The sequence below is a fragment of the Apium graveolens genome, chromosome 4, assembly GCF_009905375.1.
Source record: "Apium graveolens cultivar Ventura chromosome 4, ASM990537v1, whole genome shotgun sequence".
Taxonomy (NCBI): Eukaryota; Viridiplantae; Streptophyta; class Magnoliopsida; order Apiales; family Apiaceae; genus Apium; species Apium graveolens.
In genome coordinates this window covers 184284752-184356840 of record NC_133650.1, presented here as the reverse complement: position 1 = coordinate 184356840, position 72089 = coordinate 184284752, and the positions used below count along the sequence as shown (strand labels likewise).

The 72089-nt window shown below is 35.0% G+C and overlaps 4 protein-coding genes across 4 annotated transcripts; 2 read left to right on the top strand and 2 right to left on the bottom strand.

The window, feature by feature from the left end:
* Positions 1-4654: 4654 nt before the first annotated feature.
* Positions 4655-5998, bottom strand: LOC141719210 (uncharacterized). Its single transcript, XM_074521591.1, has 3 exons — positions 5528-5998; positions 5177-5411; positions 4655-5094 (listed from the first exon to the last, which is right to left on the bottom strand). The coding sequence occupies exons 1-3, from the start codon at positions 5996-5998 to the stop codon at positions 4655-4657; spliced, it is 1146 nt and encodes a 381-aa protein (XP_074377692.1).
* Positions 5999-21434: 15436 nt separating this feature from the next.
* On the top strand, positions 21435-22163 carry LOC141719209 (glutathione S-transferase T3-like). The gene has a single exon (XM_074521590.1). It carries the CDS (start codon positions 21435-21437, stop codon positions 22161-22163), a length of 729 nt encoding a protein of 242 aa, XP_074377691.1.
* Positions 22164-22697: 534 nt separating this feature from the next.
* Positions 22698-24425, top strand: LOC141719208 (uncharacterized). The gene is made up of 4 exons (XM_074521589.1): positions 22698-22893; positions 22948-23527; positions 24199-24257; positions 24364-24425. Exons 1-4 carry the CDS (start codon positions 22698-22700, stop codon positions 24423-24425), a joined length of 897 nt encoding a protein of 298 aa, XP_074377690.1.
* Positions 24399-33202, bottom strand: LOC141720471 (thioredoxin reductase NTRC-like). The gene is made up of 10 exons (XM_074522901.1): positions 32877-33202; positions 31639-31846; positions 31415-31520; positions 29973-30238; positions 29415-29694; positions 28726-28833; positions 28147-28233; positions 27901-28005; positions 25881-26011; positions 24399-24650 (listed from the first exon to the last, which is right to left on the bottom strand). The coding sequence occupies exons 1-10, from the start codon at positions 33103-33105 to the stop codon at positions 24590-24592; spliced, it is 1581 nt and encodes a 526-aa protein (XP_074379002.1). The 5' UTR covers positions 33106-33202; the 3' UTR covers positions 24399-24589.
* Between the last annotated feature and the right edge of the window lie 38887 nt (positions 33203-72089).

The following is a 72089-nucleotide window of genomic DNA, read 5'->3' as shown; positions in this document are numbered from 1 at the left end:
CAAAACTACAAAAAAATCAGAAAAACCAGGCTGAAAATTTTTTTCCCAGTGACCCCCTGAGCGCCCGCTCAGTTGTACTGAGCGCCCGCTCAGTTGTACTGAGCGCCCGGTCAGCTTTGCTGAGCGACCGCTCAGGGGTCGGCTGACAGAAATTTTTTTTAAGTCAATAAAAATACAAAAAAAATCAGAAAAATAAAACACAAGTTTTAGCCCATAAAACCCACGACCTATTCCCCATTATCCCATGATTTTTACCCATAAACCCACTCATAATCAAATTCTACCCTAATCCATTCCCTATATATACATACACCTATCCCATATATCTCCCACACAACTACACTCAAACTCTCTCCCAAACACAAAAACACAATTCTCAAGCACTTTTATTCAGATTCAATGGCACCCAAGAGAGCAAGGACTATTGATAGCAGCAGCACTGTGCCTACGGCTGATTCTTTGAGGGGTACTGCTGCGAGGCCTCGGTTGAATGATAGGGCTGCGGAGGAGGAGTACACTAGGCTTTTGGGGAAGCCGATTCTGAAGGAGAGGGGATTTTTACCATCGGGGAGGGATGGTGAGTTGTTACCTATGATTGCTGATAAGGGGTGGATAGCTTTTTGTGAGTCACCTGAAGCAGTTCCGATGAGCGTGGTTCGCGAGTTCTATGTGAACGCGAAGGTCGAGAAGAATGGGTTTTCTGTGGTCCGGGGGATGACGGTTGATTATCACCCAGCGGCGATTCACCGTGTGATTGGGCAGCGAGAGAGGAAGCCCACGGAGGAGAAATGGAACGAGAAAACTGCTGAGGATTTTGACTTGGATTTGATTTGTGCTACTCTCTATAGGTCGGGCACAGTTTGTACCTTCAAGACTGGAATTAATGAGTATCTTCACTTTCCGGCGATCGCGATGAACAGGTATGCCTGTGCATGGAATGCGTTTATTTGTGCTAATATTCTGCCTTCTTCGCATGCACACGAGGTCACAGTTGAGAGAGCACAGTTATTGTGGGGAATTTTGAATGAGGAATACTATGTGAACCTTGGTGAGTTCATCTACCAAAGAATTCTGAAGTTTTTGAGGGGAGCTAAGCACATGAACATCCCGTATGCATCCACTGTTACTAAGCTTTGTCGAGCGGTGGGAGTGAACTGTCCGTCTCATGAGCAGTTGCAGTTGTCGGCCGCTCCTATTGATTCTGGTACTCTGAATGCGATACAGGAGTGGACCGGTGGTGAGCCCGAGGAGCATGGGCTGGGTTATCGTGTTCCAGGAGGGCGTCCAGCACGAGGTGCTACTATGGCTAGGCCTAGGCGTGATGAGGCTGGTTCTTCGAGAGCTCAGGAGGGTGCTGGGATGGCTGATGCCCAATATAGGAGGCTGTCATGGAGGATGGATGCTATGTATGAGACACAGAGCAGGTTTTCTCAGGAGCTCACCCTTGCACTAGGGACTGCTTTTCGAAGCCTTGGAGCTGACATCCAGTGGATAGTTTTTGGTGATGACTCTGCATATCCGCCTCCTGATACACCACCCACTGAGGGTGATGATGATGATGACTCCGAGTAGGTATACCCTGTGTTCCTTTCTACTACCTTCACTGGGGACAGTGAAGATTTTAAGTTTGGGGGTGGTAGTTAAGGAATATTTTGTGTGTGTGTCATATAGCTGCATATTCATGATAGTTAGTTCATATAGTTGCATAATTTTTGACATATAGTTTTTTTTTATATAGCTTTATTTGTTTATCATATCATGTAGCTCATGCATATACCATGATCCCTTTTGTGATGATTTACCGACTGATTTGTGATGTTGATGCGAGTGTAGTGATAGCATTAAAGTGATGTTGAGTCATGTAGGCTGATATGCATGCTAGAAGCACTTGTATTTTCACTAAATCTTAGAGAATGCTGAAGGACTAAATTGTTGTTATGATCTGATTGTTTTCGAGGTTAATCTATTTATTATGCTTAGAATTTTATAATAGGTTCTTAGTGATAAAGGCATGAAAAAGAAAAAAATGGAGTAAACAATGGAATTTGTTGCTAATTATGGCTATGCGTCAATTGGCTAGTAGCCGGCTCGTATGTTTATGCGAGTAGTCTAGGGTTGAGCAAGATGGAGCAAAACGCACTTGCTCAGAAATTTTGAAAGAAAAAAAGAAAAAGAAAGAAAAAAAATATAGAAAAAAAAGTATGTGTTTATATATAATTGATCACGAGTGGGCTCTTTGGTATTCGAGTTATTAAGTTCTTAGGGGACTTTGTGCCTAGTGACCAAAGGCTTTTAGAGTCGGGGATCCGTTAACCTAACGCTCGCTACATGGATACCATTGTATAAGTCTTTTGTGAACCTCACTCATTGCACGGTCAAATAAGCATTACTGTTAGGAATAAAAAGCATGATTCCATGATAAGCTCCAGAATTCTTGTAGTGTTATAAGTCACTTTGTGCCTAGAATTTTTATTCTTTGTATAATCATGTGATTGCCTTGATGACAGTTGAGTCATAATAATTGATTTAGTTCTGGAGCATATCTGTTAAGCATCTGCACGCACCACGTTTTTGGCTGTATGTTAGTTGGCATGATTTGATTACTCTTTAGTCGCCTAATTGCATTAGTTGAGATGTTGTAAGTTGGTTGGTTTGTTCGTAGTAAGGGGGATCGCTGTATTTCATATAGATTGCATTCATGCATGTTTTTATTTGTTTTTGAGTCTGTGACGCTTGAGGACAAGCATCGATTTAAGTTTGGGGGTGCGATAAGTGGCATTTTATACCACTTAGAACGTCTTAAAATGGCTTAAATTAGTGTCTTGAAATCAAGTATTTTGTGTATTTGATGCATTTTTCTAGTGTTTGTGCGTTTCAGGGTAATAGTTGCATTTCGGGGGAGTAATCATCAATAATAAGCCTTGGCATGTGTCTAGCATCGCGAGAGGGAAGAAAGGAGCAGATTACAGCGAAGAAATGGAGCAAAAATCAGACATTTTCCAGTAGGGGTCTGAGCGCCCGCTCAGCTATGCTGAGTGGCCGCGCAGGAAGCTGAGCGCCCGCTCAGCTATGCTGAGCGGCCGCGCAGGGTCGGGAAATTAAAATATTTATTTTAGACTTCTACTTCTGTTTGGCTTCCAACTTCTGAGTAATCTGAGTTTTATGGGACTTCTATATAAGTAGATTCAGAGACGTTTCACGTGTGTTGAATCGTGGTATTAATCGAGGAGCGGAGGAGATAAGGAAGAAGACTGTTTTAGCACACCGCAACGAAGAGGAAGCATATTTTCTTGTGATTCTTTATTTCGTTGTAACGTTGGATGCTAGTTTTCTTTGCTTTGAACCTATTTACTCTTGTGATGTACTCTGGTTTAGTATAATTAGTTTAGTTATTATTCTCTTGTGTTTATTTATCACGTTTTTATATGAACCCATGATGACGATAAGTGCTAACATGGGCTAATCGTGATCATGGGGTCATAACGGATTTACTATGGAATTCTTTAGTTAGTTGTTTAATACCTTAGTGTGTGATGATTGTATGATATCTAGTATTGGTTGTGCGTATTCGTCTTATGTGCGTCGCGAACATATAAGATAGGGTGTTAATCTCTTGTGAAGCGACGGTGGATCTCGAGATTTAGAACTTGCCATGCTAGCATAGGTTCATGTATGATGTTGCATGATTAGTGGGTAACTCTAACCGTTTTATTCGCCCTGTGTAATCAAAAGGAATAACTTGTGCTTAATTCATTATGTTGTCAATTTCTGTAGACATATAGGGACTCAATATAATTGATGCCTATTCAACTTCTATCTTAATTGTGGATGTTTGGTAGAATGGTATTAGTACAATGAAAGTTGGCTTTTATCAGTTTCGTGTTATTCGATTAACATCATCACTGTTGCATGATAAGGGTAATAACAATGACTATTGAAGGAAGTAGTAATGAAGTTGTGATCTCATGAGTGTTATAATATTGTTAATTCGAAGTGTTAATTAAGTGGTTAATTTTAGTAGTTAATTGTAGTTAACAATTAGTTAATATAATTCTAAGTGTTTTTGTCTTAATATTGAGAAGTAAACATACATTGGTAAGTGAGTTTAATTGAACATAATTAGTCTGAGTCTCTGTGGGAACGAACTAGAAAGTATTCTATATTACTTGCGAACGCGTATACTTGCGTGTATTATTAGCGCGTGATTTCGCCCTAACAATTATGCTACTATCTGATGTATATATATTCTCAATTGTTAATAAGAAAGGCAACCAATACATTCTTTCACTACTTATCATTTATAATTTACTTATTTATTTTAAGTCGTAAGTTACTTATTTTAAGATTTCTCAAATGGGCATTTAGTCTTTTTAGATTAAGGGGTCATTTGTTAAATCTGAACGATATTTTCTGAACGACAAAATATCTGAATGATCTGGACGAAGAGGTAATAAGAAAATCTGAACGAATGATGGTGTTTGTTAAATTTTCTTCTTAAATTATCTGGATGATGATAATTTACTAATTTAACTTGCTATTTTTGATAATAATTTGCTATTTTTGATAATAATAATAGAAAAGAATGTCTATTTCATTAATAAATTTTATTACAAAACATAATCAATAGAGAATTATAAAATTATTAAAAATGCTATCACAAATTCGAAGCAATATGATCCCGAAGATTGTTCATGTATTGAGTGGCTTGAGATCCCCATTGTGTTTCATTTATTGGTCCTTCCAAGTCTTCGTCATTTTCTTCTCCATCACTGGTTTGATCGCACCAATCAAACAATTCATCTTCTAATTTCTTTTTTCTTATAAAATTGTGAACGGAAATACAAGCAATCACAATATCTCCTTGCATAGAAAATAAATATGGAGCTATCTGTTTTAAGATTGTAAATCTTGCTTTTAGCACACCATAAGCACGCTCGATAACATTTCTTAATTTTGCGTGGGCATGATTAAATTTTTCCTCCTTAGTTAAGGCACGTTGACGATTAAAATCTGCTAACCAATATCTTGTGTTACGGTACGGGGTTAAATAACCGCGGGTGTTTGTATATGCTGCATCACAAAGATAATATTTATCTGCAATACAAAGTTAGAGAAAATTATTCTTTATTTTACCTTATTAAAGTATTCTCGTTTAAAAATAGTAAGAGATACATACTTGGTGGAGGAACCGGAAATCTGGAATCAGGATCAAGGGCGACCTCTGTCAATATTCTTGAATCATGTGCTACTCCCTCCCATCCAGCCCAGACAAATATGAATATCATATTAAAATCACATATCCCTAAAACATTTTGGTAACACTCACTCCTTCCTCGTCCTCTATATCGAGGTTGTTGGCCAACTGGAATAACAGCATGAACAAGTGTACCATCAAGTGCACCAACTGCTCCCTGTAGCACAATAATTAAAACATGTGAAAGCATATTAGAGAATGTTAATATTATGTTGACATGTTAATTAATAAGAAAATTAGACCATGCAAACCAATAAAAATGTCATTACTTACAGGAAATATTTTTAGCAGCTCTCTTTGTTTCCTTGAGATATTTGAATTTTGATCGAAAGGTGTAGGAACTATCATTTCTTTTGCAAACTCCATCATCCCGTCCAAGACCTCATGAAAATATTTGTGTATTGTTTGTGTAGAATGTTGAAACCTACGTTTCACCTTTATAAAACGATCATTATGGCTTATAACATGTAAAAATATAGCCATTTTCTCCTCAACTGTTGAATATCGACTATCTTCCTGCCAACCACGTTGTTTAAAGTGTTTACAAAGTTGAATATATGCACCACGAGAAAGACGCATTATTTCTTGACATTGAGTGTTGGAACCTTCCAACAACTCTAATGTATAAGCAAATCCGGGCAATGCAGAATTATTATCTCTTATTCTTGGCACAGTTCTTGGACAAAGTTTTCTCAGATAACAATACATAATCATCAAGCATAGTAACTGATCAAGAATTTCCATTATCACCCTGTAAAGTACTTTCAAATTATAAATAGATAGAAAGAAACTAATAAAAAATCATAACATCTAAAAAAACATTTGTTAAAACCCTTAAATATGGATTATAATTGAAAAGTACGAAATTTGAAACCAAACCAACTTCTAAGTTTAACAAAACTGAAGAAAATCCAAATCCTAATCCAAATCAAATATGAAACCGAAAAAAGCTAGAAAATGAATATAACTAGATGAAAAACTAAATATCAAATCCTAATTTAGTTGACACCATTTTAACCCAGTGTTCATTCTCCTCTGCATCAAGGAGCATCCACTGTTCTCTATACTTTGCACTTTCACAAAAAATTCCAAGAGCCTTTCGATGTAAGGGATTTGTTGCTCCCCATCCAAGACTATTCAATTTCTCTTTGCATTATTTAAGTGATGGTCCACTATTGGTCTGAACCATCAATATTAGTGCATTGGTCATCTCATCTTCAAACTTTGTAGTTTTGTAAGTTTTGGTGATATTTTAGCTTTTTTCTTTGGATTTTCTTGGACAATTGGAGTCGAAGTATTTGAGCGACTTTCTTCGATTATTGGAATCTCTATGTCATCATTTATATCAATAGTCATGTTCTTCTTAGAGCTAGGCCCCCATCCACTAACTCCCGTGGCAGCAGTGTCATCATAAAGTTGGGTTCAAAGTTCAGGATAGCTCAAAGGTGTGGTTTTCAATGTGTCCACAATCTTATTTCCCTGTGGAAAACAAAATAGAGCAAATTTCATTTATGATGTGGTTCTTAAATTGATTGAATATAAATTAAAAAGTTACCTTTTTAAGTTGATCTCATTCTGCTTCTGTGAAGTTGAATGTATTAGTTGTCGGATCATAATGATTCCCAGTTTTGGATTTGACTCGACACCAAGCAACATATCGGGATCTCAGATAATCATATCGGTTTCTCATCTATCTAGCGTCAACCTCAAAGTTGTGGATTTTTTTAAGAATTTCTCCCACTTTTATCCATGAATGTGGCTTAAGGTTACTACCTAGCCTACCACTAGAGGTAACTTCCTCAATGCATGCTTCCAGAAATGTTTTAGTTATAAGTTCACACCTCCACAATACTTTTTTCTTTTTCTGCATTTCGCTACTTTGATTTTGGCTATCACTAGCTTGAGTTTGGGTTTCACTAGCTTTGTCCATACCTACAAATCAACCACATCACTGAGTAATTTGTAGCTAATTTTCGGTATGTACCAGTTATAGTATAAGGCCAAACTTACTTTGAGGCTTGGCTACCTCAAAGGAGAAAATTATAAACCACAATCTGGCAAGTGTAGGAGTAATACTCTGTGGACTTTAACACTTTGTACTGATAGAGGACTAGATTACAATGATCCACTATATCACATGTTATTTATATTTTAACAAACTTTTTAAAGCGACTGTAGATGCAGCATACACGCACAGAGAAAGCATATAACAACGCCTATATGTAGATGACTTAATCCTGTGGTTCAACTACCTGTAAACTGATATACCAGTGCTCATAATCTAGTGTGGTTAGCCAACATTTCAGATTCAAAATTTGAGTACTAAACAAATCGAGTTGTATAAACAATGACCACTCTATCTCAAAAATATGAAATACATTCTCTGCAACCTAAAACAACAATCAATCAATTAACTTACCAACAAACACACTCATTCACAAAGCAAACTCACATATTTCCAACTCGAAAAAAATGATAAATATACACAACTTATAACTCACCTAAAGGTAAAGGAATGGTAATTTCAGAAGAGCAATCACATTGACAAACAGGACAAGAAAACCTGACACTTGAATCTCCACTATAATGCCTAAACAATTATCTTCTCACAGTATACCCAAATAAACACAACCCCACCAAAAACAAAACCAATCTAAAAATCCCAGAACTACAAAACCACTTATTACCAGATGGGTAAGCCACTTTACAGTTTTTCTTCAGTTTGGTAGGTACAGAGTTGTATATTATATTATACTTCAAATAAGCAAGCATATTAAACCATGCTCATAAACTGTTCGTTTCCCAATCATGGACTTGTTGGCCGAGATATTGCATTTAAATATTTGGTGATTGCTACATTATTAAAATAATGTAGCATTAGCATGAGTATGATAACAAGCGCTGACATTAGCAATATGACATCATGGTGACCACGGAGGTACTGTAGCAAGCTTGGTGAACAGATTTTTAGTTCAATAAAAGCCTTTTTTGTAAAGACAGAGCAGATATACATAAAAACAAAGTTCCCCTGCTCATTTTTCCCCCTAATCATTTATCTCTCTATTTTTTTTATACAGAGTATTTAACTTTTTAAAAATCATACACATTCAAACCAGCTACAAACGTTGCAGAGAGCAAGACAACAAAAGGATGCTGACACCATATAAGATCTAAATAACTGCTTCTAAGATATAATTTGATTGGTTGATGCTTAAAGCACAGCGATTATTTTATTATTTTCTTAGAAAATTCTATTATTCCAAGTGATTCAAATTGTTAATAATGGTACTTGCTATGCATGCATATTTCATGTTAATAATGTTTCCAGAGAGATAATTAATTCATAAGCATGGCATATAGTATATCAAGTCAACTCAATCCCAGATTACATGTTGATGTACGAGTCTACGAGATATGATAGAAAAACTATTTGCACAAGTATTGAACAACGTGTGCCCCTATTGTTCAAGGTAAGATTTATATTTTAATCAGGCATGTGCAGAAAAAAAAACTAATCAGATCAGGGAATATCATAGTTGAGGTAAATTACATTCACATATAACACATAAACTGGTAGTCTTACAGAAAGTGCACAAGGCAGAAATGCGTGTACAAAAAAAGCTAGACAAGAATTAACATTTAGCAAACACAGTATATGACTAAAGGGAGTAGCATTTAGCAAACACAATATAAGACTAAAGGAAGAGGTCAATCAAAACAAGGGCAACTGAAAGAGCAGATCAACCAAAACAAAGGGTTGACATCGCCCAATCCCCGACCAAGAACAAAGGGTATCAGACAAACAAATTTATCCGTAAAAAATATAAAAGAATGGAGAAAGGCTCGTACCTGATAAAACTAGAAGCGAAGAGAATTAGCAGATGAGAAGAAACTAGATAGCCGATTAAATACCCAAATAGCAGAACTGATATGAACAAGAAGTAGTGATAAGAACGGGCGCTAAAAAATCTAAAAATTCGGTGAATATGATGTAGAGGAGAGTTACCTGGACGATTTAGCCAGAAAATTAAGGATGAGTCGTTCAGTGGTTTTTTCGTGGTCGTCCAGCAAGTTTTTATCGTCCAAATCTTCAAAACTGTTATCAAACAATCTTAATGAGGCCCAATCTGAATGAGCCCATAAGTTGTGTCATTCAGTTGTTATCAAATTGGCCCCTCATTTGTTAAATCTGAACGATATTTTCTGAACGACAAAATATCTGAATGATCTGGACGAAGAGGTAATAAGAAAATCTGAACGAATGATGGTGTTTGTTAAATTTTTTTCTTAAATTATCTGGATCATGATAATTTACTATTTTAACTTGCTATTTTTGATAATAATAATAGAAAAGAATGTCTATTTCATTAATGAATTTTATTACAAAACATAATCAATAAAAAATTATAAAATTATTAAAAATGCTATCACAAATTCGAAGCAATATGATCCCGAAAATCGTTCATGTATAGAGTGTCTTGAGATCCCCATTATGTTTCATTTATTGGTCCTTCCAAGTCTTCGTCATTTTCTTCTTCATCACTGGTTTGATCGCACCAATCGAACAATTCATCTTCTAATTTCTTTTTTCTTATAAAATTGTGAACGACAATACAAGCAATCACAATATCCCGTTGCGTAGAAAATGAATATGGAGCCATCTGTTTTAAGATTGGAAATCTTGCTTTTAGCACACCATAAGCACGCTCGATAACATTTCTTAATTTTGTGTGGGCATGATTAAATTTTTCCTCCTTAGTTAAGGTACGTTGACGATTAAAATATGCTAACCAATATCTTGTGTTACGGTGTGGGGTTAAATAACCGCGGGTGTTTATATATGCTGCATCAGAAAGATAATATTTATCTGCAATACAAAGTTAGAAAAAATTATTCTTTATTTTACCTTATTAAAGTATTCTCGTTTAAAAATAGTAAGAGATACATACTTGGTGGAGGAACCGGAAATCCGGAATCAGGATCAAGGGTGACCTCTGTCAATATTCTTGAATCATGTGCTACTCCCTCCCATCCAGCCCAGACAAATGTGAATATCATATTAAAATCACATATCCCTAAAACATTTTGGTAACACTCGCTCCTTCCTCGTCCTCTATATCGAGGTTGTTGGCCAACTGGAATAACAGCATGAACAAGTGTACCATCAAGTGCACCAACTGCTCCCTGTAGCACAATAATTAAAACATGTGAAAGCATATTAGAGAATGTTAATATTATGTTGACATGTTAATTAATAAGAAAATTAGACCATGCAAACCAATAAAAATGTCATTACTTACAGGAAATATTTTTAGCAGCTCTCTTTGTTTTCTTGAAACATTTGAATTTTGATCGGAAGGTGTAGGAACTATCATTTCTTTTGCAAACTCCATCATCCCGTCCAAGACCTCATGAAAATATTTGTGTATTGTTTGTGTAGAATGTTGAAACCTACGTTTCACCTTTATAAAACGATCATTATGGCTTATAACATGTAAAAATATAGCCATTTTCTCCTCAACTGTTGAATATCGACTATCTTCCGGCCAACCACGTTGTTTAAAGTGTTTACAAAGTTGAATATAAGCAACACGAGAAAGACGCATCATTTCTTGACATTGAGTGTTGGAACCTTCCAACAACTCTAATGTATAAGCAAATCCGGGCAATGCTGAATTATTATCTCTTATTCTTGGCACAGTTCTTGGACAAAGTTTTCTCAGATAACAATACATAATCATCAAGCATAGTAACTGATCATGAATTTCCATTATCACCCTGTAAAGTACTTTCAAATTATAAATAGATAGAAAGAAACTAATAAAAAATCATAACATCTAAAAAAACATTTGTTAAAACCCTTAAATATGGATTATAATTGAAAAGTACGAAATTTGAAACCAACTTCTAAGTTCAACAAAACTGAAGAAATACCAAATCCTAAGCCAAATCAAATACGAAACCGAAAAAAGCTAGAAAATGAATATAACTAGATGAAAAACTAAATATCAAATCCTAATTTAGTTGACACCATTTTAACCCAGTGATCATTCTCCTCTGCATCAAGGAGCATCAACTGTTCTCTATACTTTGCACTTTCACAAAAAATTCCAAGAGCCTTTCGATGTAAGGGATTTGTTGCTCCCCATCCAAGACTATTCAATTTCTCTTTGCATTCTTTAAGTGATGGTCCACTATTGGTCTGAACCATCAATTTTAGTGCATTGGTCATCTCATCTTCAAACTTTGTAGTTTTTGTAAGTTTTGGTGATATTTTAGCTTTTTTCTTTGGATTTTCTTGGACAATTGGAGTCGAAGTATTTGACCGACTTTCTTCGATTATTGGAATCTCTATGTCATCATTTATATCAATAGTCCTGTTCTTCTTAGAGCTAGGCCCCCATCCACTAACTCTCGTGGCAGCAGTGCCATCATAAAGTTGGGTGCAAAGTTCAGCATAGCTCAAAGGTGTGGTTTTCAATGTGTCCACAATCTTATTTCCCTGTGGAAAACAAAATAGAGCAAATTTCATTTATGATGTGGTTCTTAAATTGATTGAATATAAATTAAAAAGTTACCTTTTTAAGTTGATCCCATTCTTCTTCTGTGAAGTTGAATGTATTAGTTGTCGGATCATAATGATTCCCAGTTTTGGATTTGACTCGACACCAAGCAACATATCGGGATCTCAGATAATCATATCGGTTTCTCATCTGTCTAGCGTCAACCTCAAAGTTGTGGGTTTTTTTAATAATTTCTCCCACTTTTATCCATGAATGCTGCTTAAGGCTACTACCTAGCCTACCACTAGAGGTAACTTCCTCAATGCATGCTTCCAGAAATGTTTTAGTTATAAGTTCACACCTCCACAATACTTTTTTCTTTTTCTGCATTTCGCTACTTTGATTTTGGCTATCACTAGCTTGAGTTTGGGTTTCACTAGCTTTGTCCATACCTACAAATCAACCACATCACTGAGTAATTTGTAGCTAATTTTCGGAATGTACCAGTTATAGTATAAGGCCAAACTTACTTTGAGGCTTGGCTACCTCAAAGGAGAAAATTATAAACCATAATCTGGCAAGTGTAGGAGTAATACTCTGTGGACTTTAACACTTTGTACTGATACAGGACTAGATTACAATGATCCACTCTATCACATGTTATTTATATTTTAACAAACTTTTTAAAGCGACTGTAGATGCAGCATACACGCACAGAGAAAGCATATAACAACGCCTAGATGTAGATGACTTAATCATGTGGTTCAACTACCTGTAAACTGATATATCAGTACTCATAATCTAGTGTGGTTAACCAACATTTCAGACTCAAAATTTGAGTACTAAACAAATCGAGTTGTATAAACAATGACCACTCTATCTCAAAAATATGAAATACATTCTCTGCAACCTAAAACAACAATCAAACAATTAACTTACCAACAAATACACTCATTCACAAAGCAAACGCACATATTTCCAACTCGAAAAAAATGATAAATTTACACAACTTATAACTCACCTAAAGGTAAAGGAATGGTATTTTCAGAAGAGCAATCACATTGACAAACAGGACAAGAAAACCTGACACTTGAATCTCCACTATAATGCCTAAACAATTATCTTCTCACTGTATACCCAAATAAACACAACCCCACCAAAAACAAAATCAATCTAAAAATCCCAGGACTACAAAACCACTTATTACCAGATGGGTAAGCCACTTTACAGTTTTTCTTGAGTTTGGTAGGGAGAGTTGTATACTATATTATACTTCTAATAAGCAAGCATACTAAACCATGCTCATAAACTGTTTGCTTCCCAATCATGGACTTGCTGGCCGAGACATTGCATTTAAATATTTGGTGATTGCTACATTATTAAAATAATGTAGCATGAGCATGAGTATGATAACATGCGCTGACATTAGCAATATCACATCATGGTGACCACGGAGGTACTGTAGCAAGCTTGGTGAACAGATTTTTAGTTCAATAAGAGCCTTTTTTGTAATGACAGAGCAGATATACATAAAAACAAAGTTTCCTTGCTCCTTTTCCCCTAATCATTTATCTCTCCATTTTTTTTATACAGAGTATTTAACTTTTTAAAAATCATACACATTCAAACCAGCTACAAACGTTGCAGAGAGCAAGACAACAAAAGGATGCTGACACCATATAAGATCTAAATAACTGCTTCTAAGATGTAATTTGATTGGTATTATTTCATTATTTTCTTAGAAAATTCTTTTATTCCAAGTGATTCCAATTGTTAATAATGGTACTTGCTATCTATGCATATTTCATGTTTCCAGAAAGATACTTGATTCATAAGCATGGCATATAGTATATCAAGTCAACTCAATCCCAGATTATATGCTGCTGTACGAGTCTACGAGACATGATAGAAAAACTATATGCACAAGTATTAAACAACGTGTGCCCCTATTGTTCAAGGTAAGATTTATATTTTAATCAGGCATGTGCTGAAAAAAAAACTAATCAGATCAAGGAATATCATAGTTGAGGTAAACTACATTCACATATAATACATAAACTGGCAGTCTTACAGAAAGTGCACAAGGCAGAAATGCGTGTACAAAAAAAGCTAGACAAGAATTAACATTTAGCAAACACATTATATGACTAAAGGGAGTAGCATTTAGCAAACACAGTATAAGACTAAAGGAAGAGGTCAATCAAAACAAGGGCAACTGAAAGAGCAGATCAACCAAAACAAAGGGTTGACATCTCCCAATCCCCAACCAAGAACAAAGGGTATCAGACAAACAAATTTATCCGTAAAAAATATAAAAAGGCTCGTACCTGATAGAACTAGAAGCGAAGAGAATTAACAGATGAGAAGAAACTAGATAGCTGATTAAATACCCAAATAGCAGAACTGATAAGAACAAGAAGTAGTGATAAGAACGGGCACTAAAAATCTAAAAATTCCGCGAATATGATGTAGAGGAGAGTTACCTGGACGATTGAGCCAGAAAATTAAGGATGAGTCGTCCAGTGGTTTTTTCGTGGTCATCCAGCAAGTTTTTATCGTCCAAATCTTCAAAACTGTTATCAAACAATCTTAATGAGGCCCAATCTGATTGAGCCCATAACTTGTGTCATTCAGTTGTTATCAAATGGGCCCTAAGTACTTTTAAATGATTAACTACTCTCTTTTTGTTGAGAGGATGCCATAGAAAAACGTCCCCATCATATTTTCTATTTCTCCATCTTTTATTTTAAGTATCTCTTGACGATAACAGTTCTTTGAAATGGTTGGCCTGAACAAAAGAGAATAGAAAAATAGAAATCAAGAAACTTTAGGACATTGGAAAATTTTGTCAATAAATATTATGCTTCATGTTTTTATATATTTCGTGTGTATCTCTGATGGTAAATAAAATTAATAATCACATCTTCTGCCATTGTAAGGTGCATTAGAAGGATGTGATTGGTATTAAGGTACTTGTCACAGGACTCCAATAAGGCATGCCTATAGGCATATTTTTTGTCAAAAGGCATGCACAAATGGCTTGTCATTTATCAATTAAATATAATAAAATATTTAAAACATAATTTTTATGCTTATATACAGTGAACTTGAATATAAAATTAAAGTTAGTATAGTAACAACCGAATACCATCGTAATACCTAATTATATTATTAACTTTTTAGATATTCAAATATATGTAAATATTTTAGAATTATATTCATTATTTCTGAATATTTCTAATATTAAAATAATTATTAAAAAATAAAAAAAAATAGTAAAAAGGCATGCCAAATCATGAAAAGGCATGCCTGGCTAATTGACGTCATCGCATGCCCATCTTGGCATGCCCGTGCCGCTGTGACATGCACCATATGGTAACACTTAGGACTACTTAGGGCTGTACAGGTAATCACAAATTGCTCGCACCATTTGCAATTGCACCGTTTTTTGTGAATAACCGCAAAATGCGGATCAAATGCGAATAGAAATTACACGAATCGCATATCTGTGAATTGACCGCGGATTTGATTTTTAAATAATCGTAAAAATCGAACCGCAACCACAAACCGCTATATATATAATATAATATATAATATATATTATGAAACGCAGAAACAACCATATATAAACTATTGAAAGAACAAAAACTTGAGCTCTAAGCCCAATATGTCCACCTCCAACCCTAATTTTTTTCAATCATATCCTCTGCTTCTTCGACTCTTTCTTTTATCATCTTTCTATCTCGCTTATGCTTAGTAGTTAACGCTCATATGATTTCTTACACTTATCAGGTAAATATTTGATCTCATTTCTCTATCATTGTTTATACTCTATATATATATAGCCCTGTGTATAATTAGATAAGTGAATTTGTTTCAAGAACAATCTCGAATTTAACTAATATTTGTTTGTTTGGATTTTTGTACATAGATTCAATGGAAGCAAATTCTCTAACACCCATGGATTTATAATTTGCAGTAACCACTTGTACTCTTGTAGTTAGACCTAGCAATACTGGTGTACGACACATGAACACGGTACAAAACAACACGAATAATTAGTGTTTTGGTTGAAATATTTGGTACACGAACACGAAAGTACACGAATACGAAAAAACACGAATATAATTAGTGTCGGGTTTGGATTTCCAATATAGGTACACGACACGGAACGAAAATACATGGAATAAATAAATAATTAAATTTTTAAAAATATATAATATACATATATATACTAAATACCAAATGTGAATTTTACCTATTTTAAATAATATATATATATATAATTGTAAATACTAAAACATATTTTATTGTTCCTTGACTATGTGAGTGAACACTTCACCATTTAATTATCTATTACATTTTTTAACAATTAATATTTTTCGTATATAATTCGTGTACTTTAGTGTACTAAACCGGGTAAATATGAATATATTAGTTTCGGGTTAGTGTCACCAAATTGGTACACGAATGCAAATCCAGGTCGGGTTAGGGTTTAAAGTTTGGTACACGAAAACACAAAAGTACACGAAACGTATGTATAAGACACGGAACTTTGTCAGGTCTACTTAGTACATTTTATTTTTACAAATTTTTAAAATTTGATAAGTATAATTGTAATGAACTATTTTTATTTTCATTTATCGTACGAGTCGATGGTTGAACCGCAAGTCGATCCGCACCAACCCCAACCGCACGGTTGAAAAAGTCGCGATTAACCGCAACCGCAAATGCGACTGAGTGTTGAGATTTAAGAAAACCGTTATACGTGGTTTGGTGCAATTTTGACCTCCAAACCGCACCAAACCTAACCGCGTACACCCCTTAGTATCACTCATCACCTCCACAAGAACCTAGTCAATATGGGGAACACTGCAGTTTGAAACTATAGAAAGGCCTGATAAGCTCTCCATTGTCGTAATTATCATAATTCCAGGATTCTAAAGAGGTTTAGGTAATTGTAATCTCACCTTTGGTGTTCTACATGTTTCTTACTTTACTTTTCTACAATCTTCCCTCATCTAACTACTAGAGGAACGTCGATTGATGAGACCTTTCACCGTACTCTGGAATTCAATTCTGTGTTGTATATTCCGAGGTGTAATAGAGTGTCCGAGTTACTGCAGAAGTTGGTGTATATTCCCGGAATATTAGCAGCTTGTGGTTCTTGATCTCCAGAGAGAATGTCAATTCTTTAGTTTACTGCAGCCCGGCTAGTATTAGAGCATGAGTTTGTCTACTTAACAATTGTATATATACTCATAAGCGCAGTAAGTAACCAGATCGTGCCAACAGGCATGAGGCTATTGGGGAACATAATTTACCTTTTTATCACTGATGGATTAGCCTAATCTCATTCAGTACTGAATATAGGGATAATCTCAACAGCTGACACCTCCATTACTTTTGCATATATATAATATAGAGGAGGATATTCATATCAAAGCATTAAAATCCTCAAAATTCATATAATCCAAGCAGCTTATTGGTTAAAATTCATCAAATAAAGAATCAAAGACTGTTTGATTTGATAATATTGTAATTATTACAGCAAAGAAATTTAGAAAGGAAGGGCACTGTATAAAGCCTTAGCGGAAATATGTTATATCAATCTAAGAATCATTTATTTGGGTAGAGGGATCGGTGGAAAAATAATGCTAAATGTATCAAATTGAATACGAAAAATTGTTATAAAATGATATAATATCAATATTATATTGTTGATATCGATATAAGTAGAGGCATGTATACTGAAATAGAACTATCAAGATATAGCACATGACATTTGATAAATTTGAACACGATTATCTGCTTAATATTATCTAATCGGAACTTCCTATACATAAGTTGTATAACTTTTACATCCTTTATCCTTTGGAAAATATACAAAATTGTGTATATAATAACATGTGATGGGTTTAATTGGAGGGTGAAGGACAAATTTAGCCTATTTTTACATAAAATTGACAAAAATAACCAATTTCTGAAAAGTTGACCAACTTTAGCCGATGGGATACCCAACTGTCAGTGGAGTAACCACTTTATACAAGATACCCAACTGGCAGTGGAGTATCCCCTATATGAAATACCCAACTACCAGTGGAGTATCTTATACAAATTGGGATACCCAACTGACAGTGGAGTATTCAATCGGTCAAAATTGGCCACTTTTTTCACAATGACTATTTTTGTTAAATTTTTTCAAAAATCGGCTATTTTTGTCATTTTTTCTTAATTGGATGACCCCCTTTATATTCATATTAACAAATCCAATTAAAATATCACATTAAAATACCCTATATCAATTGGCATGTTATTCTCTACAAAAAATTTGTACAAAATTTTGGACAACCAACTCTACTCCTTTTAATATGATAATACATATTAAAAGTTTACTGCAATAACGATATCTTCTTTCTTTTAATCGAACTTTCATGGCATCTTCCCCTAAAATATTTAAATTAACAAAACATTTCACCAGAATTGGAGTTTCATATAATATATGATTCCAGCACAACAATCGTCAACTTGATGTTACAGACTTCTGGGTAGTATAGGAGCTGGCTCTGAGTTTTCTCTACTTGATTATTAATAGGCATGGGATTAATTGGTATATATCTTTGTCGCCGGCCAGGTTATGCTGTCCTACTGATTATCAAGTATAAATAAACAAGTTAAAGCTTTCCCTGTTAATATATATTTATAGCATTTGTACGAATTTGTCCTTGATATGTTTACTTTAGCATACTACTACTTTGTCTAATTTTACCTTCGTAAGAACAAGCATGGCACAGGTTTAGTTAATCCTTCATAAGATCCTGCAGTACTTATGATTTAATTGCTGAACCCTCCTGTTAGATCAATTTATTTTATATTTAAATCATTTGTAGGCTTTGATATGTTTCTCATGTTTTCGAAATTTTTGAATATATGACTGTTTAAAGTATCCGGTGTTCTTAGAAAATTCCGTTTCTCGTTTCCCGTCTTAAGAAATGAGAAACAGAAGCATGGATTTTGTGAAATGATATTTATAGTAAAATGGAATGACATGTTTGAATAATTAACGAATAAAGTAAGGATAAATAAATAAGAGAAAAGAATAAAGTAGAAATTGTGTATTTGAAAAGTTTTATGCGGGGATCCCCGACTAACAAGTATTACTGCAATTTGAACCATAAACTAAGGTTGTGTAATTGTCTTTATCATTCTTATGTTGTCCTATCTGGTCCTAACCAAATTTTTTATATTTTTCTTTTCTTTTTTAGGATGTTCTTTCATTTTTTTACATTACAAAAAATTATTTAAAGGACCAAACTTTATACAATATTAAAAAAGTTAACATCTTATTATTTTCTGCATTTTCAATAGTTTTCTAACACACTCTTTAATATAATATAAGATATTGATTTTCAGTGATTTAATGTTGGCTAATTTCAATATTTTTTCTTATATTCACTTCTTATTTTATTTTATATCATTAAAATAAGCTATGTCCATAAAAATATAAAAAAAAGTGGATAGAGAGAGAATGTTTTCTTATAAATTATTACTGGCCAATAACCTGCGATGCACGAATTACTTTTAACACGAATGATTATTAATAATATATTTTATCTTAAAATTATTTATATTTTGATATATATTCACAATAATTGGAAAATAAATTGAAGAACATAATAAGTTATAATAATAATTTTTTTATGATAATTTGAGACTTCACTGAAAATAAATAATATAATATAATATGTTATTTACGGGACTCGAGTCCTGAACTTGAAGAAATTGTCGATATAAAGAATATAAAAGTTTAAATATAATAAGCTGTTGACGGGTTTCAAACCCTGAATCCATGAGAGCAGTTTAAATATTAATATTGTATTATTTTATTATTGCATCCAACGGTTCCCATCTATCTGATTTTAGATTTGACGGTTGTTATTTTTCGTACCAAACAACTGTACCGAATAACCGACCTATATTGTTATAATGAGGAGTGTTAAGTTACCCAAAAATCTTCCCCAAATATTTTATCAAATGACGTGATTAACATGTGGCGGATATTGATTTATGAGCGCATATTTATGTACGTGGGACTCATAAGATATTTAAAATAGTTGCTATCAATTATCTAGTATGTAACACATAAGTATTTGTAGAAATTTTGGGAAAAAAACTTTGGATAACCTAACATTTCTCTTATATAATATTAGTTAAGGGTGACTAGTAGTTCCTAAAATTGAGGAAAAGTAATAGAAATTTAGTAAATTTAAGAGCGACGAGGAGCACAAGTAAAACTACCATTTTTTTCAAATTTTAATTTAAGAATTAAGAGTATAAAGAGACATTGAAGATGCTCTTGCCGCCCGAAAATTATACTTTGTTTCTTTAATCAACCCCCTTTATATTACTTTGCATTCTTTAATCCCTTTCCGGGTCTGTGCAAAAAGCATTTAATTAAGTGCGAGGGTTTATTTGGAGTAAATTTATTATTATGTACAATCTGCATAAAACCCAAGTTTATTTTTGATGTGGGTTCCGCTAAGCTTAGCTGCCCTAGTTCGGGACTTCTAACTCAGCAAGAATTACCCTTGGATCTATATTAAATATATGTCAGTATAACTACTAGCAACGCCGGTTAGGGGTGAGTAGAAAACCGCACAAACAGCAAAAATCGTCCACACCGCACCAAACCGCACGGCAAAACGCGGTTTTCAATTTTCGTGGTGTGGTTGCGGTTTGAATTTTTAATAAACCGCGCGGTGCGGTGCGGGTTGTGATTTTAAATTTCTGAAATGCGGTTAAAACCGCACCGCACCACAATATTTAATATATTATAAATATAAATATATATATATATATATATATATATATTTACACACTTATATTCCTATCGGGTAACATAAATAACCATTTTATGTTCTTAGTTAAACTGAATTTAGCAGATGGCTATAGCTTCCTTAATGAGTTATAATTATATGTTAAATTCATTAAGGAATTCAAATGTACCGCACGATCTTCTGACAAATAAAAAAGAGAATACACAATCTCTTGTTTGTATTTCTTCACTAGGAAAACCAAAATTCAAGTATTTATACTAGTGAACTAAGATGTTGCATTCTGATTAACTAAAACTATTTTCAGAAATTTGATTAAATTTAAGTTTTGAATTTATTTAATTTTTTTGAACTTGTAAAGTATAAACCGCAGTGAACCGCACCACGCCGCACCGCATTTTCGTGGTGTGGTTTATGCGATTTTCGAGGGTACGCGATGCGGTTGCGGTTTGGAAAATTTAGCAAACCGGATGTGCGGTTTGGTTTGCGGTTTGAGAAAAAAACCGCACCGCCCGCACCGCGCTCACCCCTAACGCCGGTACATTTGTTGCCTCGAGCCACGTGAAGTGGTATTATTATGTAAATGAGAGACCCAGTTGCCGTTGGAGCAAAACCGGAGAAAGAGGGGCAGGTCCTCTGACTGGCGCCTGTCCCATTTTCATATTTTATTACTTATAATTTAGTTGTTGGATAAAGTATCTGCTTTACAGTTTGCCTCTGCTTTTATAATGTTACATTTGTAACGTAAACATTTTAAAATAGTAAGTTTTTCTGTATAAATATTCAATCCTCCTTTCTTATTATTCACATTTATTGTTTCCATAAAAAAAATCTACAAAAAAGATGAATCCAAATAATCTCCCATCTTCAAATCAGCAAAATTCAAATTCTCAAAATCCAAACCCTCAATTTTCATATCCATATCCAAGTCCCTATTTTTCAAATCCACAAAATTTTACTAATTCTCAAAATCCAAATTTTCAATATCAATTTTCACATTCTCAAAATTCTCAATTTCCATTTTCATATCCACAAAATTCTCCATATCAATTTCCATATCCACCATTTTCAAATCCACAATTTGAAACCCAACAAACACCAAGCAATATCCAAAATTCTCCTGAAGCGCAAGTACCAGCCTTTGGTCGCGAAAATATTATTGATCTAAATGACGATTGCGAAGAAACCGAAGATTTACGAAAAATTACGGGTCAGTGGAGGTGGGTTGAAGATAAGCTCTTAATAAGTGCATGGTTGAATGTATTAATTGATCCACTAGTCGGTACTGATCAAAAAATCGAAGCATTTTGGGAGCGAATTCATCAATATTATGAAGAAGATAATTCTTGTGTCATTAAAAGAGGAGTTGTGGCAACGAAAAAAAGGTGGCAAAAAATAAATGAAGGTGCTCAGAAATTTGGTGCGTGTTATGATGAGGCTCAGCGAAAAATCGGAAGCGGTTCAAACTTAGACAATATAATGGAGAAATCTCACCAAGATCATTTAATTAATTATAAGAAGAAGTCTAATTTTGAGTTGCATTGGCGTGAGCTTCGTAGACATCCCAAGTGAAGAATTCTCCAACTAGTGCAAGTTCTAAAAGAACTAAATTAAGTAGTTCTGGAGTTTCGTAGACATCCAAAGTGGAAACTAGTATTTGTTTTTATTTGTTTGTAAATATATTCATTTTTTTTTCTATATAAACAAGATGTATCAATTCTTTCAATTCACATCAACATGAATCAAACACCTACAGAGAGCTTCATTAAAGAATTCACTGAAGAATTCATTGAAGAGTTTTGCAATGACACTGAAGACAATCGTCGGGTCGAGCTTTTTCATAAGATATACGGACAGAGTTCAACATCCACGCCTCAGAAATGTATTTACAGAGATCGTGAAACAGGTCATTAACGTTTGGTGAATGATTATTTTTCACCTAATCCAGTCTATCCAGAAAATATTTTTTGACGAAGATTCCGTATGAGAAGACATGTCTTTCTTCGTATTGTGGATGTTGTTTCAAATTTTGATCCATACTTTCAATAGAGAATTGATGCAGTGGGAAGAAAAGGTTTATCACCTTTACAAAAATGTATTGCGGTAATGCGTATGTTGTCATACGGTATATCTGCTGACGCTGTTGATAACTACGTTCGTATCGGAAAGAGTACCGCGGTAGAATGCTTGAAAAATTTCATCTCCGATATCATTACGATATTTGAGGGTGAATACTTACGAAAGCCAAACTCAAATGATGTGCAACGCCTATTACAGATGGGCGAGACTCGTGGTTTTCCTGGTATGATGGGAAGTATTGATTGCATGCACTGGCAATGAAAAAATTGTCCAAAAGCATGGAAGGGAATGTTCATGAGTGGTCACAAAGGAGTTGCAACAATTATATTGGAAGCGGTCGCTTCATCTGATCTATGGATCTGGCATGCATTTGATGGAGTTGCTGGATCAAATAATGACATAAATGTTTTAGATCAGTCACCAGTATTTGATGATATGCTACAAGATCGTGCTCCAGAGGTAAATTTCACTATCAATGGAAACAATTATAATATGGGATATTACTTAACTGATGGAATATATCCTGAATGGTCAACATTCGTTAAAACAATTCCACGTCCACAAAGTGAAAAAAGGAAATTATTTTCAAAATATCAAGAAAGTCCACGAAAAGATGTTGAACGAGCGTTTGGTGTGTTACAGTCCCGTTTCGCAATTGTACGTGGTCCGGCACGCTTTTGGGACAGAGCAGATCTTGGGAGAATCATGAAAGCATGCATCATAATACATAATATGATTGTTGAAGACGAGAGGGACACATATGTCACTCAATTTGGTCCCCTACCAACTTATGATGATGCAACAAATGGATTACCGGAACCAAATTTAGGTAAAGAATCTTTTGTCCCGTATGAAAGGTATATTCAAAATAGTATGCAGGTACATGATAAACGGATACATTGTCAATGACTTGGTTGAGCATATCTTGCACTTTCATAATAATCGTTAATTTTTTTTAATATTGTAATATTTGAATTTAATATTTTCTCGTGTAACATTTTTTATTTAGTATTCTAAATAATATGTTGCATTTTAATTACTGGGTTTTTAATTTATTAATAATCTTAAAATTTTAATCACTTTAATTTAATTATTATAATTTTAATTTTATTTTAGAGTTCAAAAGTAAATTTATTTTATTAGTAAATTGAATAAATAATATTAATTTATATTACCCAATTCTACCAAAAACTAAGCTGCAAAATATAAAAATAATATATTCAAAACCGTAAAATGGGCCGCCGTCGTAGAGCATTGGCCAGTTTTTCTACTAACCTACTTTTCCTTACTTGGAATCTACGTGGAGTCTAAAAAATTAAAAAACAGGGACTGGACGCTGGGGATGCTCTCAGTCTCACAAAAAAGTTAAAATCATATAGGTTACTTTGCTCCCTATCAAATCTTTCAAGTCGGTCAATGCTTACAATTTGTATGTACAAATGGCAGCGGTCTTCATTAAAACGGATAGCACTTTTTGGCATACAGTTACAAATGTAATAATTATCTGGCATATAGTTCCATTTTGTAGGCTACCTTCGAGTTACAGGAATGGAAGAGGGGCTAAATGTAAAAGAGAGAGTTTGTTTTGTAAGTTTAACAGACAAATCTGATACTAGTCCCTCATATTACCACAGGTTAGGGTAAAAAATGGACCGAGCAGATAACTGAAATTCTAATGTTTAAAACTGCACAGATACAACATGGATTCCTTCAAAAAAAAGACAAAAGGAAAGAAAACTGAACATGTATGATTGAGAAGTTATTGCTCAATGCATGAGATTGCTGTAAAAGTACAAGGCATTATTTAACTAGCCGATCTACAGTTACAAAACCGAAACACAAAAAAAATCATGGCATCTGCCCATCAAAGACTTGGACATTCCACCCCCCCCTATGGTGGAAAAAAATAAGATGAAATCTCACTTATTTGATTCAATAAACTCTCGGTACTCTCTCTTCATTTTAACCCCCGATACAGTCCTGTAAGTCAAACACAAATGTAAGAATGCATATTTGAATAACGTAACAGCTGTAAAGTTGATGTAAGATCAGACTTAGCAATATAACAGGTATTGGAGCGTTCATGCAAACTGAAGGCTAAGAAAATTATCTTTCAGATTATGGAAACATCATAGATAGTTGGGGGATCAGAGCCTGCTTTCATAGCACTATGAATTCAGCCATTATTTATTGGAAGTATTAAAAGTGACTCTACTTGCTCCTCTTTTATTTTACATATAACATACATGTAGTTTGTTAATTTAAGGTATGAATTATTATATTAAATTAGTTCCTTTTCTATATGTAATTTAACACGGAGTTTTGCTACTTTCATTTTCAATGCAAACAGATATGTAGGACCCCTAATTACAACCAATGCAATGAGTTGGGACTTGGGATGATGGGCATACATGGTGAGTTCCTGGCCATAGAGTTTGTATATGGTCAGTAGCACACCATTTACTTCGTACTTGGTAATGACAAGCTTAAGGAAAAATAAAAAATAAGAGAATGCATTTCTTGTCGTGACTCATGATACAATGAAGTGCAACGAAATGAATTACATATATACACACATGCATATTTCTATATTTCATGAAACTCCCATGAACTAGGTAGCGACTTAATTTAAGAGTTAGCTACTATAGAGTATCAGGAGTTGCGCCAAGTTATTGTGTATTTTCCGCTTCTACCAACTTGTATTCTAGACTTTTATAAAGCAGACAAAATATACCCAGTGTATCCCACTCGTTTTTAGACTTGTACAGAGATTTTTAACGCCTATCTCTTTCATTTCCCGTAATGTAGCATCAAAGCTTAATGTGATGAAACCAAGCGACTGTGATGTATTTGATCTAGTTCTCAGAATTAGCATTTTAAATTTAGCTAGGCCAAGTTAATTAGCAAAAAAAAATAGCTAGACTAAGTTATCAGTTTTATAGTTTATCTTAGTTTCATTTTCCATTTTTAGTAGGTTTCATGAGTAGTAGTCAGGTGACTATCTTTATGTCCTCTCAAGTTAATTAATTACCACTTATTAGATTTTCGCTTAGTAGGTTTACTTGTTTATCATGTCCAGTAAGATCTTACATTCCTTACTGATGGGTTGGAACGGCGGCCATGCTTTATACTCTATTTGGTGTTTGAGTGTGACAAAAATTATTTAATGTTTTTTCCTAGAAGAAAAGCATGAAGATAAAAGCTACAAACCTGATCATTTCCTTATTCTTAAAAAATTGCACGCATGGTGTGCCCATAATACCAGCTGCTTCCGCAACTTCTTGATCTTCTTCAATATCAATCTCAACAAAATGTACATTCTCATCATACTCGTCTATCACCTGAAGATTGAAAAGAGTCACAAGAAGCTCATAAATATCAAAGACAAATTAATCAAAAGTAACAAGCTTGTTCTGAATACTTCTATAAAAATCAAACAATACATGTTTAATATTTCGGTATGAAGAAATTTGTGTAATGAGCATTAATAAATTAAACAAAATATTAGCTTGTAACAAATGCAATGCTTGGGGGGGATTCAAATTTTGTTATTAATACTTATATTAATTTGTGCTTGCTACAATTCAATTTTATTTAGTTTCTAATTTAAAAATATAATTTCTGGCAATTTTATTTTTAGAGTCAAATTCCATTCTTTCTTTAGGGAAGTAAATAATTTATTGCCTCCGGGTGTGTAGCTGAGTTGGTGAGAGTGCTGGTTACTACTGACCAAAGCAATCAAGGTTAGATGAAGTAGAACCCTTGACCTATTCCTAATAATATATAAATATAATCTCATTTCCTGTATTTTCAGGAAAATGAACCCTCGACTGAACTTACTTAGAATCTTTTCTTTGGGGTTGACCTAAACACCCCCACCCCCACCCCCACCCCCTGGGTGTAAGCCAACTTTGACCCATTTTCCAAATCAAAAAATGACATAAATAACCGGTTTTGAATTCTTATACATTTGTAGCCGGCAGAATACGCATCACATAAAAATGGAGTATTAGTATTACGCATTTTGGAACAGAGTATTTAATATAGAATATGTATTCTCCATGTGAGTGACGAAAAAAATATTAATTTTTAATGCTCAATACGCAATTACCGTGGGAGTAACATGTTTAGATAGCAGTGAATACGCATTCATAGTTTAGGTATTATGCAATACATACGGTAGCTCAATATCACATTGAGAAGATAAACATGGCGGTAAATCGGTGGAGGAGAAGACCAAGAGGCTTCACTCTCCCATTCTCACTTTTCTACAAATAAACGTCTCTAGAATCTTTATCCCCTTTTGTTAATCTACTGTAAGTCTCTCATCCGTCAAAGTTGGCCACCTTTTTTGTTAAATCTGGCATCTTCGCCCCCCCCCTCTTCCCCCACATCAACCAGGGAGTAAATCTCCCGTGTAGTAGAGATTATTATATCTGTATATAAACCTAGAGCATGCATCAATAGTAAATTTTAATTCTGTCTGTCAAAAGCTCCTAATTTTCACAAAATGTTGGCCACATTTATAACAGGTATTTATGATTCATCATCTACATTAGAACTATACAGCCTTTCTTTACTAATGTGTACTACTAGAGTCTAGACATAAGTATTTGTAGTAGTATTAGCTGTTTATTCATACAATGGTATTTCGATATCTTCTTTAGAAAAAACTTCCGTAAGAAAAAATTCTTAAAAATACCATATAGGTAAAGGGAGCATGAATAGATGATCTGTACATTAGTTTTGTAATGACGCCAGGATATAATGCTATATCCCATCCAATCCCAGTAAAAAAGCCCAGCCCAAGAAAATGCACACCTCTTAATAAACCGAGAACAGAGAGATAGCTATATGTTACTTTCTTAACTATTATAGCATCAAATTAAAAAACGTGTATACTCTGAATAATGGACTTAACACCAGCCGTATTCTTGGCATTTTTCTCCCTATGTAGTCCCTTTAATGTAATAATGTGTGCTCCAAGTATCGGATGACAAGATCCTCTTTAGATATTTTTAATTTCAAACATCTCTGTATGGCCCATAAAATAGTACCCACCTTCAAAACATATCAGGGAGGAAACTGGAAATCCATGTAAGACCCCATATCTCAAGTAAGTCCATCACAAACATAAATATCACGCCACAAAATCTTTTCATTAAATTATCATGCTTTAATCTGACATGTTACAGTAAAATATGTTTGAAATGCAAAAATTAAGTTGTACCTTGCTAAGAATTGGCTTCAAGGTCCTACAGGGACCACATGTTGGTGATGTATATAGAACACAGATAAGCCTTGGACTTTCATGGTATAATTTTCTTAAAGCATACTGTGGGCCAGAAACAATCAAAATTAGGGACAAAGATAGAGTGAAAATAGCAAAAAATCAAAAAGAAAATAACTTGAGGGTTGATGAACCATAAAAAGTTAGATGTTTACATGTAAGTAATTGGCGAGGTTAAAGACATACCTGTCCCCTGTGCTTTGTAAGTGAAATGTCAAAACCTTCCTGTACATCTCTAGTCGTAAGTTCCTTCTTAACCTCTTCAGTTTGTGGCTGTGGGAACAAAAACATAAAATCAATGAGACGAAAGTTCTGCAACCCAAGAGGACTTGCGTGGCTTATACTCGTACAGTGTAAAACCGAAATGTATCCATAACTAACAGACACTTCCTATAAACATGACATAAATTAACTATACAATGCTAAAATTAATCAGGCAAACACTTACCGTTTACCAATTTGTTCTCAGTATTTTAGCTGATACGAAGACATATTTACTAGGTCATAAAATTTTGTGTCACATAAAAGCTAAACTGGGGCTGTAAGCTAAATTCTTTATTCTCAGTACGATAATTATAGGAACATTGATCAGCATTTTCTATCGTTAAAAGTAAACTTTACACTAATAAGATTATACCATTTTCCGGTCATCATTTGGTGACGTAATGATTATTAAGGAACACTAAGTGCTGCTTTTAAGATATTTCCCAAACATGTGACTACTTGCAGAGGAAATAACGAATTAGAGTTCCAGAAGTCATGTACCTGGTGGAATTCAACAAGGAGACTATTGCTTGCAAGATATCTCTCCACTGATAAGGCAGCAATACATCCTGAACCTGCTGCAGTAACGGCTTGCCTCCATTCGTGATCCTAAGCAATGCACAAGAATATCATATACAAATTATAGTTACGTACTTGAGCAAATTTATTAATGTTCAAACTACAACATATTGGCAACAAGATTCAAGTGGTTTCATTTTACCGCATATACCTCTATTACCCAAACCCTTCACTTTTTTGGTCATACCCATGTCATTTACAACATGACACGGGTATGTTTTATAGATCAAAGTTCGGCCTTCATTTATAACCTTACAGGAAACTTATTTTTTTGGAAGCAAAACATGTGGAGGACTTTTCTTGTATAATTTTTTGTTTTTGTGTTGAATACATATTAACGACACGATCGATGGAAATTTTGGTAATATTTAAAATTCGCCAACATGAAGAATGTAAAAATTTCTGTAAATTCTGGATCTCCATATACAAGCGTCCTAAAATTACAAATGCATTATAGAACAAAGGGTAATAAAAAGAAAAAGTGGACAGAGAAAGAGAACATGTTCTTTTGATGCATAACTATTGTGCATTAAATATGATGACATACAAACCTATGAAGTAATGCCTATTGCACAAGACAAAATAGAGCAAAAAACTTACAGCAGAATTACCTGTACATCTCCAGCTGCAAATACACCTTCGACAGAAGTTTTTGCAGTACCCTCCTCCACTAATACATACCCCGATATGTCAAGATCAACTTGACCTTCTAACAACTGGCTATTTGGTGAATGTCCTATCCCGTAAAACAAGCCTTTCGCCTCCAGCACTGATTCCTCACCCGTGTCTGCTTTTCTAACTAATATGCCAGACATCTGTCCTTTTGTATTGCTAACAATGTCCACAGTCTCAGTACTGAAGTGCACCGTGATATTCGGATTGTTGAAAACTCTGAAACATTCGCCAGAATCAACCTGTTAAACAAACATTCAGGAAGTTGAAACTTACATAATTTCTGATTAGTAAGTTAGTTGACTTACAAACAGAGAACATATTTAATCATCTTATATATTACTACAATTCTACAAACATAGATAGGAAGTGGAATAATGTTTTAGGTAGACAAAAAATATATGCAATCTTAACGATCAACAGCCCACAGTGTGCAACATTTGATATTGAGTATTGACAAACATAAAAAAACAGAAATCCAATTGATTTTGGCCCACCTATCTTGCATAGCTCTGGAAGCCCTTAGTTGGTCCTTGCGTACAAGCAAATGCACATGACGAGCATATTTAGTTAAGTATAATGCTTCCTCTGTAGCTGTATCACCCCCTCCAACCACAGCAAGAACCTGTCCCTTAAATAGAGGTGATGCACCATCACATATAGCACAGGCACTAATTCCTCGACTCCAAAACTCTTCTTCCCGAGGTAAGTTAAGCCTTCTTGCCGTGGCTCCAGTGGCAAATATAATGCTATGGCACTTTACCTTTAGATACAAGAAAACAGTAAAATTAGAGGGATGTAAAAATCATGTATAGTTCAAGAGGGGGGGGGGTGTGTTAGCACAGACCGGCACGGATAAGGAGCAGTCACTATATTACTATGGAATAATTTCATGACTTCTTTCATTACTTGAACAAAACTACATCTATGTATCTTATATGACCCCTTAGATAATACCTACTACGTTTAAACAAGATAACACTGAATAACAATCAAGAATGTTAAGTCCGTACAAAGCGATGATTTCTACCATGAATTACTAGAAGACATCACAGATCAGTACCAAACCTAACTCTAACATTCGGCCAAGTGAAGGAACTAATATTAGCGGATTACAAAGTGAGTAGTATCTTAGGATTTGACAGACTGTACCACTGAACATGAATGCCTATGATTCTAAATAGTAAACATTTATGTTTTATCGCACAACATGAATGCATTTGTCTGGTGAAGGAGGTACATGTTTTGAGAAACTAAAGAAGGTCAAAGAACAACATAGCATGTATCCGTGTAGAGTAATAAATACTATGATATAGAATTAACTATTTCATTTGGATGCCTAGTTTGTAGGACCAACAAACTTGGTGCTATGTGTATTGCAGGTTAAAAGCCAACTTGAGCCATTATTTTTTCCTCTAAATGACAAAATAACCATTTTTAATTTTTAAACAATTCAAGCTAATGTGATACACATATGCCAACAGGGTATTCCATAAATGGGATATATGCATTTGGAAAATGACGCATTTACAGATGGACTCTCATACATGAGCTACGCGTTTTGTAAATGCGCATCCGAAAGGCCAAAATTGGCTACCACCTTATAAAATGGTTATTTTTGTCAATTTTAACTGAAAAATAGTTGTTGTGGGCACCAGCATTGCAATAATGTACACTACTGCGTCTATACATATCATCTTTTGGAATCCATCCCATCTTTAATAAATAATCCAATTATATGACTATATAAACACTACATTTGTTCTTTGCTATATATAAACACTACATTTAGGGTATATTCAATCAATTTTAGCTCAATGATTATCCCGAGATTGTAGTAGGATATGGTAAACATAGTATACTTAATACAATAAAAAGAAAAAAGGTAAACTTAAAGACATTGAAATAGATAAATTAGAGGAAGTAGAAAGATATTTACCTTTCGGTCACTACTTTGAACAGTAAAGGGACTGGTTTTCACATCAAGGAATTCAACGTCTTCTTGAAATAATTCTGCACCCCAACGTTCAGCTTGATTTCGCATCCTGATCATAGAATTAACTTAAGTTATCTTGGATAGTAATAAAAGAACTTTACTGCCACAAAAGTACAGTGATCCTCTCTTAAAGAAAAATAAGACTATAACTCAAAAAGTTCGATTACCGGTCCATCAAGTCTGGGCCAGTTATTCCCTCTGGAAAACCTGGAAAGTTCTCTACTTCTGTTGTGGTCATCAACTGTCCCCCCGGGACACCTCCTATCTGATATCCTTCAAACACTACAGGTTTCAAATTGGCTCGACCTGCATAAATAGCTGCAGTATATCCAGCAGGGCCTGAACCTATGATAACCACATTCTCGATACCTTCAGCTGCAAGATGGCAAGAATTTTTTTTTAACCTAGGATATACAAGCTTTGAACAGAACAAAAGAAGATATAATCCCACAAAAAGACAAAAATAATGGCAAAACACTCATACAAGAAAAGTCATTCAATGAGCATGTTTCAATACATAGACTCTAAATGATAAAACATAAATGAAGTTCCAAGATGGACAGAGAATTATCTAACACGCGTGAGTATCTTAATCGAAAAAAGTAATGCTTCCGCAAGTGCAATGAACTGAATTTAAAGCATGTGGAAAGTAAAAACTTGAGAAATTTGTTACTCCTTCAGCATTACCTAAAGCTAATAAACTTATAATATGGATATAAGGACATATGTATACTGTAAGGCTAAGTGAAATTCTCCAATAGACAAAACATCCTCTAAATTTATTTACTACTGCACTCGGTGGATGTGCTACCCATTCATAAAATCATTAGGGAGATTTAGTGAGCTGTGGGCACATTAAGCAGGTTTACATTAACTCGAGTATGTGAGTAGCAAATATTTTCTGATATCCACCAAACGCTATAGAGTGCTTTACTATAAAATTCAAAAGACGCATTCACCAAACTACAGCAGTACGCAGGAATCTTAAAATTGAACATCTAAAATTATTTCTGAATTATCATTCTTTCACGCCTTAAATCTAAATCAACTAAACTAGTACATTCTGCATCCTCTCCACAATTAATCGAACCACAACAACAAAATAAGAAAAAAATAACAAGACATGTGAATCGAAAGGATAAACTCGAACACGTAGCAGGCAGACATATGCTATTTCTTAAATCTTCAATACATATGAACACACACAAAAACATAACTCAATAGAAACTCAATTATTTAAACTAAGCACATTGAATATGTGTGTGTAATTATGCTCAAAATACGTAAATTAAATATCAACAAATATAAAAAAATCACAAAATACATATAAGTCAAGCCTCTATAAATTAGTTACAACGTAGGTTCGAATTTTATTAAATTATGGAGATTATAAAACAATCGAAACCTGAAGGAACAGTTGGAGGTTGAGAAACAGAGGAAGAAGAGGCTCTGACGGAAACACGGTGGCGAAATAATCGAGGCGAAATAACCGAGTTGAGGCGAGTTTGACTGAGTTTGCCGAAAACAAGTGAACTAGGAAGAGTACGAGGAGCAGTTGAAATGTAAGAATACGAAGAATACGTCGGACGGGTGTGAGAGAGGGGGATTCCGACACCGTTAGCTATCTTCGCCATTTGTTTCGGACCATACAATATAGGAGGGGGGACTAGTATTGTATGATGTACAAGCCAAGCCTATAATTTTATATCTAACCCTCCTTGCTTCTAGTCTTTCTTGTTGGTTTGTGTTAATATTTACGCCCCGACCCCGAGCTTTATTCTACTTCCATCCAAACAATTTAAAAATAATAATTTTAAACCAAAATCTAGAATATTGGGCATATTATAAAAGTCTTTAGAAGACGCTTGGAGATTCAAGAAATATTTTGAAAATTGCGAAATTTGGCAGAGCTTGGTGAAGTTTGGTAAAACCTACCGGTACCTTCAAGACTTGGGAGTTTCCTAAAAAATTTTCGATACGTGAATATATATATCTAGATATATTCTAGAATAAAGTGTACGTAGTTATATAGTAGAATAAATTAGAAATATGTGTGATGTACAAGTTGTAGAATTCTTTCCAAGTGGTGGAGGGTGAGACCCTCATTTGGAGAGGCATAATGGAAAATAGAAGAAATTGAGAGAATTGAGAGCAAAGTGACAACATTCAAGTGGAAGGCAAGTGAGCTTCTTATGTGAGGATGAGTGCTAAGCTTTGTAATACTAGCAAGGGGCTAGTGTAGATCAAGGGGATCCAACTCTTGTAATATTTGGTTATTAAAAAAAAGGGTATTTGCTAGTAAGCACGTGTCTCTAATATTACATTTATGTTATATCCGCTGCATAAGTGTTAGGGCGACACTTGGAGGTAGGACCGGTATAGTAGTTCATTTGATGGGCGACAAGCGCTAGACGCCGGTACCGTTGGACTTAGAAGGGATCGAACTCTAAGGCCATGACAACTTGGTATCAAAGCTAAAGGCTAAGGAGGGAGTAATCTTGACACGAAATATGGTGAAAAAGGTTGACGAAGTTCTCGTGGCGTTCAGCGCGGGCTTGGAGAAGCTGGACGTGTGAAAGAGGAGGTCCAAGATTTACAAATTAAGGAGGTGGCACGAGAGGAGCGGGTCACCAACTTGGAGAAAATGGTCGATGAAACATGTAGCATTGTCAAAGCATAATTGGCTAGGATTGAGACGAGCAATGCATAGAGGCGGTTTCATGACGATGGAGGCACAAAGGTTGGAGGGACGTAAACTCAAGGAGTTCAATGGGGGTAAGGGACGCTAAGTTTATAAAGAAATTTCTTTGGGATGTGGAGAACTACTTTGAGGCGGTCGGTATTGTTGACAAGGCAATAAAGGTGTGTACGACTGCCCGATATCTTAGAGATAATGCAACTTTATGGTGGCGTCGGAAGCACGCCGACATGGAGAAAGACCTTTTCCATATAGGATCGTGGGGAGACTTTAAATGGGAGCTTAAAAGGTAATTTTACCCCGAGAATGTGATTCACATGGCAAGAAAGAAGCTAAGGGAACTCAAACATCGGGGCAGCATAAGGGATTACGTGAATGAGTTCATTACTTTGATGCTTCAAATTCTGAGCATGACGGGTGAGGATTTCTTGTTCTACTTTATGGACGGACTAAAGAATTGGTCCAAACAAATGCTTCAACGAAGGAACGTCAAGGATGTAGATGAGGCTATAACAGTGACGGAGTCCTTGGTGGAGTTTAAAAGAGAATCTTCTAAATCGAATACGCTTTATGAGGAGAATATTGAGGGTAGTGGTGAGGAAGATGTTGGCTCGAGAAGTGGTAGTCCACAAAGGAGGCGCGATGCAGGGGCATCATCAAGCCATTGCTCAGGTGAGGGAAAGCTTAAGAGCTATGTGCGAAAGAAGGGTGCTACGTGTGCAAGGGGCCACACATGATGGCAAAGTATCCGAAGTTGGGGTCGTTAAGTGCAATGATCCAACGTGAGGAAGAGGAGCCGAGGAGGTTGTCGACCTTGAAAAGGGTGGAGGCACCACCAATAAAACCAAGGGTGACGTATCTTGGAAATTTGAGGCTAGTTGAGGATGATCAACCCTCAACAAAGATGGAGCAAGAACACCAAGCCAGGAAGAAGGGTAAGACGTCTAAGAAAGGTGCTAAGGGCGGCACAACTAAGGGGAGTCCAAGGTCTCCTAAAGGAAAAGGAGCCGATGATAAATGGCATGTGTTATCGGGCAAAGTAGGCAACCACGGGGGCGTTGCCAAGGCGTCGCAGCAAAAATTGGGCGAGTGGGTAAGGGGGAGTCACCACTATTATCTCCAACAAAAGTCGAGGGTCGACGCGAGGTGAAGGAAATACTTGGTGAGCGACTCGTTAAAATCAGAGGATTGGCGCCGAGTAGGAAATACTTGGTGAGATGGAAGGGTGATAGTTTTTTATACTTAGTTATGGGATGAAAAAATAAAATACAAAAGATCCCCATAAATTTTGACGAAATTCCAAGTCAAATCAAAACCGGCCAACTAATATTTGCAATGGGAAATTATTTTTCGTGAGAAATTGTAACGCAACTTACGTATACGTTATTTCAATGGTGCAAAAAATTAAGAATTTGTGAAGTTATTATAACTTTCCAAGCTTTATAACATTACTAACTTAGAACCTGGGCGATGTACGAATTTTTCTAATATTTTATAATTTTTAAATATAAATTGAATTAAAATTCTTATGGTGCGAAATTATTTTATTTAAAAATTTTATATGATATGATTTTGTTGTGCAAGACATTCCTGTACTATAACAAGACTAAGTCAAATTGACAGCCCTAAGAATTAGTTGTATGATAATCTAAATTTGTATTTTATATTGTATCACTTGAGTCTGTAAAAATATAAAAGATTAGACTGGAGTATTTTTCTGTAAACAGCCTTAAGCCAAAGAATAAATTCTGGAAGAAGATCAAGAAGATCATGCCTCAGAGAAATTGTGAAGAAGTTTGGAGTTGAATAAGTCTGTTGTAGGAAAAATATTCGAAGTTAAGATATCTACAAGTCACAGATCAAGTCATATAGAGAAGTCATTTGAGAACTCCAGAATGACTTTTCGAGAAGTCAAGAATAATTTATCGAGAAGTCTCAGAGATATCGACAAGCCAAATGAAGATATGAAGATTGGAGATAGCGACAAGTCATTCCTGCATTCGAGAACTCAGAGATATCGACAAGCCAAAATGAAGATATAAAGATTGGAGATATCGACAAGTCAATTTTCTCATTAGAGATCTCAGAGATATCGACAAGTCAAAATGCCTATAGAGATCTCAGAGATATCGAAAAGTCAATTATACATGGAGAAATTTGGAGACCCCTCGACAAGTCAAGTTCACATTCGAGAACTCAGAGACCTCAACAAGTCAAGTTTACTTATAGAGAACTCATAGACCTCGACAAGTCAAAACACTTGTCGAGAACTAAGAGATCTCGATAAGCCATTATACTTATCGAGATGTCAGTTCTCTATACTACAAACTGGAGATCTCGATATGAAGCTCAAAGTACATAATGCAAACAAGTTAAATATTCAAGATTATCTATCAAAAATGGTCTAACCAGTTAGATTAAAAAGTCTACAAAAGCAGCTTGAAGAGTGCAAGATCAAAGGCCAAGATTAATTGACAAAGGAAAGTCACGAATTCACAGGATTTACAAAGATACACTAGGCCAAAAATGGAAAGCTTTAGAGATTACTTTTAGTAAGTTTTAGTACATTTTGTTGCATGCTGTGTAAATCTGTGTTTATTAATCTATAAAGTAAATATTGGTCCTTTGCTTTTAATTGTATCAAATATATCTAGAATTTCTTATAACTCTCTCAAGGAAGAAGCTAAGTTCTTTACTTACAAAGAACCTAGAATTTGTAGCAAGGCACTAGCTTAATTTTAATACAAAATTAAGTGAGTTTTGAAATATTGTCTGCACTGTTTATTTTCAGTTAACATAATATTATTGCATTTCTTATCTACTTTGTTAACCAAGCAATTAACTTTGATAAAGTCTTAAAAATAACCAAAACACATTCACATCCCCCTGTGTTGTATTCCTTACCTAAAAGTGGTATCAGAGCAAAATCTGAAAGCAAACAGATTAAAGATCTTGGAAGAATGAATACACGGAAGATTAGTAGTATAAAAATTCCTGCCTTTGACAGATCTAACTACATATTATGGAAAAAGAAAATGATGTTGTTTATAAGGATGGCCAACTCATTATATGTTCATATTCTCAAGAATGGTCCTTTCACCCCCATGGAAAGAGTTGAGGAATCTATAGATGGAGAAATGGTCATTCCAGCTCATTATGCTCCTAAAGATCCCTCACAGTATACTGAACCTGAAAAGGAGAAAGTCTCTTTGGATCGTGGCTCGCAACTGATTTTAATAGAGTCACTTGACAATGTAATGTACAATAACATTATCAACTGTGACACATCCAAACAGATCTAGAAGAAGATATATGTTAGATATATTTGAGATGTCATGTCTAATATGATTTGTGTTTAGTTTTCAGAACTTAACAACAAGACATATCAGGACTTACTGAAGTCAGAACTTAATATCATAACTTAAGTGTCAGAAGATACATATCAGAACTTAAGTGCGGGAAGACTTTCAGTTAAGGAATGAAGCTGATTTACAGGGGAAGATCGAGACTAAAATAATAGAAGATATGCATGGAAAGAGTTAGAGGACTATAACACCCTCCAAATCCGGGGTATAGATTTGGGGCATTATTAACAAGAATTACCAACTATACCTGCACAAGCGGAATATTAATATAATAATTACCCCGAACTATCACTACTCAGGATCTTTTAAGGGTTGAGGTTGGAAATAAGAATCATGCACTACACTTTATTACAAACCCAACTAAATAAAACCTGTCTCAAGAACTCTCTTTATTACAAAACTTTATTCTATCTACAGTTTCACTACGCAATCTTTTATTCAAACTACACAAAACTTTTATTCAACCCAACATTACTACTTATCCTGCTACACCTGATCTGGCAATTCAAAGCTCTCTTCGGGAATAGGAAGGAACACTCTTGGTATAAGAGGGTCCCGCTGCTTGACTCGCTTCTTGACTATGCGGGTCCTGATGGGTTTCATTCTCTACCTTAACTGTAAAACAATAGGAGTGACAATAAAAGAAATGAGCCAAAATTGCTCAACAAGCCTGCAACAATTTATATATATATATTATAAAGAGAGAGAAATAAAGAGAAATAAATGAACCAATAAGCTGCTGGTTTGAACAACCATCTGTATCTGTATATGATAATAATTTGCCAATGATGGCGAGTGCCAAATGAACAAGACTGGAAACAAGAACCAACATATGCACTATAATCTGCTGATCAGTCAGAATATAGTGCGGATCTATACCCAACTGCATAGACCCAACCAACATAAGGAGTACTCAGGCAACTATGGCCTATTAATTAATGGTCTGGGAAAAACCCAGCCTTTATAGTAACCATCCAGTCCAAGGCTGAGCATCCGGAACAATCGGTATGCTATTGATATATCCCAACACCAGGATATACCAGAATATATGTAGGGTAAAGGAATTGAAATATGAACAGGGAATTCAATAAACTGGGTAAATCAAGAATTGAAATGAAATGGAACAAGTGATAATAAATGGGTAACAGTGTATATGAACAATAATTATCAAAGAGAATTGATACGATAGAAAGGAAATATAAATCACTATTCTGAATTTAGAATAGGGGAAAAACTTGCCTTGCGCGTACTTAACCTGGTTTAATTCACTGCCTTCTGACCCTAGCTTGCTCTGCCTTGCTAACACTGAACAATCATGGAAATATAGGTGTTTAGATAACTTACTATATACGTGTATCTTTAATTGATATCACGCAACCTTATCAGTCTACCCATGCGTTTCTATCTGACTCGCATATATATACATATATTTACACAACACATTTATGCACATAATCACATATAACACGTAACACGTAAAGCACACAATTAATTTCTAGATTTATAATTATTTTTAGAATCAATTCTGGGCTTATACCTGCATTACTAGTCTTATCTGATTTTATTATAATTTTTCGGGATTTATTCGGCTCAATGATATCCCTACTAGGACCTACGAACTATCAGTTATCACCAAACCACTCTTTTTCAGAATAAATTATAACTTACAACTATTTTTATTGGATTCGTCTCATTTTTCTGAGTCTAGAGGTCTTCGTTTCACTTAAATCGGACTAACGGTTGAATTGTTATGAATTAAACACTGATAATTCAATTTATTATTCAATATAGATAATTATTACAACCTTTTAAATCCTAAAATAATTTTTAAATAATTATTTAATAAAAATCAAAGTCAAAAATAATTTTTTTATAATTTTTGGAGTTAAAATGAAGAAGTTACGGTTTATTGAAAATTATGTGATTAATTATCGAAATAATTAATCACTTTTTAAATATTGAATAAATAAATAACTAATAAATAATTAATAATTGCTTATTGAATAATCTAAAATAATAAATCTCTAATTATCAGGATTAATCACAATTTATTATAATATTTATAACGTATCGATATTTATTCGATTAGATCGATTATTTACAAATAATCGATCGATTCTATTAACGGATACGCTATTTATCGAATATCTACTATGTGCTCGAATTATAATCTAACTCAACGATTACTTACTCGTATAAATACGAGCTACTCGCCATCCTCATATAATTATCGAACTTATTACATTATTACTGAAACTTATAAGATTCGTTAATCAATTAATTATCGGTATTTAATTATACGATACAAATAATCACTACAATATTATTCGAATAACTATCGCTCGAATAATAATTCTCATTATCGAATCATTACTCGTAATAATAACTAATTATCGAATTATTAATCATATTATTTAATTATTTTTAATCCTTATTTCTTAATTAATTACCTAATTATTAATTAATTACCTAATTATTAATTAATTAGATAACTAATAAATAATTAGATAAATAATTAAATAATTAATTAAATAATTAAATTCGAATTTATAAATTAATAAAATAATTTAGAAATTAATAATACTATTTTTCAGAATTTAAAACTAATTTTTAATTAATTATTAGAATTTTTAAAATCTGATTTTGATTTACTAAAATATAAATAAATAATTAATAAATCAAAAACACAATTCAGGGAATTGGTTTCAGGTTTTGGGGATCAAACCCGGGTCGTTTCCGGGTTGCAAACCGGGTCGACCTCGGGTTATCGGGTCACGAAGAACAGCCGTCACCGTCCCAGAATCCGGCGACGGCGACGGGTTCCGGCGAGGCGAAAAACGAGCCTCCTGATCATCGTTTCTCCTCCTTTTTGACTCCGTTCGATTCCCTAGAGTTTCAGCCGTCGCCCCATAGCGTCACCACCATCAGAGAATCCCCCCTCCGCCATCTCCGACCACAAGTCGAAGTTCTCCGATGAACTTCATCGGAAAACCGAGTTCCTCCAAACATTAACCAAATTTGACGAAACTGGTGTCAATCGACTCCAAAATCAACGATCTAAACGACTCTAACAACCAAAACATCAAACAACACACAGAAAATCAAACCCGAATTCGCGATTAAAACCCGAAAATAACAACTTTCAATTCGATCAATCAAACGTTAAAAAGAATCACATAATTGAAAACTACAGATCATAAGCTTCAAAACGAATACTCACACTCTCGATTTGGACTCCGGAATCACGATCAAAATCGCCTTTGATTATGCTGCCCTGTTCTTCACAGAAACCCTAACCCTAATTCCTTTTTCTTTTTATTTTTATTTTCTGATTTTTAATTATAATTAACTGATTTAATTAATAGTAATTCAGGTATTTATATTTATGAAAATAATACCCCTAAGAAAAATTAAGGGTCTAATTACACTCCTAATAAAAATATTTGGCCCCAATTTTTATAATTTTTGGGTATTAATAATGAATTTTTAAATATCCAATAAATACAAAATAAATACTAAAAATTCCCAAAAATTGTGAAAAATACAAAAATACAAAGAAAAATGATATATGATAATTTCATAATCATATAAAAATAAAAATGTGATTTTTGTGGGGTTTTTGGTACCCGAAGGGGTCCGGAAAAGTCGTTTTTTCGCGAAAAAGGTCAATTTGTAAAACGTCTAGGGGTTCAGAATAGCGATACGGTATAGGGCATTTTTGGCAAAATAGGGCCAATGATTTTGTTTGAAATACGGGCTTTTAAAACATAGTTTTGAGCTGTACAGGTTTTGATATAATATATATAACTGACGATAGAACGCTCAATAAATATCCAAAACACGTTTGGATCAAAACAACCAACACATAACACATAGCAGTTAGGGTTCAACGACTTAACACATTTAATCACATAATAATACTCATAATTATTATTATTATAATATAATACAAGCGTAATTCCTCGGTCGTTACAAGGACTATAAGACTTGTAGAAGATATCTGATTGATATATTTTAGAAGACAGAATTATATTCAATATCAACTAGAATATATCTTGTAACTGTGTACTATATAAACATAGCTTAGGGTTTACACTATATGTGTTATCAATATCAAGAAGATTATACATTATAACCTAGCAGCTCTTAGTGATATTTGTTCATCACTGAGAGAGAACAACAGTTCATATTGTAATAGAGTTTATTAAATATACTTGATCTTTGTTACATACTTGTGTTGAAATCGATTTGATTGTATAAACAATGTATTCAACCCCCTTTTACAGTGTTGTGTGACCTAACAATTGGTATCAGAGCTTTTCTGTTAAAACACATATAGTAAAGATCCAAACAATCTTGTCTGAAGAAACACAAACCCCAACTAAGCCCACCAAAACTCAAGAAACTCCAAACACCCAAACCCACAGTCGATATGAGACTATTAGGGTTCCCATACTGAGACCTTCTGAGTATCCCATATAGAAAGTGAAGATGGCTATGTTTCTGGAAGCTACAGATCCAGAATACCTTGATAGGATTAATGAAGGGCCATATAAGCCTACCAAGCTCTCTGTTGCAGCTGCTGATCAACCAGAAAAGTCCATACCAAAGGAAAAAGGTGATTACACAGCTGAAGACATCTCATCTATTGCCAAGAATGCAAGGGTAAGGCATTTGCTGCATAGTGCCATTGATAATGTCATGTCAAACAGGGTAATTAATTGCAAGACTGCAAATGATATATGGGATGCTTTGGAGACAAGATGCCAGGGAACTGATGCAATCAAAAAGAACAGGAGAACTATACTCACTTAAGAGTATGAGCACTTTGACTCAAAAGCTGATAAGTCATTAACTGATTTATATGACAGGTTTGCCAAACTCTTGAATGATCTGTCACTGGTGGACAAGGAATATGATCTTGAAGATTCAAATCTAAAATTCCTTTTAGCTCTTCCTGAAAATTGGGATTTGAAGGCTACTACCATAAGAGACAACTATGACCTTACTGAAACTACTCTTGATGAAATTTATGGTATGCTCAAGACTCATGAACTTGAGATGGATCAAAGGAGCAAGAGGCATGGAAGAAATTCAAGGACAGTTGCTCTTAAAGCTGAGGAGGAATCTCCTGAAGTGGTTGCCTCAAAGAGGGGCAAAGGAAAGGCTCTCATCATAAAGTCTGATTCAGAGTCATCATATTCAGATGATGATGATTCAGAAACTGAAAGTTTACCTGAAATAGATGTTGATGCAGAGATGATGCAACTATGTGCTCTTATGGTGAAAGGTATCACAAAGATAGCCTACAGGAAATTCAGAAAGGGCAAGAAGTTTTCCAGGAAAGGTAGAAGTTCTGATAAGAAAGGATTCAGAAAGTCTGAAGGTAAAGGAGGAAAGTCTGACAGAGGAGATAACTCAAATGTCAAATGCTGCAATTGTGGTGAAAGAGTCCACATATCTCTTGATTGGAAGAAAGGAAAAAGTGACAAAGGCAAGGCACTTGTCACAAAGAAGAAAAGCTGGACAGACACTTTAGATTCTGAAAAAGAGGTGAACTATGCCTTGATGGCAAATGTTGAAAGCATTACTGAAACTGCTGAATTGAAGGTACCTCAAACAACTTATACTTTTCATACTGATGATATTAATGAGTTGAGATTATATCTTAAAACCATGATATTACTGACTTTAACATGTGAAAGATTGCCATCTGAAAATCTTGCTTTTAAAAACAGAAATGACTATTTAGAAAAGGAGTTAGTTTTTCTTCATCAAACTAAGAAAGAAAGAGATGATGCTTTGTATGTTAGAGATGAAGTGTTAAAATTGAATGAATCTCTAAAGGCAGACTTAGAAAAGGAAAGAGAGATTATTAGAACTTGGACTAACTCGGGCAGAACAACTCAGAATTTACTAAGTAGTGGAAACTGGAAAGAGGACTTAGGTTATGGAGATTATAAAAGTGAGAAAGGAACTGTGCAAATTGAGCCAATTGTTGTTAAACAGACTGCTAAGCCAAAGGTAAATCATGTTAAGTTTGTAGCAAAAAATGTAAAGTCTGATTCTAAAAAGATGAAAGAGTCTAGGACATAGTCAAAGAAAAGTCAACTTCTGACAAATTAAAACAGGATAAACCAGCTGAAGTAAACATATGCTTAATGACAAAGAAGCAGCTTAAGCATAAGCTGAAAGAGATTAGAAATGTGAACAAGGTAAAGGAAGCTAGGAAAAATAGGAATGGAAAGGAAGGTGTGAATAAAAGCAATAATTATATGCCTGTTCCTAATGCTCCTAAAAAGAAATGTTATAACTGTGGAAACTCTAACCATCTTGCTTCTTTTTGCAGGAAAAATAAAGATATAAACTCTTTACCTCATAAATCAGGAGTTAAGAGTCAGTATATTAGGTTTAAGCCACAAAATCCTTGTTTTCATTGTGGTAGTTTATGGCATTCCATTTATACTTGTAAGGAATATCATAGTTTGTACTATGATTATTATCAAATAAAACCTTCTTTGAAGAAAGTTAGTATTATTCCTTCTAGTGTAAAGTCTGATGCAAAGTCTGATATAAAGTTTGATAAACAACATGTTAGCATAAACTCTGAAATTAAATCCGCTGCAAATGCTAACAAACTTAATAAGGCCAAAGGATCCAAGCAAGTCTGGGTCCTTAAAACTAACCAATAGTGGTCTTTGTGATTGCAGGGCAAAAGGAAAAATATCCTAGTGCTGGACAGTGGATGTTCAGGATATATGACTGGAAATAAAGCCCTGCTATCAGACTTTGTGGAGAAAGCTCGCCCAGGAGTTTCTTATGGAGATGACAACATGGGAAAAACTCTAGGATATGGCAATATCAATATTGGGAATGTCATCATTGAATCAGTAGCTATTGTCTCAGGACTTAAACACAATATGCTAAGTGTGAGTCAAATCTGTGATAGAGGTTATCATGTGGATTTCTTTGAAGAACACTGTGAAGTTGTAAGCAATTCTACAGGCAAAGTGGTTCTGAAAGGTTACAGGCATGGTAACATTTATGAAGCCAGACTTTCAACAAGTTCTGATGGTTCTGCAATCTGTCTGTTGAGTAGAGCATGAATTGAAGAAAGCTGGAATTGGCACAAAAGACTCTCTCATTTAAATTTTAACAACATAAATGAGCTAGTAAGGAAAGATCTTGTGAGATGACTACCAAAATCAGTATTTGCTCCTGATGGCCTTTGTGATTCATGTCAAAAGGCAAAACAAAGAAAATCTTCATTCAAGAGCAAAACTGAATCTTCAATTCTTGAGTCTTATCACATATTGCATGTTGATCTATTTGGTCCAGTCAATGTCATATCTATTGTAAAGAAGAAATATGATATGGTTATAGTGGATGAGTTCACAAGGTACACTTGGGTGTATTTCTTGCACAAGAAGAATGAGACTGCATCTACTCTAACTGATCATGTCAAATAGCTGGATAAATTGGTCAAAGATTCTGTCTAAATTATAAGAAGTGATAATGGCACCGAGTTCAAGAATTCAATATTGGAAGAGCTCTGTAAAGAGCATGCAATTAAGCAGGAATTTTCTGCACCTGGAACTCCACAGCAAAATGGAGTTGTAGAAAGAAAGAACAGGACTCTCATTGAAGCTGCACGAACTATGCATGATGAAGCAAAGCTACCAACCTACTTTTGGGCTGAAGCTGTGCAGACTGCTTATTTTACACAAAATGCTACACTCATAAACAAGCATGGAAAAACACCATATGAGATGGTGAAGAAAAAGAAGCCAAATCTGAAATACTTTCATATATTTGGTTGCAAGTGTTTTGTTCTTAAGACTCATCCTGAACAGCTGTCAAAATTTGATTTAAAAGCTGATGAAGAAATTTTTGTTGGATATCCACTTTCCACAAAAGCCTTCAGAGTCTACAATTTAAGAACAAGGATTGTCATGGAATCTATCAATGTATCTTTTGATGATAAGAAGATTACTGGACTTGAAATTTCAATGATCATGATCAGCTGAGATTTGAAAATAAAGATTTAAATTCTGATTCTGTAAATTCTGATGACTTAAATCCTGATCCTGTAAGTTCTGACGGGTTAAGTTCTGATGTCATTGAAACTGTGGTAACTACTCCAAGGGAAAATGCACATGTCCAGGGGGAGCAAGCTGAAGATCCTACCACAACTCAAGACTCTCAAGAAGCATCAGAACCTGTCACTGGCTCCTCAAGTTCTGATTCATCAAGTTTTGATGAGCCAAATTCTGATAATTCTGGAAACTCTGATTCTTCAAATCCTGAAGGTTCCAACTCAAATTCTGAAGTCTCAGAGAGCATAACTATAGGGGGTCATCAGAAAATGCTGATGGAGACAGCATGGATCATGGGGGAGGATCCAATTCTAGAGAACAACTTCCATCTGTAAGGAAGTGGACTAAGGCACATACACCTGACTTAATAATTGGAGATCCTAAAGCAGGTGTCAGAACTAGAACAGCAATATTAAATGAATATCTCTATCATTCTTTTCTATCTCATACTGAACCAAAGAAAGTGGAAGAAGCTCTTCAAGATGTTGATTGGGTGCAAGCAATGCAGGAAGAGTTAAATGAATTTGAAAGAAATAAAGTCTGGACCCTAGTGCCAAGACCAAAGAACAGATCAATTATTGGCACAAAATGGGTGTTCAGAAACAAAACTGACAGTAATGGCATAATTATAAGAAACAAAGCAAGGCTGGTTGCTAAAGGCTACTCTAAACAGGAGGGTATTGATTATGATGAAACATTTGCACCAGTTGCTAGATTGGAAGCCATAGGAATCTTTTTGGCTTATGATGCTCATAAAAAGTTCAAAGTCTTTCAAATGGATGTGAAAAGTGCTTTTCTCAATGGAGAATTGGAAGAAGAGGTATATGTTGAACAACCTCCAGGATTTGTAGATCCAAAATTTCCTAATCATGTCTACAGACTTGACAAAGCACTTTATGGCCTTAAGCAAGCTCCAAGAGCATGGTATGAGACTTTAGCTCAATTCCTTCTGAAAAGTGGATTTAACAGAGGCACAATTGATAAAACACTGTTCTATATCAACCATGGAAATGACTTACATTTGGTACATATATATGTTGATGACATCATATTTGGTTCTACAAATGCCAATCTCTGTGAAAGGTTTGCAAAGCTAATGCAATCAAGATATCAAATGAGTATGATGGAAGAACTTAGTTATTTTCTGGGACTTTAAGTCAAGCAAAATGAAGAAGGTACTTTCATAAATCAATCCAAGTACACCAGAAATTTACTCAAGAAATTTGGAATGCAAGACAGTTCAACTGCATCCACTCCCATGACCACTGCAACCAAGTTAGATAAAGATACTGGTTCATCAGTAGATATTACTAACTACAGAGGTATGATTGGCTCTTTACTCTATTTAACTGAAAGTAGACCTGATATCATGTATGCTACCTGTCTTTGTGCAAGATTTCAGGCTGATACAAGATAACCTCATCTAATAGCTGTGAAAAGAATTTTCAAGTACCTCAAGGGTACAACTGATCTAGGATTGTGGTATCCTAGAGAATCAGATTTTAAGCTAATAGGTTACTCAGATGCAGATTTTGCAGGATGCAAAATAGACAGGAAAAGCACTAGTGGAAGCTGCCAATTTCTTGGAGGCAGATTGTTTTCTTGGTTTAGAAAGAAACAGAAATCAATTTCCACATCAGCTGCAGAAGCAGAATATATTGCTGCAGGAAGCTGTTGTGCACAGATTCTTTGGATGAAGAATTAGTTACTGGACTATGGGTTAGAATTTTCTAAAATACCTATTTACTGTGATAATCAAAGTACAATTGCTATGACAGGTAATCCAGTTCAACACTCAATGACAAAACACATCAGCATTAGGTACCATTTCATAAGGGAACATGTGATAGAAGGTACAGTGGAATTGCATTTTGTTCCAACAGATCAACAACTAGCAGATATCTTCACAAAACCACTATGTGAAACTACTTTTACCGGACTGGTAAATGAACTTGGAATAGTTTCAGGTTCTTTCTCTAAATCTGCTTAGTTTTTGTTCTCATGCATCAGACTTTATGATCAGTGTTTACAGATTGTCTTATCTTTATATAATATGTGCTTAAATTATAATACATTAAATACTGATTGTTATCTGATGTGGATCTATGTACTCTGATAGTGTTTTGAATATTCTGTGACTATTCAATCTAATGAGAATAACTGTGCTAGATACTGACCTAGTAGTCTTTAACATACTTGAAATCCCATGTTTGAATTAGTTGTTTATGTGGAAATTCATTAACACAAGCAAATTCTGATGTTGAGCTTAGTCAAATTTACTTTGTGTATCTTATTACTAAGTCATAAACTAGATTCTTGCTTCTTATTTGTCAAATTCCGATGTCAGTAAATCTTAAGGATGAACCACATGCTTGATAAGCCTCACTTATCTAAAGTAAAGAAAAGAAAATTGAAGTCAGGTACTCCTTTGAGATCTAGAGTAAATATGTGGAAGGGAAGACCTAAGTGCATTGCTGGTATTAAGTAATATGCATTAGAAAAGCAAATAAATTTTTCTTGGTGACTTTTCACATTCTCTGATTACTGGAGAAATACTCTGATAATAGCATAAATTCTGATAGCAGTTGTGACTCACTTACACTGTGAAGCCACTGTAAAAAGGAATTTCAAAAGATGCATACAATGAGCACAAACAGTTGAGGTGGATTCTTGCATAAATTTATTCTATAGTAGACTTCATTATTAATGACAGATTTTAAGCACTTTTCTTAGTTATGCCTTATTTCTAAGATGTACTGAAGTTTATCAGACTTTAATCTTTATATGATATTTTGCTAATGCACACACTATCACTCCATATGAATGATAAAAATTACTGTGGTGATTAAGTTGTTTTAGACAAACAGTTAAGTGTCATATGCATAAATTCTGAGGATAAGTTCTGATGGAAGTTCTGATGATTAAACTCTGAAGAAACAAGTCAGTATTTGTATGAAGAATCACAGATACAAACATTCACTTTTTGAGTACAGAAGCCATATTCTGATGACCATTAAATTCTGATAATAGTCAAGTTCTGATATTAAATCCTGATGCAAACTCTGATGCTTATGTGGCATTATTTATTTACTTGACTTATTTGTGGTAAATACTGTAACAGTCATATTTTATCAGAATATAATTAGGTGAGATAAAAATAGTCATAATCATTTAGTAAGTGGGAAGCGTGTTTTCCTTGAAACACTGCATGTGCACATTTATTACTGCTTATTACCCATGCCCACTAATAATGTTTTGACTAATGATATGTTGCCAGGTGTCTAAAGTCTGTTCTGCTTCAATCATAACAGTTGTCAAAAAGAGAGTATATATATTGGAGTTAAAAGATTTTATAATCTTTTACCTACTTTTCTTTCTCTAATCTGTCTTATTCTCTCTTTCACTAATATTCTCTGAAGCTATTTTCTTACAGGCCTTTTATCAAACACCTTGTGTACACTCAATTTTCTCACTTATTTTTCACAGAAATGGCACCAAAAGACATCGTTTTCAATGGAGCTAAGTTTGTTCCTCACAATTACTCAGCTATTCTTAGCAAGGATGAAACTCCATCAGAACTTCACTTCATCCAAGACTTTTTTCTCGAAGTGAAATAGGCTATGCTTCGACCCAACCAGACACACTCTTAGGAACTCAAGTGCTGGAGTTTTGGAGGAGTGGTGTGTATGATGATGGTGGAGCAAATGGGTCCCCTAGTATTATCTTCACAACAGGGGAGGATGAATATGTGGTGACTGTGTCTACAGTTCGCCAAGCTCTACATCTACCAGAAAACTGCACTTTTTCCACAGTTGAGGAGCCAGCTCTTCAAAAGCTAATGGCCAATCTGGGCTATGAAAAGACTTTGGCAAAGCTTGGACAACTAAAGAGACCCCACATCAGGAGGGAGTGGAGTTTCTTCTTTGACTGCATCACAAGAACCTTTGCAAACAAGTGTTCAAACTTTGATGCAATTCATATTCTAAGTCAGCAAATTGGGTATGCTCTGATTACTCAATCTCATTTTGATTATGCTACTGCTGTACTAGGATTCATAGGGGATAGGATGACAAAAGATAGAAATACTGTATATTTTGCTAGATTATATCAACTCATTTACAGCTTTGTAACTCTGATGCACCCCAACTAGCAAGTGAGTTATTTCACCATTTAAACTTGCTAAGAGAGAATTTATTGACTTATTATCTACTGATAATAAGAAAACTGTTCTAAGACCCCTCCAAATTCCTTAATCAGTCAAACAGTTTTTAGTAAATTCTGACCCAACCATATACACTGCTCAATATCCTGATGTCCAACCATCCCAACCTCCATCAGCACCTCCAACCACTATACACCCAACCACCTCTCAACCTCAACCAACTCAACCTACCATCAGAACATACTTCCAACCAGCTCAATCCTCACAACTACAACCATCAACACCTACCATCAGACCTTCATCTTCCAGGCCAAAGAGAGCAAAGTCTATTCCTAAATCTCCACCAAGGATAAGAATGATGATTCTCAGGGATGAATCTGATAATGAAGAGCAGCAAGTACAGGTTCATGCATCAGAACCTGTGACTTTTGAAGCTGAAAATGTCAATTTTCAGAAAGAAGTAGCAGCTGAAGGGTCAACCCATCAGATAAATGCTGAAGCTGAGGGTTCTGATACTTTGAAGCAAAAGAGAACTGTAAGTTCTGATGCTGCTAAGGCAACTCCTTCTCTATCAAGGAGATCAAAGAAACAAAGAGCAGGAAGGTACATGGCTCAACCTCAATCTGAGGATAGTACTGAAGCCGAGGAAGGGGATCAGGAATCTCTGATCTCAAAGCTAATTGTGATTGAATCTTTGCCACCTCCTACTCAGGCTGAAGACACTGTTCAGGATACAGTGATCACAACTCCTGTCTCTCCAATTCATGAAAATGTAACAGTTGAAGATTCAGGATTAAGTCATGAAATTGACATCCACAAGCTGATCATTCCAACTGTGCTCTATCTTGAAGCTCCTACAGCAGCTCAGCCATCTACAGTCAACTCTCCAATCTTAAATGCTGAGATACCATCTACACCAATTCTGGAGATAAATTCTGATGATCAGAATTTAGATGAAGCTACTACAGAATCTCTAACAGCAACACACACACTAGTATTGTCAGAAGATAATGATTCTTCTTCAAATTCTGAAGATAGTGTTACTGTTGATATTCCAGTTCCCATTCTAGGAAAGGAGGCTCTTATTGAGAAGTTTGTTGAGCAAGCTGCTCCTATTCCTTGGGAAGATACTCACAGAGGTGTGGAGTGGACCAAGAAGTGGAATGAAACTGATTTCATTCCAAGCTCTAAAGTTCTGACAGAGCACATTGCTAAGGCTGATGAACTGATGACAAGTTCTGATTTTAAGACTCAACTCAAAGTCACAGCTCTAAGTGTCAAGACTCTTCAAGGTCAACACTCTACAACTCATAAAAAGGTTGACAAACTTCTTGAGAAGGCTGAAAAGCTGGATATGGAGACCAAGCTTGATAAAAAGAGGTTTATCAGACCTATTTCTGAGAAAGTTGAAGCCATTAAGAAGATTCAAGAACAGCAACAGGCCCAAATCACTGAGGTCCTGCAGAATCAAGCTTCACAAAAGGCTCAACTGCATGAAATTCAATCTTCAGTAGAACTTCTTCTCTCTCTGCTATTACCTGATGATGCCAAAAAAGGGGAGAAGATAGTTAAGTCCAAATGCTCTAATACTCAGATGATGACGAAAAGAGATAATAATGAAGATGACCAGGGAAACCCTAGCAGGGGTCAAGGTCAAGGTCAAAGCAGCAAGGTTTCTTCTAGGAAACTAATTACTGATGCAAGCAAATATTCTATTCAAAAGAAGACAAGTTCTGAAGCTACTCAAACTCAAAATCTGATATCAAGTTCTGATGAGCAAAGTCTGATAACAAAGCCTGATGTTCTGATTCAAGGTGGAAGTCAAGACTCTAGAAGTTTATGCAAACTCTAAAGCTCAAGGGAAAGCAGACTACTGTCTACTACAAGGATCCCAAGATTCAGACACTTGATGAAGAGATTGCTAGAAGACTATTTCTGAAATATAATCCTGGAATGGATTTAGAAAATCTCAAGGAGGAAGAAGCTAGATTTAAAGCTGAGAAGACAAATCTAAAGTCAAAAGCTTCTGTTACAAAGAAACCTCCAAGGCCTAAGGTAAAAGGCATTGTGATCAAGGAGAAATCAAATACTGAGGCATCAAAGCCCAAAACAAGATCACAGATTGAGATTGATCCCAAAGATAAAGGAAAGGGAAAAGTTGATGAACCAATAAAGCCACAGGAGATGAAAATTCCTCAAATCCTGATAAAATCTGTGTGCAAACTGGTTCAAGTTCATGATGATACTCTTGTTGAAGATGAAGATGTTCAAACTCTGAAAAGAAGGAAGATAACTGAAGAATCCAAGATAACCTCTGACAGAGCTCAAGTTGTTCAGAGTGAAGAACAGCAAGAAACATCAAGTTCTGATAAAGTGATCAAGACATCAACCTCTGACAGTGCTCAAGTTGATTTAGACAAGATGAAAGTAGCTGACAAAAAGAAACTTCTATGGAAAAATGTCAAACCATCAGATCCAAAGAAAAGCCAATTGCTGTCTGATTTCATGACTATTGGGTTAAATGCTAGAGAACTAAGAGACAGAGTAGGGCTAGGTTCCGATGAAGCTAAGATCAAGACAGGAGTTGAAGTTGCTACTAGAGATCCATTTCTATTGACTGAAAGACCTCTTGAAGATGTTACACAGAAACACTTTGATAAGGTTATCTTTGTTCAAGTGGTACCGGATGCTCATGACAAGCACAATGTCAAAGAAAATCTGATTTTATTTCTTGAAGATGGAAGGACATATCAAATATCAGAATCAGATGTGCTGAACAAATCTTTGAAAGAACTTCAATTCTTTCATTATCTTCTAGAGATAAAGTCTGATATTATCAGGAGATGATCAAATTTCATAATGAAGACCATAAGAGATAAAGCAAGAATTTCTGGTTCAAGGGTTACAGAATTCATTCCAAACATAGTTGAAGATGATGGAAGTGAAATTCCAATGAAGAAGGATTCTGTTAAACTTGAAGTGATACTGAAAGAGAAATGTCTATGCTACAATGAAGATTCTTCTCATCCAAGGGTAATAAGACTGGATGGTGGTTTAGAAAGAAACCATATCTCTGCTCTAAGGACTGCAATCTACCAGATTGGAAGTCAGGGTGAAGATTTGAAGCAAGTCAAGACTACACTATCTCAAGTCCCGAGGATTAAAGAAGAAAAGCTGATATCAAACTTTGTCAAGAATCACTTTGGATTCAGATTGACTCAGTGAGATTGGTAAAAACTACAAGGATTGTAAGTTGTAGTTAGTTATCTAGTTAAACTCTTATTTGCATTTGTACTTAAATGTTTTTGACATCATCAAATCTATTAACTTGTTTATTTTGCATAATTTGCAAGTTGGGGGAGATTGTTAGATATATTTGAGATGTCATGTCTACAATGATTTGTGTTTAGTTTTCAGAACTTAACAACAGGACATATCAGGACTTACTGAAATCAGGACTTACTGAAGTTAGAACTTAATATCAAAACTTAAGTGTCAGAAAATACATATCAGAACTTAAGTGAGGGAAGACTTTCAGTTAAGGAATGAAGCTGATTTACAGGAGAAAATCGAGACTAAAACAATATAAGATATGCATGGAAAGAGTTAGAGGACTATAAGACTTGTAGAAGATATCTGATTGATATATTTTAGGAGATAGAATTATATTCAATATCAATTAAAATATATCTTATAACTGTGTACTATATACACACAGCTTAGGGTTTACACTATATATGTTATCATTATCGAGAAGATTATATATTGTAACCTAGCAGCTCTTAGTGATATTTGTTCATCACTGAGAGAGAACAACAGTTCATATTGTAACAGAGTTTATTAAATATACTTGATCTTTGTTACATACTTGTGTTGAAATCGATTTGATTATATAAACACTGTATTCAACCCCCTTCTACAGTGTTGTGTGACCTAACAATAGAAATTCTTTGTGAAGGAACAGAGAAAGTTAGGTCAAGCCAAAGAAGAATTTTGGTATCTCAGTATGAGGGTTTCATGGCTAAACCTAAAGAAAGTATAACTGATATCTTTGAAAGATTCAAAAAGCTGATTAATGACTTGCAGCTTCATGACAAATACTATGAAGCTGAGGAGGTTAACTTGAAGTTTTTGCTCACCCTTCCTGATCATTTAGAACAGAAAATCTCAGCTATAAGATAAGGGAGAGACTTGAGCAGAATGACACTGGAGGATTTATATGGCATCTTGAAAACCTATAAACTAGAAATGATTCAAAGAAAGTCTTTAAGAGCTGGTCAAGGGCATATTGTTGATGGATCAAGTGTTCTAGTGGTTAATGATAACCAGTCATCTGATGATGAACAGGAAACCCAAACTCCAGCTGTCTCAAACAATGAGCAAAATAACAAGGAATCACATAAGCAAGTTATTCTTGAACTTGAAAAGGATGAATTCTATACCTTGGATGAACTGGATGAGCTAGATCAGTCCATGGCTTGGCAAGAAAATTCTCTAACAGTAGAGTAAAGAAGCCAAAGTTCTTTAAAAACAAGGGACATACATTCAACAAGGACAACAATTGGAAGACAAAGACACAATATAATTCTAGAAACAAAAATGGCTACAAAACAGGATCTGTTGACAGATAAAAAATCAGGTGCTTTAATTGTGATGAATTGGGCCATTTTGCTACAAAATGAAGGAAACCAAAGAAGGTGAAAAAGGACAAGGCTTATCTTGAATTGGAAGCAAAGTATGAAGCTCTTCTAAAAAAGCAACAGAGTAAAGCTTATATTACAGAAGGAAAGAGTTGGAATGATTCTGACAATGATGATGGTGAGGAAGTAGAAAGCTATGAACTCATGGACTTTGAGCAAGGAGAGTCATCCTCATCAAAAACAAAGGTACCAACTCTCACCACCACTGATTTAAATGAAAGTCAATATAAGGAAACTTTTGAAAAGATGAGCATAGAAATGTTCCACATCCATACTAGCATGGTAGCAACTACTGAGGAGGTCAGTAGGTTATCAAAAGCTAGTGAGAAGCTTGAGAGTAAGAAATAAAAGTTTGATCTAATGCTTGTGGAGCTTGAGATAGTCAAGCAAGAAAATGAATATCTAAAGAACAAGCTGAAGTGTGCTATTGAGATAGAAGCTGTGTTGAGGGAGAAGCTGGAAAAGAATGTCGTAAAACTGAAATCATTCAGAAATGCATCTCAGTTAGTTGATCAGTACCATGAGAAGAATAAGCACTGTGCTAACATAACTATTGGATTGGATTATGATGCATTGAACAACAACAGGAAAGTTGAAGGTGATAAAGGAAAAGCAACTGCAAGTGAAGATGTCTCAGCTATGCTGAGTAAGGTTGGTTCACCTATGTTCAAAGCGTGTGAAGTAAATTTCAGTGAAAAAGAGTTGATCATAAAGCAAGAAATTGCTGATGAGGACAATAAAAAGAAATGTATAAGAACAACTCCAACTTCTAAAGCTGAGAAGAAGCCCATGATTGATCAAACTCCCAAGAAGCCAATCAAGGAAGTTAAAACTGAAGATGCAAGAAAGAAGAAGAAAAACAGAAATGGAAAGGTTGGGATAAACAAAAGCAACAACTTTGCATTTGTTGCTGATGCTCCTAGAAAACAATGTCAGAAATGTGGCTCTACAAATCATCTAACTCGCCTTTGTAAAAAGGATATTAGTGAGCCAAGATTGGGAGTATACAAGTATGGTAAAGCCAAGACTGAAGATCCATATTCCTTCTGTGATAGGTTTGATTGTATTCCTTGCAACATGAAAGTAATGACAAGTTATCATAAGCTGAGAGTAGACCTCAAGGAAATCAACATTGGGTCTGCAGTAAAAAAGGAACATGCAAATCAAGCAATAAACCCCATTCTTTCTGAATTAACTCATTCTAATTTTGCACATTTTGTTAACAAAAAGATAGTGCCCAACACAGCTTGGGTAGCTAAAAATACTTAATCCTCATTGTATGCAGGGCAAAATGAAGAAATTTATATGGATCATAGACAGTGGATGCTCAAGACATATGACATGTGATATGTCCCTATTATCACAGTTTGAGGAGATGGCTGGCCCATTAGTGACTTTTGAAGATAACAACAAAGGTTTTACAATGGGATATGGCAAATTAATTTGTGGTAATATTGTCATTGAAGATGTAGCATTGGTTGCTGGTTTGGAAGTAAATCTCCTAAGTGTTAGTCAGTTCACAGATAGAGGATTCAATGTTAAATTTGACAAAAGAGAATGTTTAATCATCAGCAAAAAGACTAATGAAGTTGCTCTGAAAGGAGTAAGAAAAGGAAACTTATTTGTTGCAGACTTGAACTCAGTAAATGAGGATGGAATTTGTTACTTCTACACCAAGGCATCTGAAGAACAAAGCAAGTTATGGCATAAAAAGCTCTCTCACTTTAATTACAAAACAATCAACACTCTAGTCAAAAAGGAGTTAGTGAGAGATATGCCAAATCTGAAGTTTGCTTAAAATGAAGTCTGTGAAGCTTGTCAAAAAGGAAAAATGAAGAAATCAAGCCACACGAGTAAAACTGTGAATTCTATAAGTGCACATTTGTAACTTATTCACATGGACTTATTTGGATCAGTTAATGTCCTGTCAATTTCAAGAAAAAAATATGCACTTGTGATGTGGATGACTACTCAAGATACACATGGTTATAATTTATGCATTCTAAAGATAAAACTTCATACATCATAATTGAACACATCAAGAAGATGGAAAAGCAGGCTGAAGATCAGAATTATGTGAAAAGATTGAGAAGTGACAATGGCACAGAATTCATAAATGCAACTTTAACTGAATTCTGCAAAGACAAAGGTATTGTTCAAGAATTCTCAGCAGCTAGGACACCTCAACAAAATGGTGTTGTTTAAAGAAAATATAAAACATTAGTGGAGGCTACTAGAACAATGCTGCAAGATGCCAAACTACCAACAAGTTTTTGGGAAGAAGCTGTCAATACTGTATGCTACACTCAAAACAGATATCACATTAACAAAAATATTGGCAAATTACCTTACTCAATCTTATCTAAAAGAAAGCCTACTGTGAAGTATCTTCATCTGTTTGGAAGCAAGTGCTATATTCTAAAGGACAACTCTAAATATGTGGAAAAATTTGACTCTAAAGTTTTTGAAGCAATTTTTCTGGGATATTCATTGAAGAGAACTACATAAAAAGTATATGTGCTTGAATAAAAAAATTATGGAAAGTACAAATATAACTTTTGATGATGACAAGTGGCCAGGCTTGGAATGCCTTGATGAAAATGAAGCTAAGGCCCTGAAATTTGAAAATCTCAACATTGATAGTGAAATGAACAAGTGAATCATGAAAATGGAAGCTCATCTCAAACACCTAAATTTGATAGCACAAACTCAGGGGGAGAAAGAGGAGAAAGTTCTGCAAGTCATACCAATGGTGAAGAAAATACAGAAAACTCAAGTCAACAAACTCACACCAGAAAATGGGATAGGAGTCACATGAGAGAATCATTTATTGGTGATCCAACTGTTGGAGTGAGGACTAGAAGTGCAACTACAAATGAATGTCTTCAAGCATGTTTTCTTTCACAAGTTGAGTTTAAGAAAATTGAGGAAGCTCTACTTGATCCTGATTGGATATCTGATATGCAAGAAGAGCTAAATCAGTTTGAAAGAAATAAAGTTTGGGAATTGGTTCCTGCACCAAAGAATAGAAGTGTAATTGGAATAAAGTGGGTGTACATGAATAAAATGGATGAAAATGGAATTGTCACCAGAAATAAAGCAAGGTTGGTTGCAAAAGGCTACTCATAGGAAGATGAAATTGACTATGATGAAACTTTTGCTCCAGTTGCAAGACTTGAAGCAATAAGGATTTTTCTTGCATTTGCTGCACATTCAAATTTCAAGGTATATCAAATGGATGTGAAAAGTGCATTCCTTAATGGTGAGTTGGAAGAAGAAGTTTATGTGCAACAGCGACCTGACTTTGAAGATCCAGAATTTCCAGACTTTGTGTACAAGCTACTCAAGGCTCTATATGGACTAAAGCAAGCACCTAGAGCTTGGTATGACACACTGTCAGAATTTTTCCTTTTAACATGGATTCACTAGAGGTACAATTGACAAGACTCTCTTCTACAAGAAGCATTGTGATGATATGATCCTAGTTCAGATATATGTGGATGATATTATCTTTGGTTCTACTAATGAAAATCTATATCAAAGATTCTCAAAGCTCATGCAGAATGAATATGAAATGAGTATGATGGGAGAACTAAGTTACTTTCTTGGACTTCAAGTCAGTCAAAGAAGTGATGGGATCTTCATCAGCCAAACTAAGTATGTCAAGGATTTATTGAAGAATTTTGGCATGATTGATTGTTCACCTGCATCTACACCTATGTCTATAGCTACTAAGTTGGATGAAGATAAGAAAGGAAAAAGTGTAGACATTTCAGGTTATAGAGGAATGATTGGATCTTTGCTGTATTTAACTGCTAGTAGACCAGACATTATGTTTGCAACATGTCCGTGTGCAAGATTTCAAGCCAATGCAAAGGAATCACATTTGATGGCTGTGAAGAGAATCTTCAGATACTTAAAAGGGATTCCAAACTTGGGATTATGGAATCCTAAGGGAACAGGTTTTGAAGCTGTTGGATACACAGATGCAGATTTTGCTGGATGCAGGGTTGACAGAAAGAGCACTAGTGGAAGCTGTCAGTTTCTTGGACAAAGACTTGTATCCTCATATAGCAAGAAACAACAATCTGTGTCAACTTCCATAGCTGAGGCTGAATATATAGCTGCTGGAAGTTGTTGTGCTCAAGTGCTTTGGATTAGAAATCAACTAATGGACTATGGCCTAGTGTTACACAAAATTTCAATTATGTGTGACAATATTAGTGCTATATCTATTGTGGCTAATCCAGTTAATCATTCTAGAACAAAGCACATTGATGTAAGGTACCATTTTATTAGAGAACATGCTGCAAATGTTACCATTGGGCTCATTTTTGTTCCAACAGAAAAACAATTAGCTGACATTTTTACTAAACCTTTGGATGAAGCAACTTTCACTAGACTTGTAGATGAAATTGGAATGCTAAATTCTTCATACTGAAGGCAAGAACTCAGCTAAATTGTTGCAGCAGATTAATTTCTAATGAATCAAAATTAATTTGATTTAATTCGAAATTAACTGGAATATGAGTTATAAATATTTCAGAAATCTCTGTATATTTATTTTTCAAAATTCAAAATTTAGCTTGGAATTTTTAAATTATAAGAAAACCGTCTAATTGTTAATTTGTATTTTCAGTATGTAAAATTAGCACAAGGCAGAATCAAAAAGTTCAAAAGTATATAAAGAAATGAGTTCTCGATAAGTCTAATTGACTTCTCGACAAGTCATTTTGAGACTTCTCGAAGGACTTCTCGACAAGCTTTATTTTAACTTCTCGATAAGTCATTGTAGAGATCTCGATAAGTATTATTTCACAGAGTTCTCTACAAGTATAAATTTTAGACTTATTAATAACTCAAAACTGAGATAATTTAATTTGATAAATTATTTTGGTAAGATAATTTTGAAAAAATTAGTCTGATCTTATTTTGATTTATTCAAATAAAAATTGGAAACAATTCAGTCCATTCAGGACAAACTGGGTATTTATTTGACATCTCGATAAGTCATTTTCTAGTTCTCGATAAGAGTTAGGAAAATGACATATCGATATGTATCTATTCTCTTAATATGACTTCTCGATAAGCAAATCCCAAAAGTCCATTTTTAGTCCTTGATAAGTCATTTACCTTTTACTATAAATACCCAGACATCTCGACATACACCTCTTTACGCTTTCGAGATCTCTAAGTGACCTAAATTTTCTATTCTCAACCGCTCTCTCTCGTTTCAAATTCCTTCTCTCTACTTTTTCTTGCCCACTCAAACTCAGACTATTTCAATGGCATCAAACACAGTTACACCTTTTATCCCAAAGGAGGGCACCAATTACCTCGCTTTTACTGATGCAAATCAAGCTCTTGATGCTTTCAAAAGTTTTGTGAAGTTTCTTTCTGAAACTTATTTTGCAGGTGCTTTGACAGCAAATCCAATTATGTAATTGGATGTTCTAGGAGATTTTTGGAACACAGCTGTGGTCAGGACTGTGGTGCATGAGAAACAGGCTATATCTATAGTGCTTAATTGCTCCATTAGAGGCTAACAAGTGGAATTTTCTGAAGATGATGTCAATGAAGCTTTAGGCATCCCAACAGCAAATTTGGTGGAGGTTTCAACACCGGAAGAGCTAGCTGAGTTCATGGACTTCATCAATTATAGTGAAAGAATCAACCTGGCCTCTGAACAAGAAGTTTCTCAAGAGAGAATGGTCTTTCTTGTTTGACTCTATTGTGAGGGCCATCACATGCAGAAAGACAGGGTATGAAAACATCTCTAGTGTTGTATAGAACTTGGTGTTCTCAATGGCCCACAATAAACACCTCAATGTAGGTCATCTTATCATTGAGGAGCTAAGCACCAGGCTCATAATGCCTTTGACAGCAAGAGGTAAAGAAATTTTTCTTCCTAGATTTATAATGTCTGCTTTAAATCATAAAGTGCATGACATTCAGATGCTTAATGGTATAGATATGACTAAGATAGGCAATTATAAGCAAGTGTCCAAAGTTCTATTTGGCTCACTTAATACTAAAAACAAGGTACCTATAAGTCTTAAACTCACTCCATTTATGATTGAGAGATTTAAGACTTACCCTTACCCTATGTCTGATATGAGATCTAATATTAAACCTAGTACAGCTATGGCTCCTGTATTTGTGGAAGTACAAACACAGGACAACCAATAGGGGCCTTCCCAAGCTGAGACCATTCCTTCTATACCAATATAAACTAGGAAGCCAACCACTTCATCCTCTCAATAGGGTGAAGTGAGTAAAAAGAAGAGAAAGTAGGCTCCACTAAAAGTAGTTACAGAGAGTGGTGAGGACCAAACAGAAAAAGAGTCACCCTTGGTCAGAAAAACAAAGAAGGTAAAACAAACTGAGTTGACCACTCAAGCCATCTCTGCACCTCCCAACATGATGCACTTGTAAAACAGGGAAGTAAACAGACTCTAGAGGCATCCTCTCAACAGGGTGTCTCTATTAAACAAAGCATCCACCCTAATGCACCTTGTAAAGAGTCTGCACCATCACTTGAACAAATTTAAATGTATGAAAGGAGAAATAAGGATGGCATACACAAAGAGAGCACATCTCTTGAAACTCCCTCATTCATTCAGGGGGAGCTGCCATAACTTAACACTGAAATTCAAAATTTTATTTCCCAAATTTCTTCTTCATATAATCAAACTCTTGAATTTGATTCTCAAGAGTTTCTAACATCAAGTGACATGGTTCAAGAAACTATACTCACCACCCAGGAACCATATTTAGTTGGTGAGAGGGTAGACCTTGATGACACCAACACAAACATAAGGGTTTCATCAGTTTTTCCCGAAGACCCTGTGATAGTTACAAATGCACCTTCATGTGCAAATCAACCTTCACAGTTTGTAAGGTTTGAGGGTAGTACTCCTGAGGGGGAGCTATCTAAATCCTCTCCAATTCAATTGGAGGTTCCACTTTTGAGAACAAGTACCCTCAAAACCCCAGTTGAGATTGCACTCATAATTGAAGCTAGGAGTTTAATTGCCAATGATCCTGCTATAGGGGAGGCAAGTTTAACACATTCAAGTGCAATCTCACTGCAAAATGAGCAAGGGTTTGAGACTAGAGTACATGACAGTAACCTAGTTAACTCCCCTCCAATTCCAATGGAGGTTCCCACCACAAGTGGAGAAAATTAAACTGTCATAACTACAGCTCATCCTGTTGAAAGAGATATGTCCTAAGTCCAATCATGTATGAGGATTTAGGAATAACTTTTACGTAATATGTTTTGATTTCATTGATATTAATAAAAGACTTGTTTTGTTTTTATTGCGGGCTCTATCTATTTAAATGTTTAAATAAGATATACCACAGTTTAGAGTAAAGCTTTTTATGGATTGTGATGAGATCATAATAGTGAGACCTAAAAGATGATAACTCTAAACTTAAATAGTTCCTGGTCGTAGGATTACTAACTGGTAATTAATAATCCGCAAAGATCGGTACATACTATGCTTGCTTCATTATGAAGGATGTCTGTTCTCATAGACATTTGTGTGGTGACACAATAGCTAGTATGTAGGTGCTTATTATAGAATAAGTTCACTGAGCATGACTCACACAGCTAAACAACTGATGGAGTTCACTCACGTGTCAGCAGTTGTTCACATAGTGATAGTTATACAAGTATCCTTAGACTTGAGGTCATCATAGTCATCTTGTGTACACTGAACTATGCTTTGGTTTAGTTATTAGTCTCAAGGGACAATTATAAGGGCTCTACCGGGTATAGGAATTTGTACACGAAGATAGTGTATGATCAATAAAGGATCTACCTCTTCCAGTGTAGGAAGAGAATGTTCAATACTGATCCACTTATGTTAGTTCAGGATCTCTGGCCAGAGTGAATAAAATTAGAAATGAGTTTCTAATTTACATTAAATAGAACTAAGCATAGTGAATGGGAAAGCAAGTGATTAAATAAGATAGGCTTGACACAAGTTCCATGCCTTGTATTTAATCGTGACATTGCAGGGTAGAAGGAATTGATTGTACGGTAACTACTCACTTAATAGGTTCTTGGTATTCTAAGCAGTGAATTCATATTATCTGGATAGTCGCGATATGCTGAGAAGTATCCCTCACGATGTAGAATAAATATGATTAATTAATTAATCATATTTAATGAATTAGAGAATTTATATAAATAATGATAAAATAGTTTTATTATTATTTATTTCTACTACCGGCTTAATATTGAACCTACATGGTCACACCATAAAAGTGAATGATTTAATGGTGGAGAAATTAATTAATAATGGATGATAATTATTTATTTATGAAATAAATAATTAATTGGTAAATTTAATAATTGATTAAATGAGATTGAATTGATTATAAATTAATTAAGAAAAAGTTCTTAATATTATTAATTAATAATTTAATTTTTGGAAATTAAATCAAGTGAGAGAATTATTTCTAAAGTGTTTAGAAAAATGATTAATAATTAAAAGGTGTTTTAATTATTAGTGAGAATAATAAAGGGTTAATAATAATAATATTTTATGGAAAAATTTTCAGCTGAAAATTTTGCCTATAAATATACTATTATAGACCCTATTTTTGCCTCAACCAAAAAGATTTACAAAACCCTAATTCTCTCCATCTCCTTCTCCTTCATTACATCGTTTTCTTGTTGGATACCGGTGGAGTGCTTCACACTTGAGGAGCAGCTGCTAAGGATCTCCGTTCATCATTTTTGGATCGCCATTAAAGACCTCCATCTTTCCATTAACGTAAAGCTTCTTAAGGTAAACATACTGAACTACAAATTAAATATTATTTTTCGCATGGATCCTGCGGAGGGTTTCGGTTTTTTTTAAGATTTAAATTTACGTTTTCGTTGCGTTTATGTGCTAAAAACCCTTCAATGGCATCAGAGCTACTTGCGAAAAGTTTTTAATTCGTTTATATGTTTAACTGTTTTCGATATATGAGCATCTACGTGATTCACCATGAATTGATGTTGATATAATATGCTTATATATGTATGGTTTTGAATATATGATATTCATATGAGTTGTATAATCATAAGATGATTATGTAATCTGTATATATACTATAATCTGTTTTCGTTGCAAGGACTAAAGGGAAGTAGGACTCTTGAAAAAGATGAGGTGATTCTACGTATGGGTAATGGAGCAAGGGTTGCGGCCATATCTGTAGGATCATTTAGTTTACATATGCCTACGGGCAAGACTATTATTTTGAATAATTGTTATTACGTTCCCTCTATTGTGAGGAATATTGTTTCTATTCCTATGTTGGATGTGGATGGTTTTTCATTTATTATTAAGAATAATGAATGTTCTATCCTTAAAGATAATTTTCTTTTTGGACGTGGCATTTTAAATAATGGTCTGTATGTATGTGACGTAGAGCATGATTTACTTCAGATTGAACAAACTAATAAAAGAAAATGAGATGATGAAAATCTGACCTATTTATGGCACTGTAGGCTAGATCATATTAGTGAAAATAGACTGCGGACATTGCATAAGGAAGGGTTACTTGACCCCTTTGATTTTGAATCATATCCTACATGCGAGTCTTGTCTATTGGGTAAAATGACCAAATCTCCATTTAGTGGACATGGAGAGAGGGCTGCAGATTTGCTAGGATTGTTACACACAGATGTATGTGGACCAATGTCTACGCAAGCCATGGGTGGATTTTCGTACTTCATTACTTTCATAGATGATAGATCTAGATTCGGATATGTGTATTTGATGAAACACAAGTCTGAAGCCTTTGAAAAGTTCAAAGAATATAAACATGAAGTAGAGAAACAAACCAAACCCAATATTATAACTCTTCGATCAGATCGAGGTGGTGAATACTTGAATGGAGAGTTTCTAGATTATCTCAAAGAAAATGGTATAGTCTCCCAGTGGACTCCTCCATATACTCCACAGTTAAATGGGGTATCTGAAAGGAGAAATCGAACTTTGTTAGACATGGTTCGGTCCATGATGAGCTATGCGAATCTTCCAGTATTCCTATGGGGTTATGCATTGGAAACCTCAACATATTTACTGAATAAGGTGCCTTCCAAATCTGTTCCTCAAACACCTTATGAGATATGGAAAGAAAGGAAACCGAGTCTTAAACACGTTAAGATTTGGGGATGTCCAGCTTATGTCAAGAAAGTTGACCCAGATAAGCTGGAATCTCGATCCGTAAAATGTAATTTTGTGGGATATCCTAAAGAGACTTTGGGGTATTACTTTTACACCGATTATCGGGTGTTTATCTCTAGACATGCTACCTTCTTGGAAAAGGAGTTTATCCTTGAAGGAAACAGTGGGAGCAAAATTGAACTTGATGAATTTCAAGAAGCACAAACTACTACGGATCAAGTGGAAATACCTGTTCAGACTAAACAAACTTCTGTGGAACAGCCCATTCGTAGGACAGGGAGAGTTTCTCGCCAACCTGAGAGGTATTATGGCCTTGTCATTAAGAAGGACAATGAGTTGTCAATCATTGATGATGACGACCCTGTGACCTATAATGAGGCTATGAGTAGTGTTGACTCAGAGAAATGGCATAGTGCCATGAAATCTGAAATGGAATCTATGTATACCAACCAAGTATGGACTCTGGTTGAGGCGCCTGAAGGTGTTAAGCCTATTGGGTGCAAGTGGGTATACAAAAGAAAGATTGGAGCAGATGGCCAGGTGGAGACCTATAAGGCCAGGCTCGTGGCAAAAGGATTCAAACAAAGGCAAGGGATTGACTTTGATGAAACTTTTTCGCCTGTAGCTCTGTTAAAATCAATTCGGATTTTGCTTGCGATTACTGCTTACTACGACTATGAGATCTGGCAAATGGACGTGAAAAAGGCCTTCCTCAATGGGGAACTTGAGGAGGAAGTGTATATGACACAGCCAGAGGGTTTTCTTTCCAAGGGAAATGAACACCTAGTGTGTAAGCTGCTACGAACCATATATGGTTTAAGGCAAGCTTCTCGTAGATGGAACATCCATTTTGATGAGACAATCAGAGAGTTTGGTTTTATCAAAAACATAGATGAAACATGTGTCTACAAGAAGGTTAGTGGGAGCGTGGTAACATTTCTTGTATTGTATGAGGATGACATACTTCTTATAGGAAATGATATACCGATGCTACAATCAGTCAAAGTATGGCTATCAAAGAACTTCACCATGAAGGACTTGGGAGAAGCATCCTACATTCTCGGTATGAAGATCTATAGAGATAGATCTAGATGAATGATAGGTCTTACCCAGGGTACATACATCCAGAAAGTGCTTAAAAGGTTTAGCATGGAAAACTCCAAAAGAGCTCTCATACCGATGAGCCATGGAGTGTCCCTTTCCGAAAAAATGTCTCCTAAGAGACCCGAGGAAAGAGAGCGTATGAGTAACATTCCTTATGCTTCAGCAATAGGATCTATCATGTACGCGATGTTGTGTACAAGGCCTGATGTTGCTTATTCAATTAGTGTGACGAGCAGATATCAGTCCAATCCAGGTGAAGACCACTGGAAAGCAGTGAAAAGCATCCTTAAGTACTTGCGAAGGACTCAGGACATTTTTCTTGTTTTTGGTGGTAAATCTGAGTTGAAAATAGAGGAGATGTCAACGTCGAGAGGGTTGACACACATAACAACGTAGCAGACCCACTCACAAAGCCACTTTCTCAGAGTCACTTTGATCATCATAAAGACAAGATGGGTATTAGATACCAGAGTGATTGGCTTTAGTACAAGTGGGAGATTGAAAGAGATATGTCCTAAGTCCAATCATCTATGAGGATTTAGGAATAACTTTTATGTAATCTGTTTTGATTTCATTGATATTAATAAAAGACTTGTTTTGTTTTTATTGTGGGCTCTATCTATTTAAATGTTTAAATAAGATATACCACAGTTTAGAGTAAAGCTTTTTATGGATTGTGATGAGATCATAATAGTGAGACCTAAAAGATGATAACTCTAAACTTAAATAGTTCCTGGTCGTAGGATTACTAACTGGTAATTAATAATCGGCAAAGATCGGTACATACTATGCTTGCTTCATTATGAAGGATGTCTGTTCTCATAGACATTTGTGTGGTGACACTATAGCTAGTATGTAGGTGCTTATTATAGAATAAGTTCACTGAACATGACTCACACAGCTGAACAACTGATGGAGTTCACTCACGTGTTAGCAGTTGTTCACAGAGTGATAGTTGTACAAGTATCCTTAGACTTGAGGTCATCATAGTCATCTTGTGTACACTGAACTATGCTTTAGTTTAGTTCTTAGTCTCAAGGGACAATTATAAGGGCTCTACTGGGTATAAGAACTTGTACACGAAGATAGTGTATGATCAATAAAGGATCTACCCCTTCCAGTGTAGGAAGAGAATGTTCAATGCTGATCCACTTATGTTAGTTCAGGAATCTCTGGCTAGAGTGAATGAAATTAGAAAGGAGTTTCTAATTTACATTAAATAGAACTAAGCGTAGTGAATGGGAAAGCAAGTGATTAAATAAGATAGGCTTGACACAAGTTCCATGGCTTGTATTTAATCGTGACATTGCAGGGTAGAAAGAATTAATTGTACGGTAACTACTCACTGAATAGGTTCTTGGTATTCTAAGCAGTGAATTCGTATTGTCCGGATAGTCGCGATATGCTGAGAAGTATCCCTCACGATGTAGAATAAATATGATTAATTAATTAATCATATTTAATGAATTAGAGAATTTATATAAATAATGATAAAATAGTTTTATTATTATTTATTTCTACTATCGGCTTAATATTGAACCTACAGGGTCACACCATAAAAGAGAATGATTTAATGGTGGAGAAATTAATTAATAATGGCTGATAATTATTTATTTATGAAATAAATAATTAATTGGTAAATTTAATAATTGATTAAATGAGATTTAATTGATTATAAATTAATTTAGAAAAAGTTCTTAATATTATTAATTAAGAATTTAACTTTTGGAAATTAAATCAAGTGAGAGAATTATTTCTAAAGTGTTTAGAAAAAGGATTAATAATTAAAAGGTGTTTTAATTATTAATGAGAATAATAAAGGGTTAATAATAATAATATTTTATGGGAAAATTTTCAGCTGAAAACTTTGCCTATAAATATACTATTATAGACCCTATTTTTTCCTCAACCAAAAAGATTTACAAAACCCTAATTCTCTCCATCTCCTCCTTCATTACATCGTTTTCTTGGTAGATACCGGTGGAGTGTTTCACACTTGAGCAGCAGCTGCTAAGGATCTCCGTTCATTATTTTTGGATCGCCATTAAAGACCTCCATCTTTCCATTAACGTAAAGCTTCTTAAGGTAAACATACTGAACTACGAATTAAATATTATTTTTCACATGGATCCTGCGGAGGGTTTCGTTTTTTTTTAAGATTTAAATTTACGTTTTCGTTGCGTTTATGTGCTAAAAACCCTTCAATGGCATCAGAGCTACTTGCGAAAAGTTTTTAATTCATTTATATGTTTAACTGTTTTCGATATATGAGCATGTATGTGATTCGCCATGAATTGATGTTGATATAATATGCTTATATATGTATGATTTTGAATATATGATATTCATGTGAGTTGTATAATTATAAGATGATTATGTAATCTGTATATACACTGATATATACATGATTTATGTTTGTTCTAATTATGAGAATCATATTAGATACGGATTCTGAATTGGCTGCTGCAGATTTGCTGAAAAATGGGTCTGGTGTCCAATTTACGCAAACAAATATCCTATTCCATAGGTAAACGAGCGTCTGAACAAAACTGATAGCTATAGCTATCAACGACTCGTCTTTAAGGCGTTTGACGTCGTTTACTGCCCGTAAACATTGATTCTTGTTTTTCTGATTTGATTCTGATTTTTCTGATTTTTGTCATATTTTCTTTTTATGATTAGATCATGGATAATATGATATGTTAAGATCAGATTATGTGTTTTAACATGCTTTTATGTGTTGTATGAGCATGGTGGATGGTTATGGCCTTTCGACCTTAGTGTAATGGTTTTGGTTTTGGTTTTAAATACGACTTGCATGTCGTCAATCTTTGTAATCATAAATCTCGAATGTAACTCGAGTTATTCTTGTAAGTTCATTAGATTAGTTTTACTTTCAATCATGTAATGTAATTGAAGACTCAATAAGGCTATCCAATGGAGGTGATACAAAGAAGAAGACGAGGCATACAAGAAGAAGAAGACTTATGTAATAAATAGTTGTATTTATTTCCATCACCATATTAGATTGACCTTGATCTTTATCATAAGCTTGATAAAGATCACATAGGATGGGGCCATAACCAAACATATTTACTTTATTGCACTTTACATTTACTTGTTTATTTAATTTTATATATGAGATATATGCCTATGTTTACCATGCGATGATAGATTTAGGTGAACTTAAATCAATATAATGCGTGCTCTAGAAAATCTAGAGTAGGAATCGTTTCTTGCCTTAACAATAATATTATGAATACAATCATGAGATTCTTTTGTTTATGAAACACGTAATTGAATATGAATTTTCAATATTGAGAGAAAGGATGATTCTGTCAACAACAGATTTCTATCTGTAAGAAAGGGTTATTAAGTGACGCCTCTTGACAATGCTCCACCCGATCTGAGAATCATCTGATTATCGATTATTGATTTGAAATATTTAATTTAAAAGGAAGAATCTCTTTATAATATGATTATGATTGTAACTTAATATAATCCCTCTAAAATTAAATAATATCAAGTAGTAATTGGCCAATGACACAATGGGCTTGTGTCGGTCATAGCCTTCCAACATGGTAGAAAGTGGTTCTTATTTTTAAATCATTGTCGTTTCGTGCTACAGCCGAGGGCTTTGATTTCGAAATAAGAAATACTTGTCTATTACATAGAGATGTGTACATTGAATTAGAATCTAAAGGTCGGTACATGCTACAGCCGTGGGCCGTTGGAGACTGATTCAATTGTACGAAATGCTGGGTTAGACTTGACTTAGAATATTGAGTTTGTCGTGCCGTGACTCAATTATTCAAGAGGTTAAACTTATATTAGGGAATAACATAAGATGTAATTGACAAGAGTTGTCTGCCTATTGAACATCACATGACGTTTCGTGCCACAGCCGAGGTTGTGTGATGGAATGTAGGATCCCTATTCCCACTAGCATTATGAATGCTTAATCTTCACTTAGGGGGTTGAAAAAATTAGATAAACTAGTGGGAGACACTTATGAATAAAGACCCGATTCATATAGTGTTTTGAAATGAAATTGAATATTTGCTAAGTGTTGTTATGTGTTTATCATTTACATATTTACTATATTCGTCATGTCTTCTGCACTATCACTCCAGAGCATACTAGATGCTCACAAGTTGACTGGTCCTAATTTAGCTGTTTGTTTTCACTGTAACAAGTTGGGGCACTGGAAGAGGAACTACAAGGTTTACCTTGCAGAATTGAAGAAGAAGAAGGGTAGTAAGACTACCGCTTCTGATTCAGGCATGTTTATGATCGAAGTTAATATGTCAATAGGTCAAATTTCTACTTGGGTATTAGATACCGCCTGTGGTTCTCATATTTGCAATTCGTTGCAAGGACTAAAGGGAAGTAGGACTCTTGAAAAAGATGAGGTGATTCTACGTACGGGTAATGGAGCAAGGGTTGCGGCCATATCTGTAGGATCATTTAGTTTACATATGCCAACGGGCAAGACTATTATTTTAAATAATTGTTATTACGTTCCCTCTATTGTGAGGAATATTGTTTCTATTCCTATGTTGGATGTGAATGGTTTTTCATTTATTATTAAGAATAATGAATGTTCTATCCTTAGAGATAATGTTCTTTTTGGACGTGGCATTTTAAATAATGGTCTGTATGTATGTGACGTAGAGCATGATTTACTTCAGATTGAACAAACTAATAAAAGAAAACGAGATAATGAAAATCTGACCTATTTATGGCACTGTAGGCTAGGTCATATTAGTGAAAATAGACTGCGGACATTGCATAAGGAAGGGTTACTTGACCCCTTTGATTTTGATTCATATCCTACATGCGAGTCTTGTCTATTGGGTAAAATGACCAAATCTCCATTTAGTGGACATGGAGAGAGGGCTGCAGATTTGCTAGGATTGGTACACACAGATGTTTGTGGACCAATGTCTACGCAAGCCATGGGTGGATTTTCGTACTTCATTACTTTCATAGATGATAGATCTAGATTCAGATATGTGTATTTGATGAAACACAAGTCTGAAGCCTTTGAAAAGTTCAAAGAATATAAACATGAAGTGGAGAAACAAACCAAACACAGTATTATAACTCTTCGATCAGATCGAGGTGGTGAATACTTGAATGGAGAGTTTCTAGATTATCTCAAAGAAAATGGTATAGTCTCCCAGTGGACTCCTCCATATACTCCACAGTTAAATGGGGTATCTGAAAGGAGAAATCGAACTTTGTTAGACATGGTTCGGTCCATGATGAGCTATGCGAATCTTCCAGTATTCCTATGGGGTTATGCATTGGAAACCTCAGCATATTTACTGAATAAGGTGCCTTCCAAATCTGTTCCTCAAACACCATATGAGATATGGAAAGAAAGGAAACCGAGTCCTAAACACGTTAAGATTTGGGGATGTCCAGCTTATGTCAAGAAAGTTGACCCAGATAAGCTGGAATCTCGATTCGTAAAATATAATTTTATGGGATATCCTAAAGAGACTTTGGGGTATTACTTTTACACCGATCATCGGGTGTTTGTCTCCAGACATGCTACCTTCTTGGAAAAGGAGTTTATCCTTGAAGGAAACAGTGGGAGCAAAATTGAACTTGATGAAGTTCAAGAAGCACAAACTACTACGGATCAAGTGGAAACACCTGTTCAGACTGAACAACCTTCTGTGGAACAGCCCATTCGTAGGACAGGGAGAGTGTCTCGCCAACCTGAGAGGTATTATGGCCTTGTCATTAAGAATGACAATGAGTTGTCAATCATTGATGATGACGACCTTGTGACCTATAATGAGGTTATGAGTAGTGTTGACTCAGAGAAATGGCATAGTGCCATGAAATCCGAAATGGAATCTATGTATACCAACCAAGTATGGACTCTGGTTGAGGCGCCTGAAGGTGTTAAGCCTATCGGGTGCAAGTGGGTATACAAAAGAAAGATTGGAGCAGATGGCCAGGTGGAGACCTATAAGGCCAGGCTCGCGGCAAAAGGATTCAAACAAAGGCAAGGGATTGACTTTGATGAAACTTTTTCGCCTGTAGCCCTGTTAAAATCAATTCGGATTTTGCTTGCGATTACTGCTTACTACGACTATGAGATCTGGCAAATGGACGTGGAAAAGGCCTTCCTCAATGGGGAACTTGAGGAGGAAGTGTATATGATACAGCCAGAGGGTTTTCTTTCCAAGGGAAATGAACACCTAGTGTGTAAGCTGCTACGAACCATATATGGTTTAAGGCAAGCTTCTCGTAGATGGAACATCCGTTTTGATGAGACAATCA

Excerpts from the sequence above, each read along its gene's own strand:
- LOC141719208 (XM_074521589.1), top strand. The coding sequence starts at position 22,698 with ATGCGTATGTTGTCATACGGTATATCTGCTGACGCTGTTGATAACTAC. Across the intron at positions 22,894-22,947 it reads CGAGACTCGTGGTTTTCCTG|CATGGAAGGGAATGTTCATG; the intron begins GTATGATGGGAA and ends ATTGTCCAAAAG. Across the intron at positions 23,528-24,198 it reads TCTTTTGTCCCGTATGAAAG|GCTACCTTCGAGTTACAGGA; the intron begins GTATATTCAAAA and ends TCCATTTTGTAG.
- LOC141720471 (XM_074522901.1), bottom strand. The coding sequence starts at position 33,105 with ATGGCGAAGATAGCTAACGGTGTCGGAATCCCCCTCTCTCACACCCGT. Across the intron at positions 28,834-29,414 it reads TTGCAGCTGGAGATGTACAG|GATCACGAATGGAGGCAAGC; the intron begins GTAATTCTGCTG and ends TGCATTGCTTAG. Across the intron at positions 24,651-25,880 it reads AAGAATAAGGAAATGATCAG|GACTGTATCGGGGGTTAAAA; the intron begins GTTTGTAGCTTT and ends TTTGACTTACAG.
- LOC141719210 (XM_074521591.1), bottom strand. The coding sequence starts at position 5,998 with ATGGAAATTCTTGATCAGTTACTATGCTTGATGATTATGTATTGTTAT. Across the intron at positions 5,412-5,527 it reads AGCTGCTAAAAATATTTCCT|GGAGCAGTTGGTGCACTTGA; the intron begins GTAAGTAATGAC and ends ATTGTGCTACAG. Across the intron at positions 5,095-5,176 it reads ATTTCCGGTTCCTCCACCAA|ATAAATATTATCTTTGTGAT; the intron begins GTATGTATCTCT and ends TTTGTATTGCAG.
- LOC141719209 (XM_074521590.1), top strand. The coding sequence starts at position 21,435 with ATGAATCCAAATAATCTCCCATCTTCAAATCAGCAAAATTCAAATTCT.